Source organism: Silene latifolia, chromosome 8 (genome assembly GCF_048544455.1).
Source record: "Silene latifolia isolate original U9 population chromosome 8, ASM4854445v1, whole genome shotgun sequence".
In the NCBI taxonomy this organism is placed as follows: Eukaryota; Viridiplantae; Streptophyta; class Magnoliopsida; order Caryophyllales; family Caryophyllaceae; genus Silene; species Silene latifolia.
The window spans coordinates 45,549,380-45,621,468 of NC_133533.1; the positions used below are offsets into that span (position 1 = coordinate 45,549,380).

The 72,089-nt window shown below is 37.5% G+C and overlaps 2 protein-coding genes and 1 long non-coding RNA gene across 3 annotated transcripts; all 3 read left to right on the forward strand.

The window, feature by feature from the left end:
* Positions 1–22,146: 22,146 nt before the first annotated feature.
* Positions 22,147–23,751, forward strand: LOC141595117 (uncharacterized). The gene is made up of 2 exons (XM_074415091.1): positions 22,147–22,911; positions 22,996–23,751. Exons 1-2 carry the CDS (start codon positions 22,147–22,149, stop codon positions 23,749–23,751), a joined length of 1,521 nt encoding a protein of 506 aa, XP_074271192.1.
* A 16,260-nt stretch (positions 23,752–40,011) lies between these two features.
* LOC141595118 (protein FAR1-RELATED SEQUENCE 5-like) lies at positions 40,012–40,677 on the forward strand. The gene has a single exon (XM_074415092.1). The coding sequence runs from the start codon at positions 40,012–40,014 to the stop codon at positions 40,675–40,677; it is 666 nt and encodes a 221-aa protein (XP_074271193.1).
* Positions 40,678–46,561: 5,884 nt separating this feature from the next.
* LOC141594317 (uncharacterized) lies at positions 46,562–49,062 on the forward strand. Its single transcript, XR_012522119.1, has 3 exons — positions 46,562–46,705; positions 46,817–46,889; positions 48,826–49,062. It is a non-coding gene; the product is annotated as an uncharacterized LOC141594317 (long non-coding RNA).
* The last annotated feature ends 23,027 nt before the right edge of the window (positions 49,063–72,089 follow it).

Below are 72,089 nucleotides of genomic sequence, written 5' to 3' on the forward strand. Positions count from 1 at the left end.
CCTATGTTTAGGAGAGATCCTACTGGGATTGGATAACAGGAAAGCCAACCGTGACCTTCCTTATTTAAGAAGTCCCATCATTTTGCAGGTAAAAAGAATACAACCCCCTTTTTTTTGTTTTTTTTTTTGTTTTTTTTGTGGTTTGGATACTAACACCTGCTTTGGTAGGTCTAGCTTATGGAGTGTCTGCGGTTGATCGAGCCCCCAGTTAATGTTCCTGCTTACCATGCTCGCTCGATTGCCATGAGGACCAGGCTTTATATGGTGGACTTCACTCGGGTTTGCAACTATTGGGAGAACAAGTTGAAGAATGAGGATGGTCCCCTGATAAGATGGATTGTACCATGGTGGCATCTCAAGTCTGTTACTGGAGTATCGTCTCTGGATCCTACTCGATCGGTGCGCATTCCTGGCTTGGAATTCATGATATACATCTTCCCAGAGAAACTGATGAGGCAGGTTGGCTTGAAGCAAATGATTCCTAAGCTTGATACTGTTCCTCAGACTGCCGTGGCGCTTACTACTGAGAGTCGAAGAGAGTGGGCTCTCAAATGGGCTCAGAGAAACATATGGTTCCTAAACGCTTCTGTTAGCGCATTATGGGTATCGGATTCCTACTTGCAGTGGAGGAAGGCGACTACTCCTGAGGAGTGGGAGAGGCTAAGGAAGCCCAAGCCTGTTGATTACAAGGTTCGTGATGTAGCGAAGGAGAAAAAGAAGTACTTGACCGAGGGAGAGGAAGAAGCCGGATTCCGAGTTGTTCATCCGTCGAAGAAATCGAAGACCGCTCCTGTCGTCGAAAAGGTGATTGATAGGAATGGCAAGACTAGACTGCGAGAGAGACCGTTGGTGATTAGGTCTGAGATAGCGCAGGAGCGCCCGGCTCGTGGTCGAGATAAGAAATATGACAAAAATGACAAAGGCAAGGGGAAGATGGAAGAATAGCCTAAGTCTTAGTATTATTTATTATTATTATTATTATTTGTAATAAAATGGTGGCGTTTTTAGAATCCTAACCTATTTATTTTAGCATTATTTTTATTATGTGGCGTATTATTATCATTATAGAAGGAAATGAATAAAATATTGATTGGTTATGAAACCGTTGTGATTTTCTTTTATTATTCTTGTCGAATTCCAAATGCATATGCAAATGTCCTTCTATTTACATTTAAAAATAATGGGTTGTATCCTGTGAAGGATATCCTACGTATTCATTTTAAAAATAAAATAAAACCCTTGCGCGTAGTTCAAGTAAATGTAAAAGAATAATTGTTCTAAGCAAGAGCTTGTAATGAACTAGAAAATGAGAATGAGCTTTACTTACTCCTAAACACAATTCAGTTTATTTGATGATATGAGGATGACGAATTGTCAAAATGCAAGAGCAGAGTGACATAAGCTTTATTTCAGCTGGCCAGGGGCCGTTTTTATTTCGTGCTACATGAGCGACACGTGATGTTACGTGAGGCGCGTTTTTGTTCCTATTCTAGGCATAATATCGTTTCAGTTGGTCGAGGTTAGTTGGGTTGGCAAATTCATTTCCATCTAGGTCTGCGATTCTAACCGCACCCCCCGGGAGTATGGACTTGACCAGAAATGGTCCGGCCCAGTTGGGTTTGAACTTTCCTCGTGGATCGACAGGTAAAATAACTCTAACTGATTTGAGGACTAATCTCCCTCTTTGATGTTCCTAGGCCTAACCCTTTTGTTGAAGGCTCGTTTGATACGTGCCTGATATGTTCGTACATTGTGTAATGCACGCAATCTTCGCTCATCCAAGAGGATGAGTTCTTCATATCTGTCTCTCTTCCAATCGGCTTCTGGGATTTGACTTTCGAGTAGAATGCGCAAGTATGGTATTTCTAGCTCCACTGGCTGCACGGTTTCCATGCCGTAAATCAAATAGAAAGGAGTGGCCCCAGTGGGCGTCCTAACGGATGTGCGATATCCCCATAAGGCGAATGGTATCTTACTTGGCCAATCTCGATAATTGTCAATCATTTTCTTGAGGATTGTGACAACGTTTTTGTTTGCTGCCTCTACTGCGCCATTAGTTTGTGGTCTATACGGCGAGGAATGGTGGTGTTTGATCTTGTACTTGGCTAGAAATTGTTCAGTCTCGGCCTGGAAATGTGACCCATTGTCACTGATGATCTCGTGTGGACAACCGTATCGACAAATGATGTTGGTTTGTATGAACTTTGCCACGTTCTTGGCCGTGAGACTAGTGTAGGATGCTGTTTCTACCCATTTGTTAAAATAATCGATTGCCACCAGAATGAAACAGTGACCTCTTGTTCCGGCCGGGGTGATCTTTCCGATGATGTAGATTCCCCAAGCATAAAATGGCCAAGGAGACCTCATGGTGTAGAGTAATGAGGGAGGGACATGTTGCACATTTCCGAAGATTTGGCAATTGTGGCAATGTCTGACATATTTGATGCAATCGGATTCCATTATGGTCCAATAATATCCCAAACGCGTGATTTTCTTTGCCATCATTGGTCCACTCATGTGAGGTCCACATTCTCCATCATGGACTTCTTCCATCACTTTCTGTGCCTGTGAACGATCAAGGCAACGCAAGACTACACCAAGAGGTGTTCTTTTATACAATTCTCCTTGCATGAGGACGTATTGGACTAGTAAGCGTATAGCATGTTGTCCCCTCTTATCTATGTCTGGTGGATAGGTGCCATTGAGTTTGAAGTTCAGAATTTCTTGGAACCAAGGTTCCTCTGGGTTTTCTTCTTCATCTGTAATTTGGTGCACATAAGCTGGTTCTGACCGTCGTTCGATGCATAACGACATTTCTACCATATTATCTGGCATATTAATCAAAGATGCAAGTTTTGCAAGAGCATCTGCAAATTGATTTTCTTCTCGAGGTAGGTGTAGGTAGGTTACTTGATCAAAGAATTGGGCAACTTGGTCTATCCTGGCTTGATAGGGTGCTAAGCTTTCACTCCGAATTTTCCAAGACCCCGTAATTTGGTTGATGATCAAGGATGAATCTCCATGCACGCGAAGGTTCTTGATGCCTAAACCTACTACTGCTTGTAGCCCAATGAGGCAAGCTTCGTATTCTGTTGCGTTATTTGTCACCTCGAAGTCGAGTTTGACAGAGAGTGGTGTATGCTCACCTGCAGGAGAAATAAGTAACACTCTTATTCCAAATCCTCTTAAGTTCGACGCTTCATCAAAATAAAGGTCCCAGGAGTCTACATCGGTTTAGAGTATATCTTCATCCGGAAACGACCAGGTGTCTATTGTTTGTGTATCATTGATGGGATTTTCTGCGAAGAACTCGGCGAGAGCATGTCCTTTTATAACTTTCAGAAGTACATATTTGAGATCGAATTATGAGAGTATCAAAGTCCATCTCGCTAGGCGTCCATTGAGAACGGGTTTTTCGAAGAGGTATTTGACAGGATCCATTTTGGAGTATATTTTGACGGAATAACTAACCATGTAATGGCGTAGCTTCTTCGTTGCCCACACAAGATCGAGGAATGTCTTTTCGAGTGGTGTGTACTTGCACTCATACTCCAAGAACTTCTTACTAAGGTAGTAGATAGCTCTTTCTTCTTTTCCCACGGTTTGTGCTAGCATAGCTCCCATGGCCGTTTCGGTTACTATGAGATATAAACCAAGAGGTTAATCTCGTTGGGGTGGCATGAGCACTGGTGGTTTGGCTAGTATCTCCTTGATTCAATCGAACGCCTTTTGACAGTCGTCATCCCACATGGTGTGATATGTTTTCTTTAGCTTTTTGAAGATAGGTTCACAGATCATGGTGAGTTTCGATATGAATCGACTTATGTATTGCACCTTGCCCATGAATCCTCTAACTTCCTTCTCTATTTGAGGTTGCGGCATTTCGATTAGAGCTTTAATTTTGGAAGGGTCGATTTCTATTCCTCTTTGGCTAACGACATATCCCATGAGTTTGCCGGATATTACCCCAAATGCACATTTCTGAGGATTGAGCCTCATGTTGTACTTTCGTAGTCTTGAGAAGAATTTGCGAAGGTTATTAATGTGACCTTATCTATCCTTGGACTTGACAATCATATCGTCTACGTATACCTCCACTTCTTTATGCATCATGTCATGTAGTAGTGTAGTTGCGGTGCGTTGATACGTAGCTCCAGCATTGATTAACCCAAACGGCATAACCGTGTAGCAATAGGTGCCCAATTGTGTGACGAAGGCGGTCTTGTGCATGTCTTCTATGGCCATTTTGATTTGATTATATCCCGCGTATCCATCCATGAAGGATAACAATGCGTGGTCTATTGTATTATCCACCAATGTGTCGATATTTGGTAGAGGAAAGTCGTCCTTGGGACTCGCTTTGTTTAAGTCTCTGAAATCAACACAAACACGAATTCTCCCATCCTTTTTGGGTACGGGTACTATGTTCGCTACCCAGTCTGAGTACTCGGATACTTTGATGAACACGGCTTTGAATTGCTTATCGACTTTTTCTTTGATCTTAAGAGCCCATTCTGTCCTCATTCGGCGAAGCTTCTGTTTTACGGGTTTGAAACCTGGTTTGATTGGGATTCTGTGCTCTGCAATATCCCTGTCGATCCCTGGCATGTCTTTGTAGGACCAAGCAAAAACGTCTTTGAACTCGTGTAGGAGGTCTATAAAACTGGCCTTTTCAGTGGAGCTCAAGGTCGTCCCTAACCTAAGTTCTTGGGGTTCTAGTTTGGTTCCTACGTTGATGGGTTCAGTGTTCTCTATAACTGGTCCCTCTTCCCCTTCTTGTAGTATTTCTTTGGCTATATAGGGAGGTATTTCGATTGAGTCCGGGTCTGGGTCATCCTCATTATCATCGTAAACAGAATTGCATTCAGAATAACACAAAGAGTAAGCAGAATTTGATTTATTCATATTAAAATTTGAAAAGAGTTGAAACAAAGAAGCCATCTGTTCAGTAGTCAATGGCGGTAAAGGGACAGCTGTCGGGACATTTCCCAAACTACTGTTACTACTCGATGCTAAGCTAGGAGAAACAAGGGGAGTGGAAGTGACGACGGCAGAAGAATCTCTAGGGAGTTCTCTAGACTCCGAATCTGATTCCGACTCTGACTCGAATTCGTTGTCTTCTGGTTCTCCTTTGAACATCTCTCCTTCTCCAGTGATGAGCTTGAAGAGTCTTCCTTGGTTGTTCGTCCACTTGATCGACTTTCTCCATCCTTTCTGCTGATTCGAACTGTTTTCTGTGATCAATGTGGTAGGGTTGAAGTGATCGTCTTGAAGTATCATGGTAATGATCTCGTCCTGCGCGGCTCTAACAAATCGATCTTCTCCAAACAGTAAGCTAACACCTTATTCGTCTAAGCAAGGTGCTTGGCGAGTTTTGACGGTAAGAACCGTTTCCGTAGGAATAAAGTAGCAATCGTGAAAGATATCGATTCCCGCTAGTTGCTTTACTATGTAGTGCCAAGGCTCGGGAAACCCGTGAAAGCGTTCTTGACTCCCTTCTCTAACGAAGTATCCATTTAGGGTAGGGATATAGGGTCACATTTGGATTCCCACGTTCTTGCGGTTTTGGAATTGAGTGAGCATCTCTAGGGCTTCTTCCTCGGTGGGTTTGTATCCTAATCCTAGTGGTATCCTTTTGAGTTACCTTCTTTGTAGGGTGCAAAGTTATTTCTTTGGACAGGATTCAATGGCATTCCCGGGAAGTATCCCTGAGATTTGAGCATGTGGTTGACCACTAAGTTAGAGTAGGGATCGAAGTACAAAGGTGCCAACTCACTCTCTACAATGTTTATGCTATAGAAGCCCCTAAGTTCATATACTGGATCTGTGATTACTTGGTTGCTTGACCTCTTTTCTATTACCGCCTTGATGGGTGACGAAGTGATCGTCACCACTTTACCATCTAGTAGGATCTTGATTTTCTGGTGGAGGGTGGATGTTACTGCTTTGGAAGCGTGAATCCAAGGTCTTCCCAGAAGTATGTTGAAGGATTCTTCGATGTCCACTATTTGGAAGTTAACCTTTCGCTCGATCGGCCCTGTGGCTATGGTAAGGTTAACTAGTCCTACCACTTTTCATCGTGTACCATCATATGCGCGAACACCTTGATTGGTAGGGGTCCAATCCGACTCTTTCATGCCTAATTTGTATGCTTTTTTTAATGGTATGACGTTGACTGCCGAGCCATCATCTACCAACGTCATTGGCACATTCTTCTTTAAGCAAATAACAGTAATGTATAGAGCCAAGTTGTGACTAGCGCCGAAAGGTGGCAAATCTTCAACCGAGAAAGTAACTGGGTTACTTAGCTTAGTTGAATCTTGGAAGACCAAGTTGACTACGTCATCAGGTGTGGAGTTATGTGCCACGTTTAATTTGGCCAAGGCTTGTAGTAAAGCTTGGCGATGTGGGAATGAGCTTGCAACTAGTTGCCAGACTGAAAGATCAACCTTTGTTTTCTGTAGTTGTTTTAGTAAATGGTCAGTAGAGGTATCCTTGCTATCATTTGGTGTGGCAACGTTGGTATTGGTAATTGGACCATTTGCTATGGGACTATTTTGAGAAACATTTTGATATGGATGCCCCGAACGAGTAAGGTGGTCTATATCTTGGTCCTCACTTTTTTGAACTATTTCCTCACTGATTTTGACTAGGTAGTGTTCGGTGAGATATTCATCTTCATCATAATCGGCCCACACTCCATTGATAGTAGAGAGTTCTCTCAACCTTATGATTTCGGCTTCCAAGTGGATGATTTGGTCGATTAGCTCATCAACCACAACTACTAATTCTTGCATTGTAGCATTTTGAGAGAGATTTAGTGGCGCACGTTCTTTAGGTGTTGTACTTGGATTACGTAGGGTGGCCAGTACACTTTCTAGTTCTGAGACTTGTCTATTCACACTCTTTGCCCATGCGATAAAGTCAGTGATAGTAGGGGAAATGGTGGAGTAACTTCCTTCACCCTCTATTGCGTGGATCTCATCTTCGACTGGAGAATGAGGTGTGAACAATCTAAGGTAGATTCTTCACTCGTAATCATCAGAATTCCAAGAGGATTCTGAGTATTGTTAGGCTTGCCTCCATGCGGTATTGGTAGGCGACCGTCTTCAATCATGTCTTGAAGTACATGTTTTAGCTTGTAACATTTTTCTGTATCGTGTCCCTTACCTCTATGATATTCGCAGTATGAATTCTCGTCCCAGGACTTGGATTTGTTTTCTGGTTCAGGTGTAGGCCCTATGGGTTGGAGATTACTGACACGTCTGTCGCGTACCTGTCAAAAATAAAACCTAACGGTCTCAACTAAATATGTAGTAGAGGCAGTCGAGTATCGAATCCACAGGGAGGAATGTAACTACAGCTATCTATTTTTAATTCTAAGGTAACAATTGGGTTTGATTAATTTTTGGTTCTAAACTACGGAGAAAAAGGAAGAGAAATAAAGAAGGAAGAGCAGATAAGCAAGAAACGGTTTAAAACTATCAATAAGAGGGAGACATGTCGGGAATTCGGTTCACTACGGTAGTACAACAACTCGGCGAAGAAATGACTCGGACGAACTAATGCGAGACGGATATTAGAAGGTCCTTTCGGTCCACTTCCCACCCTAAAATACCACTAACTTAACTTTCGTCCTCATTAGGGCAGTCTACTGTTTATAGCAGGCCTATTTAATCCAATCTTTCGATCCAGGACTAATTGTAGCCAGATTAATGGGTGACATAGAAGCGTGCACTCAACTAGGTCGATAATTACAGTTATATTGCTATAGTGACAGAGTCTCTTAAATCGGTTCGTCTAATTCATTTACTACGTCGTCATTATTCTACCGCAGATCCCCTAATCCCAACATGAAGGGGAATTAGCTACTCATATTCATAACTAATCTAACAAAGATGTAAATTTCAGTAAAAAACATAGCGAAACAATAATAAAAAGCAATGATAATGATTAGGGCAAGAAGAAATGAAAACAATAACATAAAACAGGAATTAAAACAACAAAGGAAGGTTAATTATTATTAAAAGGGAAAGAGAATTACAATCCGAGAAATTCCGGCGTAAAGAACGAAATCCGAAAAAACAATCCAACGTTGAAAAGTAGCAGTAGGTTTTCCAATATGAATGATAGTAAAAAGAGATAGTCTAAGAGTAAGAAGTGATGCCTAATTAACCTAGTAATCCTTGGTTAAATAGGAAAAGTCTAAGTGTTCTTGCAAAATAAACCAAACACGGCTAATTAAAGCCCACAGCGTCAAAAAGCCTCTCGATCGAGTAGATTAGACTACTCGATCGACCATTAGCTCAGCAGAACCTCCTCGATCGAACAACTGGCCACTCGATCGAGCCTTAAGGAGCCTTGGAACCCTTCGATCGTCCTCCAAACAGCTCGATAGACCACTTGGATCTTCAATTCAGCTTACGTCTTCACCCAAGTACCTCGTAATGCGTGCAACGACACTTCTCAGTGCAACATCTCACTCTGGGATACTCCCGTCTCCTCTAAATGCATGCAAAAAGGACAGAAAAGAGCATGGTTCCGCTACTTTTGCGATCATTCCTACAAAAAGGACAAAATACACCAAAGTAGCCAATTCGGGGCAAAATACTATAAAAATAGCATAGAATATGCATGGAAATACGTGCTGAAATAGGCCAAAAAGACTATACATTAGGCACGTATCAAATCTCCCCAAACCAAACCTTTACTCGCCCTCGAGTAAACTCAAAACTAAACTAATGGAACGGAAATGATAACTCAGAGCTAGCTTAACTTGTCTACTTGAACCACTTTAATGCAACAAAAATCAACAGTTAAAGCTAGACAGTCAATACGCAAACGAATTATAAGCTATTCAGAAATAAAGCTGACCTATCGACCTTGCAAGACCAATAAAACCGGACTCTCACGCGGTCACTCTTCTCTCATGAAGCAAAGGGCAAATGTATTATGTAAAAGAGAGAAGAAAAGACAGTCACTCACCTAACTGCGACCTACATAGCATGCATGCAACAAAAATGAAAGACAATTCAAGTACTAATGCACACACTCCAACCAATAATGTCCGTCACAGCCGAGGGTTTGCAAATAATATGGGAATAGTGAGGTTCAGGTGAGAAAAGGCAATACAAGTTATGGAAACGTGGAGGTAAAAGCGTCAAGCTAGTTCCTAACAGGACCATAATAAACCATCCGGATCTCAAACTGAATGAAAGATAAACACAGGTGCCCTTCACTTGGCACAAAACTCACTAGACTGGAAGCACAATCTCCTCAAAAAAGATATGGAATAAGAGTAGAGGAGTCAGACGGTCACAAAGTTCCCTTTTTTAAACATATCGTCTGAAACGACTAACTGAAACAACCAACCCTCTTGTCGATTGTACATCTTCGAACATCTTCTCAACTCTGACAAGAGGGGACAATCATTTTTTCACAATTTTTCTCTTTTTCTTTTGTTCACGTGAAACTCAGTTTTTTTCATTTTCTTTTCCTTTTTTTTTTTCTTTTTCTTACTTCACGTTTTTTTTTTTTCTTTCTTTTTCAATGCTTTTTTTTTCTTTCCTCCTCCCTTAACACAACACCAACTCAACAAGAAAGACAGGCCAAACTGCAATGGAAACACATACCACAAAAGGACAAACTAACTAGCTTGACTAGGCAGGCTCAGTTTGGAGTGTAGCTAATGGGTCAAAAAGGCAAGTTTTGGCTAAAGTAGAGCTAAATGGGTGAAGATATATAGAGAAGGGGAATTGCAAGACCCTCCCTGCATGTGACACCAACCACAAACCCGAATATGTGCATTTGACGAGAAATTGAATGTCATAAATGTGCAAATGAGACAAACATGCTATGCAAGGAGTACTACTCTCAAAATTCCTAATGAACTGGTCATGAATGTCACCAGTTATGGGCTCTAAAAACTCAGAATTTTTAAGTAGTTTGCCAGTTTATCAGGTCAAGTCTAAACAGTCAGCTATTATTTGAACAGAAATTCGTAGACTATGCGTACGACAAAGCTAATAACTATCAATGAAAGTGCAAGGCTCAAGTGAATTGACAAGTTAAGTGCAATTTCATCATGGGAATCTACCGTTCCGACTCAACCTAAATGCAAAAATAAACGTGAAATTTTTTTGAATTTTTGAAATTTTCTAATTTAATTTTTTTTTGGAATTTTTGATTTTTTGATAATAAACAACAAATGCAAACTGGAAAATTAAACGTGAATGCAAAACAAATGCAGATGCAGACTCAAAAGGATGCAATACCCTCCCCAAACCAAAACGGACAACGCCCTCGTTGTCCTCCAGCATACACCAGCAGAAAAATGGGGGATGGGGGTATACAACCGATAAAAATAAAAATAAAGGAGACGAAATAAAAAGAGTGAAGGGACATACAAAACACGAACTTCCCCAAACCAGCCAGAAAACTGGGGAAGTGAGTAGACCAGTAGCTACTCGTCGTCGGCACCGCTGTCTCCCAGGTACTCCGACTCAACAAAACGGTCTCCCCAAACCAGCAACAAACAAGGGGGAGACTCAGTCGTCATCTCCAGGCTGATCATCCGGACCGGGTACGAACGGAGGGTCACTCGCCTCCTCTCTGGCATCTCTCGCCGCCGCCTTCTCTGCCCGTAGCCGCACCTCTCGTGCTACCTCTGTCTCCTCCGGCTCCTCCTCTGAGTCAGAAGAAAGTGGAGGGTACCCGTCCGCTGGGTATCGGTAGAAGGAAGGATGCGGCCACCCCTCTGGAATCGGTCGCCGGGCTCGGATGTGGAACTCGTAGAGAGGGAATACAGCCAAAGCCATATCCCGTCTCATCTCAGTAAGGTACCTGCACAACTCCGGAGGCAAGGCATCACGACGCCCTTGGTCTGTGACCGCAGGCGCCTCTAAGGCAGGAGGGCAAACAAAATTGGCCGGGAAAACCGGGCCAGAAGGAGGGTCAAGTGGAGGTGGAGTGAGTGAAGGTGTAGGCTGAGGCGTGGGTGTCGGTCCAGCCTGGGCCTGAGTCTGAGCCTGGGAGCTAGAAGAGGCTCCGGCCTCTAGCTTCCTCTTCTTAGAAGAAGAAGAGGGAGGGGTGAAGGTAAGGTGGTAGGTAGGTGGAGGTGGCCTCGCTCCCTCAGCAGCAGTAGGGAGCGGAGAAAGTGGCGGAAGGGTAGAGCACGGCAAGGTAACAGACGTGGAACCACATATCTTCCACGTCCTCGCACTCCCCTTCGCCTTTGGGAGCCAGGTCAATGTTCCCATGGCCTCCAAGTCAAGGAGAGCCACCCCATCAGGTGCATTGAGTGAAGAGTCAGTGGGGTAAAGGTGGCGGGCAATCCTAGTAACTAGCCCGCCACAGACAACAGTGTTCTTGACCCGAGTCCCAATACCGTTCCAATGCTGAGCTACCAGATAGGCAATGTTTAGAACAAACGGGGAACCGGAGTCAATGTTGAGGTACCCCGCGAGAATCGCTAGCTCAGTGTTGGTCACGTTATTGGGCTCAGGGCGCCCAAAAATGGTCTCTCCTAACAGACGCAAGTAATAACGGGGCGCGGGTAAGTGAACGTGAGCTCCCTTCCGTGAGTGGAAGGGAGTGTGAGACAGAGCGGCCCAGAGTGGCTGAAGAAGGTCTCGAGGTGGGGGCGGTGGCCCGTCACCGACTAGGCCTAAAACCTGCCCAAACTGAGCCAAAGTCCAGTGATGTGACTCGTTGCGGAGTCGAAAGTAAATACAGGAACTGGAGTGGTCAGCGGCGTAAGAGTCGGTGTCAAAGGAGTAGGAGCTAAAGAACTCGTACGTAAGGGTACGAATGGTAGCCTCCTGCATGGCAATCAAACCCGACATACCCGTCCCGTTCAACAAACTACAGACCTCCTCGTAAATGCCTAAGGTCTCTAGGTCGGTCCGCGCAAGGAAACGGGTAGAGGAGAGGGGGCAACGAAGTAAAGCAAGTAACCGTTCCCGGTGAGCCTTGGAAGTGAAACGTCACGAAGGCATCTTCGGTAGAGGTGTGAGTGCGCTCTCCCTCGTAGCAACGACCTCGGACGGGCCGGAAGTGAGGGCTAGGCCGGCTAGCTTTCTTTGGTGTGGTCTCGGTGGCACCATACCAGGCTGCGGAAAACGGGGCTGAAGCCGCAAGCCGCAAAAAGAGAAAGGCACAGGAGTGATGGCTGGTGAAGCTCGAACCGAGCTCCCTACCGAGCCGGGTGCGCCAGACTGTCCCTCCCTACCGAGACAAGTAAAACTGTGCTGCGGTGGTGACCAAAGCGGAGCTAGTGGCAACAATGCGGGGGCCACTTGCTCGCTCGCAAGAGCCGGAGGACGTACTAGTAGAAGAAGGAGAGCTCGCGTCCATCCCGCAAAGTGTCAAAAGGGCATGAATAAGAAAATAAGCTGCTAACCGTGGTTAAAACTACCGCTAACCAACATGTGACAGCAATTGTGAGGCCCTATCAGTCGAAAAAAATCGATGTACAGCATACAAAACTAAGCAATTCCTCAAAAATTTTCGAAAACAGCATGTGAGTGGTGAATAAATGATGAAGCAGTGACTGCCAAGGGGCTAAAACAGCATGAAACCAAAAATGGGGCATGTATGATTCTGGGCAGTCGAAGATAACCTACTCACAGCGCGAAATTCCTAATAGTTCAAAGCATGTAATGGCGATAGGGGACGGGAGAGCAGTTAACAGCGGTTAATATCAGTAACACGAAGGTGATAACCGCAATTACAAAGCAAAACAACCATCTGACAGTCGAAATTTCCGACTCACAGGAACCCTAATCGCGGAAATCGCGCAAAATTCGAATTCATCATGCAAAAATAGTGAGGAGATGCCAAAATATCATCATCAAGCTAAACAAGGGCAATTAAACACAATTTAATTGAATAAATTCAACTAGACATGGAATTTTCGAGCCCCTAATTGAATATCACCTGAAAAATTCGAATTGAATCAAGAGAAAATGCAAAGAGAGTGATATAAATACTTACTTGATGATGATTAACCTACAAGAAGCAATTAAACCCCAAAAACAAGCAACAATGGCGGAATTTTGATCGACAAAACCGCAAACCCTAATCCCCTTTGAAAACCGTGAAAACGAACACAAAATAGGGGGAAAACAAGGGGCTATGGAGGATTAATTAACTAGGAAGAGAATGTAGGTGTTTGATTAGGTGATTTTTGGGAAAAAGATGGGGATTTGGGGGAAATCAATCGCAATTAGGGGAGTGTTAGGAGAAATTAGGGGCAAAATAGAAAATGAAATGGAAATAAGGAGTTAAGTAAAGAAAACTCCCGTGTCCCTGTTCATTCCACTCGATCGAGTGGTTTTAATCACTCGATCGAGGACTTTTTGATGTCCCTTTGCTCGATCGAATATGATGCCTCTCGATCGACCTGCTTCCTTTTGGTCTTCCTCGATCGAGTAACTAGCAAGCTCGATCGACCTAATTGCCATTCGATCGAGTACAAAAATACTCGATCGAGGACTTCCTCGTATACATTCCTTGAATTTCCGTCTTTACTCCCTCGAAATGCGTGCATTTCCCCAAACCTGCGTAAAACAAATCCAAACACATCCCAAAAATACCAAAAATGCAGCAACACAGTCTATAGTCTTATTCTACGCTAAAAAGAATGTCTAAGCTAATTGTCCTAATTAAAAACGTAAATAAACCAATTCAAAGGAAATTCAAAACTTGTCTATTACACTTTGTTACACGGGGCATTTCCCGTTTAATTCCCATCATTGTCGCAGCCCCTTCGTGGGCTTCACTGGAGAGGACGTCACTTCAAATGATACTAACTGTCCTCTTTGACTTCCATGAACTTGAATTTCTGAGGGGAGGAGGAATATAATTCCAATCTACGTAGGTGCGAACTGTCTTTGTTCTCGCCCCTGCGTCAGCTTCCTTAGCCTTCTTGGCTCCAGTTTGATTGACAATGGTTCCACCCTGTCCTTTGATTGCTCCTTTCTTGCCTTCATCTGTACCTGCAGTAAGGACAACAGACGAATTTTCCTCCTTGTTGCTCTCAATCTGAGGCGGAGGGTTAGCAATAATAGCAATATTCTCCAAACTTTCATCTGGAGTGTCAATAATAGGGTCGACAGAAGAGAGGGCATTGCAAGGCTGAGCTTGCATGGGAGCCCTCCGGAATTGGGACTGACGAAAAGTCAACTCCTCATCCCCTACCTCGGAAGGTCAAAGTCTTCCCCGACATCTATCACTTTGCACGGCGGTGGACAAAAATGGTCTCCCTAAAATGATAGGGGTATGCACATCTTCGGGGATATCTAGGACGACAAAGTCAACGGGAATAAAGAACTTCCCGATCCTAACAGGTACGTCTTCCGCTATACCTAGTGGCCGTGATAGACTACGGTCGGCCATCTGGACAGTCATATTGGTGCAACTCAGCTTGGTCACACCAAGTCTCTTAGCTAGAGACAGAGGCAAAACACTTACGCTAGCGCCTAAATCGCATAGCGCATTGTCAATCAACTGCATACCTATATGACAGGGGATTGAAAAACTACCCGGGTCTGATTGCTTAAGAGGTAGCTTATTTTGAGACAGGGCTGACCCCATCTCAGTCAAAGCGACAGTCTCATTATCATTAATGGTCCTCTTACGTGCTAAAATGTCTTTCATAAATCGTAAATAAGAGGGTACCTTCATAAGCAACTCAGTGAACGGCACGGAAACTTCCAAACTCTTCAACAGCTCAACAAATTTGCTAAACTGTTGATTAATCTTGGTATTCTGCAGCCGCCTCGGGAAGGGAACAGTAATTGGAATCTCGAGTCCCTTATTTCGCGCCTCCAATGTGTCTTCCGGAGCAAGTTCGGTGTCCTTTGGGCGCTTCTTACCTCTCGAACGAGGCCTTTCTGGTAATTCATCGCTTAAACGAGCACTAGCAGGCTCTCGAATAAGCTTCCCGTCAACAATATCAGTCGATCGAGCAATGTGTCCACTCGATCGAGCTGTCTCTTCATCAATTTCAGTCGATCGAGCAACAGTCCCCCTCGATCGACCTTCTTCAGCTTCCAGGTCACTCGATCGAGCAGAGTGACTACTCGATCGATGGCTTTTCTCACCAATTCCACTCGATCGAACTGTTTCAGCACCAGACTTCAGTCGATCGAGTAACTCTTGTGTCGTAAGTCCCTTTTTCTTACCAGAACACTGTTCATCGTCGATTCTGACTATTCCCAGTGTCGATTTCTTCATTTACGGTCCCTCATAAGAGAGACCGCTTCTCAGCTCTATCAAATGTACCGTCTCGTTTGGGTTCTTCTCATTTTGAGTCGGTAAATGACCTGGCTTTCTCGAGGATTGGTTCGCGGCGAGTTGGGCAACTTGAGTTTCAAGTGCCTTTATGGTCGCGTCTCGCTGTTGATCACTTGTGCTTCTTTGTTGATCACTCGCATGAAGCTGCTTTGTAATGGCTTGCATCATAGATTTCAACTCGCCCATTTCACTCACTCCACTTGAAGATGAGCCGTGGCTAGGTGGGTTAAAGGACGGAGGCTTCTGATAGCCTTGTTGCTTCTGATGTGGCGGAATGTAAGGCTGCTGCTGCTGATTCGGAGGAGCGGTGGGATTGAGTACGTTGCTCTGGTTACTCCACCTCAAATTGGGGTGGATATTTGGCTCGTACTGGTTGTTGTTTTGCCTGTAGTGTTGGAAGGCAGCACATTGCTCATAGGGACTAGGACAATAATCAGCGACATGTCCATCTACCCCACATCTCGTGCAGACGAAAGGACCGTCTGTCATAGCATTAACCTGGTACATCCCTGGCTTGAAAGCTCCCCCTAGTTCATACTTGTCGAACCTAGCAGTAAGGGCTTCTAGTGCAGCCACCGAAGAGGATTCGGCCCTCCCTTTGGTTTCCCCTTGAGTTCCCGTATTCAGCCCTGTGAGTGGCTAAATCATCTATGATTTTCCATCCTTTCGTCGGCCCCAAGTTGTCAGAAAATCGACCGTTGGCTGCCGCATCTAGTATTGCTCTCTGATCATCATATAAACCATTGTAAAAATGGTTACACAGACTCCATTTCTCGAAACCGTGGTGCGGTATGGTTCGCACTAGTTTCTTAAAACGAAGCCACGCCTCATGGAAATTTTCGTCGGGCCCTTGCTTGAAACTGGTTATCTGAGCTCTGATGGCTATGGTTCTCGAAGCAGAGAAATACTTCTTATAAAACGCCAGTGCTAGCGAATTCAATCATTATGCCGTGAACAGCTTTGTCCAAATCCTGTACCACTCCCTTGCAACATCGCGGAGTGAGAAGATGAACATAGTTTCTTTGATCGATCACCACACCGGTGGGAGGAGGTATGGAGCAAAGATGAGTCGATGAAGGTCTCCATATCTTTGAGCCGCATCTTCCTTAGCGGCTCCCCGAACTGATTTTTCTCTACCATGCTGATGTAAGAGGGCTTCGGTTCGAACTTTCTGGCATCTCCCGGCAGTTCGAACCCCTTATAAAGATTGTCAGCTGTGGGCTCGGAGTGACTAGCAATGGATGCTTCCTCAGCCATTTCGGGAAATTCTGGGAAAGTGATAGAGTCAAGTGAATAGTCGGAAACTGGAGAAGACGGCGGGTTGTCTTCGAAAAGCTCGTTCTCGTAAAAATTGCCGCGAGAACTGGGCTCTTCCTGTTGCTCTCGAAATAGTCTCCTCTTTGCGCGACAGGATCTCTCAATCTCGGGATCAAAAGGTAGCAGTGGACCACCTTGCGACCTGCGCATAAGACGAAACTACAGACAAGATATGAGAATAGTCTAAGGAACGATGTTCCTTAAACTAAAAAGGAGAATTAAAAATAAAACAGCTAGTAATTGGAACAATTGCCTCCCCGGCAACGGCGCCAAAATTTGACACGTCTGTCGCGTACCTGTCAAAAATAAAACCTAACGGTCTCAACTAAATATGTAGTAGAGGCAGTCGAGTATCGAATCCACAGGGAGGAATGTAACTACAGCTATCTATTTTTAATTCTAAGGTAACAATTGGGTTTGATTAATTTTTGGTTCTAAACTACGGAGAAAAAGGAAGAGAAATAAAGAAGGAAGAGCAGATAAGCAAGAAACGGTTTAAAACTATCAATAAGAGGGAGACATGTCGGGAATTCGGTTCACTACGGTAGTACAACAACTCAGCAGTAAATGACTCGGACGAACTAATGCGAGACGGATATTAGAAGGTCCTTTCGGTCCACTTCCCACCCTAAAATACCACTAACTTAACTTTCGTCCTCATTAGGGCAGTCTACTGTTTATAGCAGGCCTATTTAATCCAATCTTTCGATCCAGGACTAATTGTAGCCAGATTAATGGGTGACATAGAAGCGTGCACTCAACTAGGTCGATAATTACAGTTATATTGCTATAGTGACAGAGTCTCTTAAATCGGTTCGTCTAATTCATTTACTACGTCGTCATTATTCTACCGCAGATCCCCTAATCCCAACATGAAGGGGAATTAGCTACTCATATTCATAACTAATCTAACAGCATGTAAATTTCAAAAGTGAAAACATAGCGAAACAATAATAAAAAGCAATGATAATGATTAGGGCAAGAAGAAATGAAAACAATAACATAAAACAGGAATTAAAACAACAAAGAAGGTTAATTATTATTAAAAAGGGAAAGAGAATTACAATCCGAGAAATTCCGGCGTAAAGAACGAAATCCGAAAAAACAATCCAACGTTGAAAAGTAGCAGTAGGTTTTCCAATATGAATGATAGTAAAAAGAGATAGTCTAAGAGTAAGAAGTGATGCCTAATTAACCTAGTAATCCTTGGTTAAATAGGAAAAGTCTAAGTGTTCTTGCAAAATAAACCAAACACGGCTAATTAAAGCCCACAGCGTCAAAAAGCCTCTCGATCGAGTAGATTAGACTACTCGATCGACCATTAGCTCAGCAGAACCTCCTCGATCGAACAACTGGCCACTCGATCGAGCCTTAAGGAGCCTTGGAACCCTTCGATCGTCCTCCAAACAGCTCGATAGACCACTTGGATCTTCAATTCAGCTTACGTCTTCACCCAAGTACCTCGTAATGCGTGCAACGACACTTCTCAGTGCAACATCTCACTCTGGGATACTCCCGTCTCCTCTAAATGCATGCAAAAAGGACAGAAAAGAGCATGGTTCCGCTACTTTTGCGATCATTCCTACAAAAAGGACAAAATACACCAAAGTAGCCAATTCGGGGCAAAATACTATAAAAATAGCATAGAATATGCATGGAAATACGTGCTGAAATAGGCCAAAAAGACTATACATTAGGCACGTATCAATTACCCTGTTTCATCAATCTCTTCAGAGCATTGGAGTATGTATCTCCAATATTTGTTAACTTCTTTTGTGGGTTATTCTTCTTTGATGGTTCAAGAAGGTTACCTCATCACTCTTGCTAGTAGAGCCGTAAGAACGACTTGTTGAGCCTTGATATCCACGACCTACCGTTTTGGACAAGGGTCCTTTACGGATGTGATCTTCAATCCTTGTCCCTAGTACAGTTAAATCCTTGAAGGTTTTAATGTTTTGGTACCTCAAATGACTTGCATAAATAGGCTTCAAGTTGTCCACGAATTTTTCCACGAGGGTAGCTTCATATGGACGCTGTAACACCCCATGAAATGTGAGGAAAGTTGTCCCACATGGAAAGAATAAGGAGATCATGAGAAGCTTATAATAGATTCCACCCACCACTTAATAACAAGGCCTTCTCCTTTTGGGCTTAAGTGAGGACAAATAATTGGCCCAAATGGAGCATCCCATCTTATTGGGATTGTGTTACGACTGTGGCGGGTCAGGTCGTTACAATTGGTATCAGAGCGGGTTCTTTCTTGGTCAGGTGTTGAGATCGTCACATCTTAGCGGCTCTTATAACTTTTTAAACTCTTCTTAAATTTTGAGTTGTCATTTACTTTAAATTTTAAGCTCGAGGACGAACTTTATTTTTAAAAGAAGGGTAGATTATAACACCCTAAAATTTTGATAAGGGTTTCAGTTTTCTGCAAGTCCGAACTTCGGGACAAAGTTCCTTTTAAGGAGGGAAGATTGTAACAACTCATAATTTTGTATCATCGTATTACTTTTCTCATTATTTATTTAAAAAGAAAATTATTTGGTATTTTTCTAATTCACTATTTTTGGTGACGAAATTTGCGTCAAACTTGGTTTTTGAGTATTGGGTATCCGTAGCCCATTAACTTTTACTATTCCTATATAGATATAAAAACAAATCGGGGAAGTGGTAAACGACCCCCTTAAGTTTGCTATGATGTGAGATTAACCCCCTTAACTTTGCATTGGAGTAAACAAGCCCTTAACTTTGCTATAAAGTGAAATCAAACCCTTTCTATTTTTCCGATCAAAATCTCACCGGAATTTTCAATTTCTCACCAATTTCTCATCAAATCCGATGGAATATGAAGCGCGGTTAAACCCGTCTCAATCTTAGCAGAATCCGAGTACCCAGTACTCGACTTAATTATCGAAAAAATTGAACAAACTCCTAATCATAACCTCCCTTTCCTCCCTTATTTCCTGCAATGCCAATAACACATCCTCCAATGTTCGACTACTTAATTTGAGGTTTTGAGTGCAAATTCCGCAAAGTAATAATAATTCCAAGGAATTTGTAATATTAATTAACAAACCAAACTGAGAAATTGGTGAGAAGTTGAAAAATCCGGTGAGATTTTGATCGGGAAAATAGAAGGGGCTTGATTTCACTTTATAGCAAAGTTAAGGAGCTTGTTTACTCCAAAGCAAAGTTAAGGGGATTAATCTCACGTTATAGCAAACTTAAGGGGGTGGTTTACTACTTTCCCGAAAAACTAATTATGAAACTTATGGTTTAGTGTCGTCAAAACCCTCGTATATCAAATACACACAGCCATCATTATCATGTTTCATCTCTTTATTTCAAACCCCAAAGCATGTTTATCTTTTCTTAATCTGGTTCTCCTAGCTTCCCTCTATATAGTTTGTGGGCTCAATGATTCCATACGTGCTTTGTCCCACCTTCTTGGCGATTCCGTCCTTTTTTTTTCTCGTATGGATTTTGTATCAACTTTCTTAAGTGATTTATTTGAGGATTCGTTAAAAAGTTAACACGATTCTACCGATCCTATTATAATTATTATTATTTGGGGTTATTTGTTTGTATATGTGCAAAGTGATCTTAATTATGTGCTAATTGTTCTTAAGTTCATTAACTTTGATCTTATATTATGTATAAATTCACCTGGTATATACTAATATTTTTGTTTTGAAAATCTTATTTTGGTGAGATGGGTAATACGTATTATTGCGTAATTGAGATGTGAGTTTGTTAATAAGGTTTGCTTTTGCAGTTTAAACGAAAGTTTGGTGTAGTTGGTAATAGGAGTGAATGTTTAATGAGTGGAATAATTAAATAAATTTGATTACTAAGATACTGATTAGTTGAAGATGAGATTTAGGTGAGGGAATGGGTATAGAGTTGTTAATGAATGAATGTATGGTACGATTTTTTTGAGAAAAGATCATTATCATTAATAAAAAGTCATACGACATCTACAACATATGCCAAGCTCAATCGGATACAAATCGATTACAACCATAGGAAATAAATTCTTGTTCAAAGAATGAAACACTGCAACAGAGTCTCTATCATCGATTCGCCGCAAAAGGCTTTCATCTATAAGAGGGTCTCCGAATCTTCCTTGACGAGTATCGATTTCTTCTGACGTGATTGATTGTAGCCATGAATCGGACAACATATGTAAAACCATATAACGATCTATAACAACGCTGATCTTCTGCTGACTTATTAGAAAACTGCAAACGAACTAGAAAACGAAAGCTCTCAAACTGAGAGAAGGACACCACCGATAGACGGGGATAGAGCCCTCAGAAAGAGAGACGAAACAAAAACGAAAGCGGAAATTAAACAAAAACATAAAGGAAACAAAGCGCAACACAGGAAATTGAGAATTCTTAAATTTATATGGAAGCTTATGCTATTGTAATTGGTGGTCTGGATTCGCGGCTGGATCTTTATTGTATTTAAATTGTTGTTCTCTTTGATCTTAGATTTTTGGGTGAGTAGCTTGGAGTCCTGTACTCTAAGTGATGAGCATGGTTTATTATTAAACCTTTGACAATATCGACATTGAAATTGAGATGGAAATTGGTTACTGGTGTTGAATTATGGGGCCTTTGTGCCGTCTTGTGTTTACGGTCTGAGTGACCATGGTTATTGATTTATTGAGTTATTTGAGTTTGAGATCGATATTGAGATGGAAATATTGTTTCGCGGTTTTATCCCGCTAGTTCACACCCCTTGTCAGTGGTCATAGGGCCGACGATGAGAATGCAATATGAGGCAGTTGGAGTATTATACTATGGGACGGAGTAATGAGTAAGACATAGTAATGAGCTGAGACTTAGTTAATTATGAAGGAATGAAATAAGAGTTGTATTAGAGGAATAGAATCGAGTTGGTTTGAGGTACTGGTTAGTTTACGGGGAGTGTTTTTATTATTCTCTCTGTTTATTTTTATTTTTATGTGTGCTTGTTTCCCACGTCATGACCAAAAACTAAGCTGCTTATATTGAGGTATTATCTGTTACTCAGCTTTCCGGCTGACGTGTTTTCTCCCTTTTGGGCTACTCGTCATGGGGGTAGTTCATTTCTGTCTTCAAGTTTTATTTCAGGTTACTTCCGCTGCAGTTCAAAAGGATTTTTATGTCAAGAGAAGATTTCATTTAAAGTTTTGAAAAAGTTTTTTTATTCCAATTTGTATTATTTAATTTTAAAAGGGATTTGTAATAAGAGACTTTGTATATTAATTATAACATCCTTGTATTTCGGCCATTTTTGTATATAAAAGTTAGTCTTAATTTAGCCGAAAATCAGGGGTGTTACAATTGGTATCAGAGCATGGTTGCTCCCGACGCTTACACTCGGTAAACCCAAATAAAATATTAAATTTTAACCTTAACCCTAATGACTAAAGTGAGAGATGGGTAGACATTTAAGGACCTAGGGTGGTAGTCTGCATGTGTGTGTTGGTTTGGGTGATTAGCACCATAATTAGGTTTTAACCTTGTCCTATTTTGAGAAAAGATGGCAGGCAGACCTGGTAACGTGAACAATGCGATTCTCCAAGCTCTTACTCAATTGCTCCAGAATCAGAACAACAACAACAATAACAACAACAACCATAACCAGTATATCAATATTGCAAGCCGGATTGTGAGGAGTAACGCCAAGATTTATGATGGAACCGTTGATCCTGTGCTGATGTCAGAGTGGACCAGAGACATGGAGAAGCATTTCATTCTGTACCGTGTTGCGGAGGCTGATAAAAACATTGCTGCACATTTTCTCGAGAAGGAAGCTGATCGTTGGTGGGCTATGACTGGTCCCACTGCTACTTTGGAACCAGGTTTTGGCTGGGAGAGATTCAAGACTCTTTTGGAATCAAGATTCTATCCTGCTCAATTGAAACACCAGAAGATGGCAGAGTTCCTGAATTTCAAGCAAAGGGATTTGTCCGTACAGGAATATACTGATCAGTTTAATGCTCTAGCCCATTTTGCTAAACCTATGATTCTTAATGAAGGACAGAAGACTTTCTTTTTCAGGCAGGGGTTAAAGGCTAAGATCCAGGGTATGGTCAGAAGGGATACTGATACATTCGCTCGTGTTTACGATGAAGCTCTTTGGGCTGAGGGTGCTATTGAAGCTGTCAGACTTGAAGCGGTAGCTGAGATTGCTAAATCTTTCAAGAGGCCGTTTACTCCTTCTACTTCGCAGTCCTACAGTTTCAAGAAGGGCAAGCATGGGAACCAGAAGGGATTTCAGAAGAATATTCCGAGCAAATACAAAGTATGCTACAGTTGCCAGAAGACTTACCACCCTGGGAGGGACTGTAAGGGTAATCCTTTGGGATGTTATAATTGCAAAGAATAGGGTCACAAAGCTGCTGATTGTCCCAAGAAAGATACTACTCCTGCTGCAGCGAATGTCCCTAACCCGAAGGGACGTATCTTCGTGATGAGCCGTGCTGAGGCTGAGGCACACCCAGATGTGATTACTGGTATGTTTACAGTTTCAGATATTCCTTCTTATATATTATTCGATACTGGCGCATCTCTATCTTTTATATCCGCATCCTTTGCCAAGAAAGCTGCTCTTGTTTCCCATTCTGCTGAGACTACTCCTATATCTTTACCGTCGGGCGAAGTTGTTTCATGTTCCACGGTATTCAAGGATGTTCCTATCTCTATTGCGGGATCTATCCTTCCAGCTACTCTTATTAGTTACTCTTTAGCCGAGTTTGACAGCATTCTAGGCATGGATTGGTTATCCCGTTACGATGCTAGATTCCAATGCCGAGACCAGAAGATTTTTCTTAAGAGCCCGTGTGGTACGAAGTTGACTTATAAGGGAATGAGAATGCAACCAAGTATCAAGTTAATTTCAGCAATGAAGCTTATTGGCATGCAGAGGAAAGGACATGAAGAGTATCTATGTGTGGTGACGAGTGCCCCATCGTTACCGAAACTTGAATATGTTCCGGTTGTTAATGAGTATGCATATGTTTTTCCAGATGAGCTACCAGGTATACCTCCGGAGAGGGACGTTGAGTTTGCTATCGATCTTGTACCAGGGACCGGACCTATTGCGAAGGCTCCATATCGTATGGCTCCTATCGAATTGCAATAATTGAAGAAGCAGTTAGATGAGATGATCGAGAAGGGTTTTATCCGCCCGAGTGTTTCTCCTTGGGGTGCTCCTGTTTTGTTCGTCAAGAAGAAGGATGGTAGTATGAGATTGTGTATAGACTACCGTGAGCTGAACCGCGTGACCATCAAGAATATGTACCCGTTGCCCAGGATTAATGATTTGTTGGATCAGTTGAGGGGTGCAGGTGTGTTCTCCAAGATTGATTTAAGATCAGGCTATCATCAGATTCCAGTTAAAGAGACCGATATACCGAAGACTGCTTTCAGTACGAGATATGGTCATTATGAGTTTAAGGTGATGCCTTTTGGGTTGACGAATGCTCCTGCAGTTTTCATGGACCAGATGAATAGGACTTTCAGGGAGTATTTGGATAAGTGTGTGGTGGTCTTCATTGATGACATCTTGATCTATTCCAAGGATGAGAACGAGCATAAAGTGCATCTTCGCGCAATACTCGATATTCTTCGTAAGCAAAAATGGTATGCAAGGTTTTCTAAGTGTGAATTCTGGTTAAAAGAGGTGTCGTTTTTGGGGCATATCATCTCAAAGGAAGGTGTAATGGTGGATCCTTCTAAGGTGGAGACTGTTTTGGAATGGAAGAGTCCAACTAATGTCAATGAGATTCGAAGCTTCTTGGGTTTGGCTGGTTATTATCGCAGATTTGTCAAGGATTTTTCTAAACTGGCGAGACCGATGACTCAGTTGTTGAAGAAGGAATCAAAGTTTATTTGGTCTGAGGCATGTGAGAAGGCTTTTCAAGAATTGAATGCAAGACTGACTACTGCTCCTGTTTTGACCTTACCCGAAGATGGTGTTGAGTTTGACATCTTTTGCGATGCTTCTAAGAATGGGTTGGGTTGTGTCCTGATGCAAAATAGAAAGGTGATTGTTTATGCTTCAAGGCAGTTGAAAGTTCACGAGGTGAATTATCCGACGCACGATCTAGAGTTAGCAGCTGTGGTACATGCTCTTAAGATATAGCGACACTACTTAATTGGAGTTCAATGCCGCATCTACACCGACCACAAGAGTCTCAGGTACATTTTCACTCAGAACGGCTTAAACCCGAGACAGAGACGCTGGTTAGAGTTGGTTAATGATTATGATGTGGAGTTGCTTTATCATGAAGGGAAGGCCAATGTTGTAGTTGATGCTCTCAGTAGGAAGACCGTTCATTTTGTTAACTCTATCAGAATTTTGCCAGATGATTTGTGTGCAGAGTTCAGGAAGCTTAATTTGGAATTTGTGGAACCTAGTAGTACATGTCTGAATGCCATGGTGGTTGAACCGGAGTTGTTCCGGGAGATCCGAGAGAGGCAGGTAGCTGATTCTAAGTTAGCTGATATCCGTTCTAAGTTGGGTATTGGTAAAGCTATTGGTTTTGAAGTCAATCCAGATGGGGTTCTTAAGTTTCGAGGTAGATGGTGTATCCCTGACGATGTCGAGTTGAAAGTAAAGATTTTGAGTGAGGCGCATCACACACCGTATTCAGTGCATCCAGGTGGTGATAAGATGTATCAAGATTTGAAGCTCCAGTTTTGGTGGCCCCACATGAGGAATGACATTGCTGGGTATGTGAGTAAGTGTCTTACTTGTCAGCAGGTTAAAATTGATCACAAGAGACTAGGTGGTTTGTTACAGCCGTTGGCGATTCCTACTTGGAAGTGGGAGTCTATCTCTATGGACTTTGTGATGGCATTGCCCAGAACTGTTGGTGGTAAAGATGTTATTTGGGTGATCGTGGATCGTCTGACGAAGTGTGCTCGTTTCGTGCCAATCAAGGAGACTTGGAGTTTAGATCGTTTGGCAAGTGCTTATATGGATGAGATAGTAAGATATCACGGTGTTCCTTTGGAGATTGTGTCCGATCGAGATCCAAGATTTTGTTCCCGTTTTTGGCAAGCGTTATAGAAGGCTATGGGTAGCAAGTTGATGATGAGTACAGCTTTTCATGCCGCTACAGATGGACAGACGGAGAGAACTATTCAAACCCTTGAAGACATGCTCCGTGCTTGTTCCTTGGAATTTCAAGCGAGTTGGGAGAAGAATTTACCTTTGGTTGAGTTTTCCTACAACAACAGTTATCATGCAAGCATCAAGATGGCTCCTTATGAGGCTTTGTACGGGAGGAAATGCCGCAGTCCATTATGTTGGGATCTAGCTAGTGAAGTCCGTGAATTGGGTCCTGAGAAGCTACAAGAGACCATTGACGACGTCAAACTGATTCGAGAAAGGAAGAAGGCAGCTCAAGATAGACAGAAATCTTATGCAGATATAAGACGACGACCTTTAGAGTTCGAGGTGGGTGACAAGGTGTTTCTCAAAGTTTCTCCGATGAAGGGTGTTAAAAGTTTTGGGATCAAAGGGAAGATGAGTCCTAAGTATGTGGGTCCTTATGAGGTGGTCAAGAGAATTGGCCCAGTGGCATATAGGTTGGAGTTTCCGGCTAGTCTTGGGAAGGTTCATGACGTGTTCCATGTTTCTCAGCTGAGGAAGTACATTAGCGATCCTAGTCACGTCTTGCAAACTGAAGTTTTGGAAATTGAGCCTAACCTGACCTATGAGGAGCGACCTATTCGCATCTTGGATAAGAAGGAAAAACGCCTTAGAAATAAGGTTATGCCTTTAGTTAAAGTTCTTTGGAGGTGCGACAAGTTCGAGGAAAAGACATGGGAGACTGAATACTCTATGCGAGCAAAGCACCCCCATCTTTTTGAGAGAGGTAATTTGTTATTATCATCTCGTATATTTCGATCCCCTTCTTTTCTTTCCTACCTTCGTTTTTCTAGCGTTAAGTTTCGAGGGCGAAACTTTTTAGAAGTAGGGGAGACTGTAACACCCGCGTTTTATCGGTCATAATATTAGCTAGTCGCGAGTTTTAAATTTCTTTAATTGATTTTTATAGTTTTTATAAGTCGTCGTATTTATTTATTATGATAGGGCGATAATTTGATAAACTATGCGTATTACTTAAATGTTAGACTATTTTATAAAGTATATAAATTTAATTATTTTCAACTTATATTATTACAGAATACGTATTTTTTTTAAATGGACCGTGTCATTTTATTATAGTATTAGGCCATCTTAAGACGAAGTTTCATCGCTTAACTTTATTTAAAATCTGTAACCACCTGACCGTTTCAACCTAGTAGAATATAGGTTGTTAGTGGAACCTAACTCACATTCCTAGATTTACGTTGTGAATCTCGCACTATATTTTATAAAGAGTTAGTTGTTCATGCTTTATATGTCCTCGTTCAAATAAAACTCCTCTCATTCGTCTTCGTTTTTCTCCTTTTCAAACACTCCTTTTCGGCAGTTCCGTTCTCTGTCGTTTCTTAACGGTTTTCTGTAATTTTTGCGCCATTGTCTTCATCTCATGGTAAGCTTTCCATTCGTACCATTTTCGTTCTACTTTGCCTCATATTATAGGTTTCTCAGTAGCTTTAAAACGTGTATGTTTAACGTCGTTTCCGTTCCGATTTCGACGTAGGCTAAAATTCGGACGACCCGGACGCCGACTCTTACGTTGTTGACGATTCCATTGAAGATTAAGCGCTGAAAGGTAACGTCGACGACTGTCCTCTGCCACGGTTTTGCTGCCTTGTATGCTAGATTGGTCGATAATTGCTCAAATGATAATATCTTCGTTGTAGATATTGTATGTTATAATTGTATTCTTGTGATCATTACTTTTGAGGGTTCCGTGTTTGTCAATTCCTTAAAATTTCTGAAAAGTATTGATGGGAACTTGATTGTCGAAGGTCTTCGATGGCCTGTGTTGTTCACTTATTGCGTAAATATTGCATGGTTTCACCGGTACTTAGTATGTCGAAAATTATGCGCAGAAGTTATATATATTTGTGAGCATGAATATTAATTGCATCCTCATCATATAACCTGGTTTGTCTAATTTTAAGTTAATGAGTTCAGTGTGATTAATATAAGTTACAAATGGCTTGAGTGCTTGTTTAATTTCTAGATGATAAAATCCCTAGTTTTGCTAATCTCTACATGATCACTTTCAAGTATTATCTCATGATTAATAATGGCTTGGGTTGCAGTAGGATACTTTACCTATAGATGCTTCTTAAATAGCATCAGTTTTATGGTTACTGTGTTTGTTTAATGAATATAGTATTATTATCTAAGTTTCTCACTTTAGTACACATAATATAATGTGTTTTTTGTAAATAACCCTCTTATATATACGTTTTTTTACAAATAACCCCCTTATATGTCCATCTTTAGTAATAACCCCCTTAAATCCCACTTAATCCTAAAAATTACCCCCAAAACTGAATTACGCTAACAAAACTTAAAAAACCCGATCCAATTACGACATTACGACACAAACTTATGTAACATACCTAAACTACCCTTTTATTACTTTTTACACTACCTCAAACTAATTAACAAAAAACGTACTCCATTCTACCCAATTCGCTCTATCGCGTATTCGGTAAGACATTGATCCCCAATTATAAACCCTAGTTTTTAATTCATCTCCAATTCCTTCTTTAATTCTTAGCAAATGTTTAGTTGATTCTTAATTGTGCGGCTTATACAGGTTAGTATTTCCGATTCCTCCCTCAATTGTTTGCGTTTTTTCTACGGTGTTTAAATTTGTTTGCCCCATAAATTTCTGCACTTTTGTTAGGAAATTAGGATGATGAAACACAAAATAAACACTTGGTATTCATTGTCTTTGAAGCCCAAATGAGCAAAGAAGCTTGTAATGTACTTAAAATCCTAACACAATTAGTAGGTGTTAATAGTGTTTGCTGGGTTTAATAGTATTTAAATTTTTAATTTGTTGATTTTGATATTCAATTTTTATGTAGGATGTGTGAAACTATTAACAAGTGAAAAGGGTGAAGAAGGCTAACAAGTTGAAATTGAAGTCAGAAAACTGGATGTTACTGTTGGAGAGGGAGCACTGATAGAAAGGGGAAAAATGGAGCAACGATAGAAAAGGGGAAATACTGCAGTGGAGTAATTCAATTGAATTGAAGATGGAGTAACTTTTTTGTTAATTAGTTAAGACTTGAGGGTAGTGTAAATGTAATAAAAGGGTAGTTTAGGTATGTTACATAAGTTTGAGTCGTAATGTCGTAGTTGGATCAGGGTTTTTAAGTTTTAATTCAGTTTTGGTGGTAATTTTTAGGATTAAATGAGATTTAAGGGGGTTATTACAAAAGATGGACATATAAGGGGGTTATTTGTAAAAAAACGTACATATAAGGGGGTTATTTACAAAAAACACTAATATAATATAATAATAATAATGAGTGGTATTACTTGTAAGTGTACTTCTGGAAATTAAACGACTTGGTTACTTACATATAATCCTGGTTCGTATTCGGTTAACCGGCTTGAGTAATAAAGAATCGTCTTATATTATCCGCTTCACTTGTATCCTAGTAGCTGTGTGTATAGGCAGTCTAGGCAGGTCGGGGTCGTCCTATTAGCCCGGTTGTTTATAGGCTAATATAGAGTCCATGGGGTCATCAGCCCGGATGTTTATAGGCTTGGTGATTGTCGAATCGGGGTACGTTTATCCCGAGAGTGTGGCCATACTTAGACTAGGACCGTATATTTATCGTAGTCCTACCGTAGGGATAAGGTAACAGTGATGGGTTGCCTTGACGTTTCGCCTTACTGAGTGGTTACTGATTTAATATGTTTGGTTTAATAAGTTTACGTTTATTAAATGAGTCATTGATTTATTTAATTTAAAGTGTGATTAATAAATAATGAGCTTATAATTTTATTTATATAATATGTTTACTGGTAATTCATTTGTTCATTATTGATCCGTCTTAATTACTTGGTTGATTTATCGTGATGTAATATGGGTGGGAGGACGTCCGAGTTACTCCCCACTGACTGTGGCTGTCATTCTTATGACTGACAGGTGGTTGATGGTTGCTTATTATTTCTGATGGGGTTGCATAGAGTGGGCTAGCGAGCACCTTGTTTTAGAGCACTCTTTTAATTTTATTAGACTTATGTTTCAGACTTTTATTTCATTTCAGTTTTAGGGGTAGTTATTCCCCGTAGACCTTGTATTACTTTTGAGTACTAAATTTTTTTTTTAGTAGCTACCGCGCTGTCAGGGTGTTTCCACCAACTTGAACTTAATTCATATTCTTGTTTTATCGTGGTTGTAACAGTTGGTATCAGAGCAACGTATCAGAGCAACCCTACGACCGTGTGGTGATCGGAGGCAGTTGTTATACGCTCCTGGAGGCAGTGGTTATACGCTCCATTGTGATCACCCACCTAGCGGGGGAGGATTCTGGGTAGCGGTTATGCTTCCAGACACAACAGGGACGTTGTGCTCCTTAAGTGGGGAGAATGTAACACCCCATGAAATGTGAGGAAAGTTGTCCAACATGGAAAGAATAAGGAGATCATGAGAAGCTTATAATAGATTCCACCCACCACTTAGTAACAAGGCTTTCTCCTTTTGGGCTTAAGTGAGGACAAATAATTGGCCCAAATGGAGCATCCCATCTTATTGGGATTGTGTTACGACTGTGGCGGGTCGGCTCGTTACAGACGCTCGACAAGTTGGGTACTAGTCTTCCTCCACCTACTTAGGAAGTCGGTGAAACCTTCTTTCTCATTTTGGGTAAGAACCTCTAAGGTGCGCATATTGACTTGGATCTCAGTATTATCCGCATATTGTTTAGCGAATTCAATTGCGGCATCATCCCAAGTGGCGATCTTCTTGTGCTCTAGGGAATAGAACCATTGCTTCGGGATGGTATCAAGAGATGAAGGAAAGATCCTTAAGAACATCTCGGGTTTGATGCCTTTGATAGACATGTAATCCTTGAAAGCACGAATGTGGTTCAAAGGGTTTTCATGCCCCTTGAATTTCGGGATATCCGTCATGTTGAAGTTGGTTGGCAATTAGGAACTCACGGCCTCATACTTGCGATTGTTTTCCCTATAGATATCATCCCCTTTGAGGTACATCAATTGTTCCTTCAAGTTTTGGAGTCGTTTTTCAGCTTCGGTCAGACCTATGAGAGGGTTGACTTCTTGTGCTCCCACATAAGATGGAGGGTTGTCATTCATGAAATCATTTTCAAATTCATGAGGCACTTCATTTTCTGCAGGAGGCAAACTAGTTTCTACAGCAACGATTCGGCCTTCGATTGTGTTGAGGCGATCATACACTTGGTCTTGGCTATCTTGGAGACGAGTTAGCGCGGCTAGTATTAGATCATTACCATTCGATGGTTGTCCATTGACACATGCGTGACTAGTTCCAGGCATCTTGGAAACTGGATAACAGATCGACGACGAATCAAAACACGGTCGACAATTCTAGCACACTTACCGAAAGAAAAGTTTTGACTCGTGAAGTGGAAGTGTGCCACTCGTGTCAAGTGAGGTTTGAAGAAACGACAAAGTTTAGAAATGTTGGTCCTAGTCAACTATAGTGTAGTTTTAGGAGTGGACTCGAAGTGAGGTTTTGAAATTAGCTTTGAGGCCCGAATTTTGACTCGGCAATTGGACAGAGTTTCGACTGGTTTTGCGCTAAATTTGGCCTTTTTCGAAAATTTTAAGAGGTTTTGATTTTACAAAATTCGTCATAGTTTCGTTTAGAAAATGGTGATCACATATAATACAAGCATTTATACAGGCATTATAACGGGATGCTGAGTGCATTTAAAAGGGTTTTTGTTTAAAGGGTGGGTTGCCATACCAAACAATCAAACTCGGGGTCTGTGGAGAGGCTCGTACCAAACAGGAGTAAGGCCGATTCCTAGTCCATTTCCTCGAGTAGTGAAAGTCCTTGATACAAACAGGAGTAAGCACCATGGTATGGTTGACGTCAATCGATATCCACCCTTAGGCCCAAATAAGAATTTGTACCGTCTAGACGGGACGATTGGTCGAATGGGTTGGGTTGGGCCTAGGAAGGCCGAATAAACGATCTAGGAAGACCGAGTTATGAAAACCGATAACTGTCTCGTACAAACTATTCCCTAACCTTGTTCAAGTTTCACCCTTGGCAACACGTAAGTGTATTAATCCTCAGCGGAGTCGCCAAACTGTGGACGCGGGCCCACGGGGTTCGCTTGGGAAAACAAGCTTTTGCATTTGTGGAGTCGCCACCAATTTATTTTGGAAAATTGGAAACCGTTCGAATACCTCGTGTCATGTCAAGACACAAAGTAGTGACATGAACACCAAGAACTCGTTACCCTTAGCATTATATGTCTAGAATGACTCTCGTGGATGCCAATGAACACGGATGTTCACAGAGATCTGGAATAAGGGGTGAGGGTACGTATTAGGAAGCTCTTTTGATCGAAGACCTAATCCCGCCCGCCTCGATAGCGGCATCTACTAATGATTAGGGAAATCGTCTATATTTGATATGTTGTCGGTTATATGCATGCAATGCAACATCCATTAGATTAATCCTAGCATGTGATAATTAACTAAGTCGGTAAACACGTAGTTTAACATGCATTAATGTCGAGGAAGAAATTTAGGTTAATTGCATGTGTAGGCATAAAAACAATAAATAATAAAGAATAGAATAAAAATACAATAATTAAAATAATTACAACGAGTTAATTAATTTACGTCGAAAATACGTTTAAAACGGATGATTTGAGAAATGAAAAGAGAAAACAAATTAACGAACAGATTAATGGGTGATAATACGGGTAATAGTTAATTAATACGTAAGCTAACGAATTAGGTCAAAGCAACAACGGAAGTTCAGGGGCAGAATTCAACCCGGAACAGGCGCAACAGAGCTGCGTCCTTTAGAAGAGGCGCAGTGCTCACTGCGTTTGTTCATGAGGTGAATTCTGGCTGTGAAGCCGGAATTGCATATCGTTAATATTCATTGGTAATATAATGATTGATTATTGATATTTGACTCGGATAGAAGTGGTTTAATGGATTATTTACATGCAAATTGTTCATAAAAATGATAAAACATGAGATGAAACTAATTAGAACAAATGAATTACAAGATTAATTACAAGGTTAATTACAACTTAAACAAACTAATTAGGTGAAATTAATGTTAAACTATTGATGATGACGACGATAAACAGACTAAAAATATACAAAGAATGAATTCCAGAGACTTGATATGGATGAATCGAGTCTCTAAAATCCGGATTTGATTTAATGACGAAAACCCGCAAATATGAATTACTTGGGACTTAAGTCGGGAATTTAAAGGCGATAAATTACTAATAATATATATGCTAGAATTATCATGCCAATGAAATAAGAACAAACAAAGAAGAATCAAAAATAAACAGACGAATTAAACAAAAGACGAAGGAAGAAAAAGGAAAGCAGGAACTGCGGCAGCCTCAGGAAGAGGCACAGCAGTTGCTGCGTTCCTTCTCGACATCTGTCTCCCGTTAATCCGTAAAAAGGGTTTGAATAAAGGTTTTATAAATCGGTTTTGAATATATTTTCAACGTAAATCTTACAATAATGATTACAAAAATAAAATACAATAGTAAAAGATGAGATTTATACCCTCAGACTTACATGTTTGACGACACGAGATTAACTAAGTTAACGTTTAGTGATGCTCGACTCGAATGTACGACGAAAGTGCCCTCTAAGAGGAAATTAAACAAAGTTGATTAAATTGATTGATGTGGAATCGGTCAAATTGGTCGGTCATGTAAAACGAGGCTGGTACTCAGAAGGATCCGAGCTTACGTGGTCGAAAGTTCAAGCACGTAGACGCCAAAAAGTAAGAGCGTGGTCTTAGAATGCAAAGGGAGAAGAAAAGGGCGGACACTCGCGTGAGAAATATGAGGAACGAAGCTCCCTATTTATACTAATCACACGAAGGAATTAGGGTTTCATTAAAACTTTGGAAGTAAATTTCGAAAAGATCTTAAAATACGCAGAAAGGAGCTGGGGAAGAGGCGCAGCAACCACTGCGTCTCTTGGAAGAGGCGCAGCACCTGCTGCGTCTTTTCCCCAAGGGTTTCCTCCTGTGGAAAAAGATTTTCCGCGTTTCTATTATTGAATTGCGGTTGATCTTAATTTCCTTATTATTTAAAATATAATTTTGAGATATAATTTACCAAAAGATTAAAAGATTGAAAATATGGAATAGAAATATCCACAACATTCCAGAACATTCTGACTCGACATTTTAAACGGTTATTAGAAAATGAAGACGGTTTTTGACCCGGACTCCAAATGTACTCTAATTACTGCCAAAACGACCGTAACGGCCCGTAGATGAGGACCAAGTGGTTGACACAAGTATTTGAGCTATCACTTGACGATAAACTTACAAATTGTCATAAATCGTTCCGTGTACCAAACATGCGGCTCAATCATCACCGGGTGGCTTGCGGGAAGTGCAGAAATGAGGTATCTACAATAATATTTATATAGTGACCTCTACCCAACGATAATAAATGATTCCGAGATCCAAATCCATACTAGCTCGATTGTGGGACAACGGTCCCTCTACAACCCTTACTAATACAACTTGGTGGGTTAACCCTCTTAACCGATTCTACAATTAGAACTCTCGGTTGATGAATTTACGTTAAGTTCATATTTAGCCCGAACTTATTGCGGCTACGGTCGCAAAATACCTTCGTTGATATCAACCAAATTTTCGAAGTGTAATAACTATTTATTACCCCACTCACCCAACGTCAAAGCAAGCACCCAGGTATAATATTTCTAGACCGTATTATACTTATATGAAATTGAGATTCATGGGCTCCTACTATTTGGTAAGGCTAAGTCTCATTCTTTTAAAAGTAAAGGTCTTGTCAATTTATTATCTATCAATTTTAAGTGAGCTAAAAATCGAAATATCGATAATTATAATTGACACGGTCGAAGACTCAATATGATATGCATGTGTTGTTATGGCGATTTGGCAATGCATGCAACATATTAAAGGAAATGCAAAGCAAATAATAATTTCCTAGTATGGCCTTCCTAAAATAGAAAATCAAATAATCTATTACATATTCGGAAACCAACTCCTTTGGTCCCTTGAACTTCATGTGACACGCCTCACAAGGAAAATACCGTCTTGACCGGAACTACTTTCCAAATGGCTCCGTCTTTAGTAAACTCCGGAATTACAAAATAATAATAAAAATACATGGCTATTCCTATTATACATTTGTAATAAAAATTTAAATCTATTAAATTACAAAACGGTGATGCGAAATCACATTAAAATTACAACCAAATGGATATTTCCTTTCATTACGGGTAATACCAATTAAAAACTAAGGCCATACTAAGATAAAATTACATAATTTAAAATTATATAAATAAAATGTGAAATTCATCAATGAAAAATGCAGCATTATTATATGATCTAACATGCCAAATTAATGTGCAAAATCGCCCTACTTAACCTTATATCGTATATAATCCGGTTTTATGGAAATGCGTGATAATAACTTATTAAAATCACAAATCAATACTTAAATCAAATTTAAGCCCAAGTTAATTATCCTAACTCTTTTAGGAGTCAAAAATTAGTCTTTACTCAATTTTTGACAATAATTCAACTTGGTTTTCTATTATTGCTTATTAAACTTCTTATAATCATAACAATTATGAAATAATTCCCAACAAATCATAAAAATTTGGAAAAATTTGAAATCACATTTTTGTAAATACTAGAATATTACTAAGATTCCAAAAACTCAATAAAATTTGCCCACAAAATATTTATAATTTATTTCATTAATAAATCCTATAAATCATAACTTTTACCTTTTAATTCCAAATTAAACATAAAAATTATGAAAAAATCAAACTCAAAATTTTGAACATTCTTAAATAATTTCCAGAACCTATAAATGGCAAAATTTCAACAAAAAATTTCGAATTAATTTTTATGACTAATAAAGTTGCCCTTTTATCGATTTTATCACATAAAAATCAATAAACATATCAAATCAATCAAAATTTAACATGCAAATTTAGATCTGATGTTCATATCATATATATAACATTAGGGAAAAATTTCATTTCATAAAATTTATTTTAGCTATTTTGTTTTGCTAAAAATAGTCATTATTTATATCATTTTAACAATTAAAATTATAAATCATGCATAATAAATCACATTTATGTAAAATTTTATGTACAATCTGTAAAATATGCATGTGACATCATATTCAAACTTCATGGCCTGTTTCAAAGTTTAACTATTTTTAGTCATTTAACCTCCATTAATACCATTTTTATCACATAAAAATCATAAATCATGAAATATAAATCACATTAATACGAAATTTTACATAAAATATACAAAATATTCATGTGAGGTCATACTAAAAAATCAGGGCCATTAGTGAAGTTTAACTATTTTTAGTAAATAAAAGTTCATTTTACTCATAAAAATGTAATTATTTCACTAAAAATCATTAAAATAAGTAATAATCATCCATAAATCATCAATATGACCTAAAAATATTTTAGAACCAGAATGTATAATATGCAAAAAAATTCGTGGCTTTTATCCTTATAAATCACAAAATATTAGTTTTAATTAAGTTACATATAACTCGGAAAAACTAAACCGATTATGCATGCAACACCAAAGATCTTGATGCCAATTTTTAGGTTTATATACTCATATTAGACTCATCTAATCATTTTATAAATTACTTATAATTTATATATATGTGGATCTAGTTGCATGCATAACTAAATAACGAAATAAGGAAGAAAATGGAGTTTTCTTACATTGTAAATGGTTCGAATTTTTGGGCACAAGTAAGGTCTCCTACCTTAACTTGTTCTTGAGCTCAATTAATTTGGGATGATCCTCAAAGATCTTCAAGTCTGAAGCATAGAGACACTTCTCTTAGTGGCACCCAAGACTTCACCCAAATGATTCTTAATAATATTAACTAAATATTATTAAGAAATAAAAACCCTTAATATTATTTGTATTACTACTCTAGTTATGTAATAATAATATTGTGTAGTTGTGTGAGAATTTTAGAGAGAAGCAAGCATAAAAATGGAACAAAAAATGAGCAACCAAGTGCCTCTTAGAGGACATTATGGCCGGCACATATGAGCACAAGAGGCTCATTTTTTGCTTATTTTAATTGCATGCTTGTAGGTGTAGAGTAGGCATGTCATACTAGGTGTAATCATGATGTTTAGAGCATCTTACAAATAGCTAGAAGACAAAACTTAGGAGTGTCACATTACTTCTATAAAACCGGTTATGGGAGAGACTTTAGAGTCCATTTTGATTTTTGAAATTCGTCCCACAAATGCTTATTAGTCTTATGTTTAATTATCTTACATAATTAAATGTTAATTTGATCATACAACAATTATGTGACAAATTAATAAACAATATACACTCAACTTATTGAGTGATATTTTACCATTATAGCAATGTATAATGGGTCCCATAATTCCCAATTTAATTAATTTACAACTTCATGTAAATATAATTAACTTATAACCTCTACCTCAAAAAACCTCGATTATTTTAATGAATTAACGCATAATTTTTTTATTAAATATTATTTAATCACATTACAATAAGATATAAAATTTTATTAGTCAATTCTCGCATAATTGAATAATGAACTTGTGTGACTCGAGTTGTAAACTCAACCTCAACAAACGCACACACCTAAATATATATATATATATATATATATATATATATATATATATATATATATATATATATATATATATATATATATATATATATATATATATATATATAGAGAGAGAGAGAGAGAGAGAGAGAGAGAGAGAGAGAGAGAGAGCAAGATCCGATGAGTTTGACACTTTTCGTGAGTTTCCCCCGCATATATAAGCAAATGAGTTGACAAAACCCAATTATCAAAAATTTAGCCGTCATAATCGCCCAATAGCTTTCTCTCTTTTCCCCCTTTCTCTCTCTTGATAAACACTCTTTTCATCAAAAAACCAAGCGAAATTTTTTCATCAGTTCTTCAAATTTTGATCAACAAATTTGATCAAGAAATTCATCAGTTCTTCAAATTTTGATCAACAATTCGTTCATTATTTTGATTCTTTCAATTAAAACTATCAATTTGTTCATCAATTTTTCGAAATTTGATCCACAATTCTCCGAAAACCCTAATTCTTCAAATTCGACTGAAGGTATTGATATTTCTTCCCTATTTCTGATTTAATAATCGAATAATTTCAGTAATTGAATCAAATAACAAATTCTGCCTTAATTTACGTGTTTTTCCAATAAAATTCAGCTTCAACGATCTTTGAATTGATCAAACGCTTACTATGATTGGTAATAATGCTGATAATCAAACAACGATGAATTCAGGTATAAATTTGTGACATAATGCTGATATAAAAGCATTTGTTATTACGTTGATAAGTTTTTGTTCAAATTACGATTGCATGTAAGTTGTTTTCATATTGTTTTCATAACAGTAATTGCATGTAAAGTTTAACAGTAATTGCATGTAGGTTTTCATTCATGATATCATTCAATATCTAGTATTTGAATAATTGGATTACAATAATACAATAACTGCCTTACAGTATTAAAATAACTTTGATATTACATTAAAATAACTGTGTGTGTATTGTGGTGGACTAGGCTACCAATTCTACTAAAACCCTCCCTGATAGAATAATTGCATTTGTATAATACAATAACTGCATTATAACGTTAAAATAATTGCTTAATGTGAGATTGTTTTTTTCCTAATAAATACTACTTTATAGGATCGACCAAAAAAATCCTTACAATAACTACTCTTTAATAATGAAATAACTTTGATATTACATTAAAATAATTGTGTGTGCATTGTGGTGGACTAGGCTACCAATTCTACTAAAACCCTCCCCCCCCTCGATAGAATAATTGCATTTGTATAATACAATAACGCATTATAACGTTAAAATAATTGCATGTAATTGATTGTTTTTTTCCTAATAAATACTACTTTATAGGATCTGACAAAAAAATCCTTACAATAACTACTCTTTAATAATGAAATAACTTTGATATTACATTAAAATAATTGTGTGTGTATTGTGGTGGACTAGGCTACCAATTCTACTAAAACCCTCCCCCTCTCGATAGAATAATTGCATTTGTATAATACAATAACGCATTATAATGTTAAAATAATTCTTTGAAACAGATTGTTTTTTTTTCCTAATAAATACTACTTTATAGGATCTGACAAGAAAATCCTTACAATAACTACTCTTTAATAATGAAATAACTTTGATATTACATTAAAATAATTGTGTGTGCATTGTGGTGGACTAGGCTACCAATTCTACTAAAACCCTCCCCCCTCGATAGAATAATTGCATTTGTATAATACAATAAGCGCATTATAACGTTCAAATAATTCTTTGTAACATAGATTGTTTTTTTCCTAATAAATACTACTTTATAGGATCTGACAAAAAAATCCTTACAATAACTACTCTTTAATAATGAAATAACTTTGATATTACATTAAAATAACTGTGTGTGCATTGTGGTGGACTAGGCTACCAATTCCACTAAACCCCCCCCCCTCCCTCCTCGATAGAATAATTGCATTTGTGTAATACAATAAAATCGCATTATTACGTTAAAATAATTCTTTAATGTGATTGTTTTTTCCTAATAAATACTACTTTATAGGATCTGACAAAAAAATCCTTACAATAACTACTCTTTAATAATGAAATAACTTTGATATTACATTAAAATAACTGTGTGTGCATTGTGGTAGACTAGGCTACCAATTTCACTAAAACCCTCCCCCCCCCCTGATAGAATAATTGCATTTGTATAATACAATAACTGCATTATAACGTTAAAATAACTGTTGTAGCAGAGGTTGTATTGTTTTGTTTTGTATAGAATTTAAGATATTGAAATTAATAATACCATAACAATTCTTCTGTTTTAATGTTTCCAGGCATTGAAATTAATACTACCAATGCAACAACTTTTTCTACACCTCTTTTGCGTCAAAACGGAAAAATACTATCCATAATCTGGGATTGAGATATACTCCAGTGGCGGTGAGGAGTGGAATAGGATGGTAGAAAATGGTTTCAAACCTGCTCTGGGATTAATGTTTGTAAAGCTGGAGGAGGCAATAGAGTTTTACAATTTATATCTTTGTGGCTTGTGGTTTCATACCAAGAAAGTACACACAAACAAGATTCCGTGATGGTTTGATAGACAAAAAATCAATGGTCCGCAATGGACATGGATTCAAAGAGGATCGCAAAAAACTCAAACTTGTTGTTGAATTTGAAAACACAGAGAAAAAAGAAGAGGAAAAGGTCTCAGAGCCAAAGAAAACAAAAATAATAAGATTTGGTTGCAAGGCAAAAATACGGTTTTGTGCTGTATTCAATGACCTTAAGGAGCTAATAGGGTATGCTATTGATACGTTTTATGAAGGTCATAATCACAAACTCTGCTCACTCAAAGAACGGGAATTCCAGAAAAACGTAAGAACACTTAACCTTTACATGAAGCAGACAATTGTGAACAATTGTAAACTCAACATCGGGGCTACCAAGACTTTTAGAATTCTGGCCGAACAATCAAATGGGTATGCAAACATTGGTGCATCTCTCACTGAATTCAAGAACTTCAAAAGAAATATTAAATGTTATATAGGTGAGAAGGATGCTGACATGATTCTCGATTATTTAAAGGCACTTTCTGAATCACAAGATGGCTTTTACTATGCTTACCAAGTTGATGAGGATAATTGTTTGGCTAAAATCTTTTGGGCAGATGCACAAGCAAGAATGAATTATTCCTTGTTTGGGGACACCATCACCTTTGATCCTACTTACGGTACTAACAAGTACCACATGGCCTTCACCCCATTCACTCAAAGTTGACAACCACAAAAATCGTGACTTTTCTTTGCTTTGCACTTGTCGATCATGAGAACAATGGGTCATTCATTTGGGTGTTTAAGAAGTTCCTTGATTGTATGGGCAACAAGGAACCTCGGTGCATTCTTCTGATCAAGATCCGGCAATTAAACTCGGGTGCGTTACGTATTCAAGCAAGCAAGACATCGTTCTTTGCATGTGGCATATAATGAAAAAACTTACCGATAAAGTTGAGTCACAGATTTGTAAGGAGACTGACTTTGTTGAGCGGATATGCGGAGTTGTTTGGGATACTGACTTGGAACCCATTGAGTTTGAAGAAAAATGGACTCAAGTGATTAATGACTTTGAGTTGAATGATAATACTTGGTTGACATACATGTATGGCAAAAGGCACAAATGGATACCTGCTTAATTTAGGGATTTGCCTTTAGGCTGCCTTTTGAAGACTACACAAAGATCAGAGAGTCAAAACTGTTATTTCAAAATATTTGAGAGCATAGATGGCACACTTGTAGAATTTTGGTTGCGTTTTCAGAGTGCAATGGAACAACAACGCTATAATCACAGATTTCTTGATCTGCAAGTGACAAAGACATTGCCACAGGTTTCTTCTAAGACAATGATTGAAAAACATGCATCTAAAATCTACACACATACTGTTTTCTATGAGTTCCAAGAGCAAGTGCAAATGGCTCCCTGTTCGTGTGCCGTTAGGGGGTTTTTTGAGCAAGGAAACATGCACATTATAAATGTTGAAGATGCCTACAGGAAGCATAGAATATTTCAGGTTATTCAATTTTATAAACATAATTGTCTTTTTACTTTAACATACAATAACTGTGATAAAAGAATACAATAACCGTGTTTTACCATTAAAAAAATCATGTGAAAACTATACAATAATCACAATTATGCTTTACAATAATTGATATTGAGTTTATTTGCAATTGTTCTGGTTTTTTTCCATAAATATATTAATTTGATAATGCTTTACAGTAATTGATAATGCTTTACACTTGCCAATTTGTTACAATAATCAAGGATATGCTTTAAAATAATTGGGGAAGAGCTTTACAATAATCAGATACATGAGAGCTTTAAAATAATCAGATGTATGCTTTACAATAATTGGACAAACGCTTTACAATAATCAGCTACATGAAAAGCTTTAAAATAATTGCATTTGATCATTTGAATAAATTAATAATCATGTGAAAACTACTTTGTAACATTATATTAAACATAAAAAAACTGAAGGACTTCTACCTTGGTGTTAATTGCTAGTCTGCATAAAATAATTCATGTTGAACTATATAATAACTATGATTGCCTTTTAAAATAACTACACTGTGCATGCAGGTTGCTCACAATAACGAATCAAAGGAAACAACATGTACGTGCAAGATGTTTGAGAGGAAAGGAATCCTTTGTAAACACATTATATGGATTATATCAGGAAAAGGACTGCAAAGCATACCGGAGCAGTACATCGAAACTAGATGGACAAAGAAATCATATAGAAAGCCTTTGTATGGACTGGATGAAAAGTTATTGCAAGACTACGATCCCACTGATTTGAGAAAATTGGAATTATCAAGGGTATGGTCAGAGTTTTATGCAACAATAAGTGTTCTTAACTCGATGCCTGATAATCAAATCAAGGAGCTAAGTTTGATGCTTTTACAATTCCGAGAGAAAATAAATCCAACCAAAGAGAGCTTGACAAAGGATCAAGAACTGAAATGCTCTTAGGTTGTTCAAAGCAAAATCAAATATTACTGTTCTTCTACCCAAGATTGCAAAAAACAAAGGAAGCGGCATGAGAATGAAATCAAACAAGGATAAGGCAATTGAGAAGGCGAGCAAACCGAAGAGGCTATGTAATAACTGCAAACAAATGGGACACCATGACAAGAGAAACTGTCCAAATCCGTTTGTTGAGCATGCTTTGGAGGAAGAAGATGAAGAGGAAAATGAAATGAAGGATGAAGATGAAGAAGAAGAATGAAAAATGCATTACGCTTTAAAATAATCAAGATTACGTTTTAAAATAATCCATATTATGCTTTACAAATAACCGCAAGATTGCAAAATAATTGTGTTAGACTTTTTTACAAGTAATCAGGGGTATACTTTACAATAAGTGTGTAAGACTTTTACAATAATCAAAGTTATGCTTTACATTAATTGATGTTGAATTTTTTTGCAATTGTTCTGATTTTGTTCATTTAATAATACCTTGCGCTATTACAATAATCATGTGCAAACTATACAATAATCACAATTATGCTTTACAATAATTGATGTTGAGTTTATTTGCAATTGTTCTGATTTTTTTCCATAAATATATTAATTTGATAATGCTTTACAGTAATTGATAATGCTTTGCACTTGCCAATTTGTTACAATAATCAAGGATATGCTTTAAAATAATTTGGGAAGAGCTTTACAATAATCAGATACATGAAAGCTTTAAAATAATCAGAGGTATGCTTTAAAATAATTGGGCAAACGCTTTACAATAATCAGCTATATGAAAGCTGATAGAATAATTGCATTTGATCATTTGAATAACTGTCTAGAGATATTACAATAACAGCTTAAAGTCATTGCAAAAACACTAACTTGTTCAGTCAATCAATGACAGCTACATCAAATTTGTTCAAACAATCAATAACAGCTATCTAAACAGTAGATTATCGAACAAATCCATCTACAATTGTTTGCTAAATCCATCTATAATCAATCAATTGCTCTTTTATGTGTTTCGCCGAGGACCAGTAACGGCTGTTATTTTAACCCTTTTCTTCCCTGATCTTCTGAATTTTAAAAGTTCTTTCTCTACTTCCAATATACTCTGCCTGAAAGTTCCCACTTGTTCCAAAAGAGATGCTCTTGACTCGTTGACATCTGACATCAACAAAATAGCAACCATCTCAAGCCATATAGGAATCCTCTCACATTTCTTGTTAACCGCATACAATCCTTGCTCGTGCTTCCCTTCATATGTGAGCATGTGAAACAATGTGTAAAATCCCGATTCCTTATCACCCCTGATAGTCGCTTTCCATTCAAAATCAACATTCACGAATGTAAATGTGTTAATGACAACTCCTTCTTTTGCTGTTTTCCTTGTCTCCAAAAAGTCGAAAAAACAATCAACCTACAAACATGTACAAAAAAAGAAAGAATTAGAAAGCACGACTATACAATAACAAGTTTAAAACAATACAATAACTTTGTTACTGAAATACAATAATTACATTGAAAATAGCATTTGTATATGATCGGGAGTTAGAAAAAGCGTCTTGCAATCTTTGCAAGTCAGTAAAAATCGGATTTTTCCCAATCTTTATGCGACGTATGGTCCAAAGACATCAACCGTCTTGTTCATAAAGTTCACACAAACACAAAAGTAGTACTTCTCTAAAGACAACGGGATGAAGACAAGGTCCACATCGATCTCGAGTTTACAACATTTTCACCTAAAAATAGGACCAAGACTGCACAACCTTGTCTTTCTGTACATCGATTACATCATCACTATCCCCTCCTTGCTCTAGCATGTCTTCAAAGATTCCCTATAAATACCATAAAACTGTGAATAAAATTGAAGATAAATGATTAAACATTCTACAGTAACTGAACAATGAAAAACAGATCATACCATATGTTGTGTCCCAAGGAACATCATCACTGGCGCTTCTTTCTCTTTAACCTCCATGAAATTCAAGACAAGCGACCAGGCGGCTATTACGCAACTCGAGTGTAATCTTCGGGCTTCGTAGAAAGAATATCGAGACCTATCCAAGATAGCATTGCCCGAGAAAAACAGTTCACCGCAAAGGAGTTGAAAAAAAAGCTTAGTAAATTTTAAAAACAATATTTAAAAAATAACTACCAAAGAATAATAATCGAGTTTTTCATAATACAATAACTATGTTAATGTAATACAATAATCGATTATTGTACTACATTAACATAGTTATTGTTTTATGAAAACTCAATTATTGTAATTGTAAAAAAACATAGAATAATTGAACTTGTAGAATACAATTATTAGAATAATCACACAAACTTGTTTCTCATTGAGTTTGGAGAAAAATGAACATACTCATCTGCAAGATTGTAATCATCCAAGAAACAATAATCAACAACTTGTTTCTTCTTGCTTGGCATAGCGCGTGTATATCTCCTGTTAGCCCTCATAACTTTTGAAACAACAATAAGATTTGTATCTGCCTTGCCACGTTTATTGAGCGACCAAGACCATCGAGTTCGGTCTACTACCTCGGTCTGATCTAATCATCCCAGCGCTCATAGGTGTACCAGGCATACTCTTTTTCCTAGGCCCCGGAGTACCTACACCATCATCGGGTTCCTCCGCCATAACCCTAACACTTCCAAAGCATCGGCTTGACCCTTGCCGCTTCAACTCGGCTAGCCTACGCTTCTCAAGCAAAACAGAACAAAGGTGCCTTTGTCTTTGTAAAATCATCAACCAAATCCAACAATTGTTTCCTAATTTTGTTGATATTGGCTAAAACCAAGATGGCGACTATCTCACTCTATATATGATCCTTTTCAATGCGTCATGCAACTCAGATTTGAACAACTTCCCAAAGATAAATCATCATATGAATCATGACAAAATCACCACAGTCAAATTAAGGACCCTTCCGATTTCCACCCAAAAGCCACATTTACAAATTTGAAATTGCGGACCTCACCGCCTCTTTCAAAACCTTTCTCGACAAGATAACTACCAAATATTTCAACCTGGTTACATTTTTAAATCAAAAATCATCACTAAAGAACAAGAAAAATAACTAAAAGAAGTAGATGAAAACAAAAACTTATAATAAGGTACATACAATAGAGTTGGTAGCCAACACCCAGATACTATCTTCAAAATCATCATATACACGATTGTCAAGATAGTCCACAGTCTTCCCCACAAAGTTAACAACAACACAGAAAAAATGATCTCCAAAATGAACAGGAATAAAAACCGGCATGATAAAACAGCGTACATAAACCTTTCTTTGTTCTCAACGATAAAATAATCAACGGAAGAAAGAAAGAAGAGAAAGAATTGGAAAAATTACCAAATCGGCACCAATGTCAAGAGAACCTTCGCTGTTCTCAATGACAGTGTCCCAAACATTAGAAATTTCCTCTCTGTATAAATCTTTCTCATCATCAGCAGCTTTGATAAGCTTAAACAAAGAAGCCTATGAAAAATATTACCACACGATAAGAGAAAATGAAATATCACAATTGAAAAAACTTGGTTAACTGAATACAATAACTACTATTCTGCTTTACAATAACTATCACAACAATAACAGCTTTCATAATACAATAACTGAGTTTTCATAATACAATAACTATGTTTCCATAATACAATAACATTGTTATTGTAATACAATAATCGATTATTGTATTACAATAACAATGTTATTGTATTATGAAAACTCAGTTATTGTAACTTGTAAAAAAGACAGAATAATTGAACTTGTATAATACAATTGTAACACCCGCGAATTTTCCATTTTGACATTTATAATTTAATTAACCATTCTATGGTCTTATTTATATTTTAAATTATTTAATTTAATTAATTTCATTATTAAACATGATTTTTATAAATATTATATTTTTAAAGCTTAAGTTATACAAAATAAATATTTTGGTCGGATAATAATGATAATAATAATAATATTCTCCGTCTTGAGTTGTAGTGGGCTTGAGACGTAAATTCATGTGTATATCGACTCAATTTTGCTTATTGGGCCTAGTATGACCAATGGACTCATCTACTACCCCTTCCTCCTCATCAAAATAATGAGGGAAACCCTAACCCCTCCTCCTTCCTCACATTTTCAGCAACACCACCACAAACACAAACACCATTTTCATACTCTCCTCTTACAAATCTTCAAAACACCATAACTTGCTCAATTCTTGTCCAAATCAAGTGATTTTCGCGTCTATCTCTTCCTCTCATCGCCCTCCATCTTTCTAGGTAAGAAAGACACCGACTTTCCTCCTTATATAGGGCTGTCGAGCCATTTATACATGGTACCCTTTTTCTAATTTCGATTCATAGTCTTAATTTGTGTTTTCTTATGTTTAGGAGAAAGATTAGTTAACCCGGAAGTGGATTCTTGAAAGGTAGATGAGTCTATTGTGGATTTAAGTGCAAAAAGGTAACGGTGATGGGTTACTCGACATTATGTCAATTTAATGTGTTTATATGTTGTGGTTTATTCTTGTGTTTGTTAAAGTATGAATCTTTACATGTTTCACATGTTCATTGTTGGATAAATTGGTTTTTGAGACCGTCTTATGGTTGTTTGACTAATTTCTAGTCTTTTGTCACATGTTTGTTCAATTGGATTAAATGGGTTGTTTACATATGTTAATTAGAGAAAAATCCGTCTTAATCATGCTTAGTTGACATGTTTAATTATGTCATAAGATTATTTATTGGATTAATATTGTAAATGATGAAGTTGGTAGTATGGTTGTTTTGAAATATGTCTTAAATTGTGATTTAGTATGTGGGTATGTTGAGATATAAGCTTTTGAATGAAAAAGATGGAATCTTTATGTTGAGTTTACCTTATTAAGTCTTATTCATGAACATGGAGTAATTTATGAATGTTGTAGGTTGTGGATTCTTGTTTTTAATTGTATAATTGACACTTGGAGGTTGATTATGTGTCCAACAATGATGTTGAAGCAACTTTGGGTAAAAATTGGTAGTGTGTTGGTTGAATTTCTTCATTATAATGGTGTTATTTAAATTCTGGTGCAAATGAGCCGAAGCTCATCCTTGACAAATTTTTGGGAAGTGACATTTTAAATGTTTGTAAAGTTTGAGCTTGACTCATTGTGGACAACATTCATTTTAAGGTTGTTTTCTTATCAAGTGACCATCTACTTGGTTAAGTTAAGTGTTTTTATACGTTATGTTGCACGATTTACTTCATATGCTTCTTACTCTTTGTTCCAATGCTCATAAATGGCGCGGGTTTGGTCCCCACCCGGCTGGGAGTTCTCTTATGGTTTCTCTTCACTTATAACTTCTATTAATCATTTATTTAATTACGCATCCTTCTTATGATTGGTAAATGGTCAATTTAGGATTTGTTTATGTTATGATAATGCGAAATATTGTTGTTACTCGTATTTGTGACCGGAGTGTGACGATTTACATTGTGTGACTACTCGACATTCCTTATTTATTTGCCCTCGGACATTGGGTCACGATTAAGTGCCATTGTTTCCGAGTTGGGCTATCTTCCTTCCGCCTCTTCGGACTTTGGGGTACGGCTAGGTACCATTGTTCCGATTTGGGGTTACTCGACCTTGGGGCACGGCTAGGTGTCATGGATCGAGTCTTGGATACGATTTGGGATTGTATGTCGAATCGGGTGTCGTCCCATCCCGAGAGTCGGCGATTTAGACTAGGACCGTATTATGATCGTCGTCCTACCAGGAGGTTGGAGTCTAGGGGTTTGTCTTGTTTTGAGTCAATCCTTTGTAAATGTCTTGCTTGTTACGGTCATTGGCGTGTTCTTATATACGAGAGTGCACGTCTTATATGATTGTTTGTGAGAGTCTTGGTCCTATCGGATACTAGTGGTGAGATGCAAGCCCCTAGTTGCGATATGATCGCCGGGATTGATGTTCCCATCCGTTCTTATGGTGAGATGCAAGCCATAAGTATGAATGTGACATTAGTAGCCACGTCCCGTGCTATGGTTGTTAAGAGGTTTTCAAGTAATGGCTATTGGTTTCCATCCATGTATTTTCTATTCAATTGATCCGTTGTTTACCTTCTTCATATGATTCGATGCCTAATCTCATATCCATGTTTTGGTCACCTTGAATGCATGTTTAATATATTGTACCATGCCTATCTCATTAAGAATGCAATGTGCCTATCTCATTAAGAATGCAATGTGCCTATCTCATTATGATTATCGTTTATATTCCCATGTTCATATTATTCAAGTATGATGCATGATCAATATGTTTAATTAAGTTCTTGCTTATGTGCATTTTGACATATTGTGGCTGGGAGAACCCTGAGTTACTCCCCACTGACTGTGGCGTTCATGTTTACATGAATGACAGGTTTGTGATGCAGATTATGGGGAAGACGTGTGAGCTAGCGAGAACGTTGAACCTTGGACCTTAGTTATAGTTTGCTTAGACTCACCTATCGTTAGACTTGTGTTTATTCGTGGGATATCTTTTCCCCAACGCACTTCGTTTTTAATTGTAAAACTTATTCATTTTACTTTTCATTTTCGTTTGATCACTTATGGTGGATTTCACACTTTAAACTTTAAAGGTTTTAAAAATCCCTTATTTTCCGCTTAGATTTAATAGTTCTTTTGATGCCTCATCGAGGGGTGTCACAGTTGGTATCAGAGCATATGTTGCTCCCGACGCACACACGTGTACCCCGAATTTAACCTTGAACTTGACCTTGAATAATGAATGAGAGATGGGTAGAACTAAGGACCTAAGTTGGTAGTCTCTTTGTGCATGCTATTTGTTAGGTGCTAACATGGTTGACTCTTTGGGTGTCTTGAGAAGATGGTACGACCAACCAAGGTGGAGAATACTATCATGGAAGCTCTTACTCTAATTCTTCGGAATCAACGGAATGCCAATGCTCAAGTGAATCATCGCCCTATCCGTCGTGGCAAGAGACCCTTTGTGCCCTCACCTTCATCACCTTCTAGCAAGAAGAGGTTGGTGCCGAGAGTCCAAGGACAAAGAGTACAAGACCATGGAGGACAAGAACCAATAGTGCAAGAGCCAAAAGGACAAGTCCCTACATCTACTAATAAGGTTAGGTAGAACCGCAAGTGCTTCAAGTGTGGGCAAGCTTATCACCCCGGGATTGGATGCTATGATATGCCCTTGAAGTGTTACCATTGCAAGAAGCCCGGACATCTCTTCAAGAATTGCCCCGAGAAGAAGACTACCCCTCCTCCTCTCCCTCATGCTCCGGAAGCCGAGCCAAGAAGGGTCATTCTTGTCAAGAATCAAGTCGGAACCGCCGTTCCTCCCGACACCGTTATGGGTGTGTTTTCTATCCTTGATCCACCTTTCCTTACTTTTATCCCGCGATGCTCATCCTTCCTTTCTAAACTCTCTTTTGCTTTACCTTTGAAGCTAGTTTGTTACCCACCCGACCTATTCTTCGTTTTTGTTTCTCCTTACATAACATCTTGCATACGGATCTCTTACTCTTGAAGAATGTCTTTACCGTCTTGAAGATACCTCCCTCTCTTCGAGCACCTTGTCATATTCCCTTATCCTTGTGCTTCTATGCCTTTCGCAACTCTTATTCCATATCTTGGGAGCTGTCTTTGTACCTTTTCTCCTTATAATGCCCCTCTTGTATACCTTCATTTTTGCCTTATGGAATGTTAACTTCGGTCAGATAAGTTGGCTTTTGTGGAGTTTGTTTGTGTTTGACCCTTAAGCCCGGTTTTGAGAGGTCGTGATGTTAGAAAGGCTTAGGTAATGTGATGATAAATACTTAGTGATTCTTATACCTAGTGCCTTGACCAAGTGAGTATAATTGATTGGTGGATTCTTTGTGTTAGGAATGAGTTGCCTATGTGATTAAAGTTATAGAACTTGGCTTTGTTGTTTATGTTTGGGATTTGAAAGCTTAGTAGGTTGAGCGTCGTCACCTTAGGAGTAAAAATGAGATAAATTTATGATAGGAGCTTGGAAGGAGACCCATTTTTAGATGTTAATGATTCCGTATAGATTGGTGATGCGATTTGATGTTAGTTGTCCCTTGAGAAGTCGTTGTTAATTCTTTCTTTGGTTTTTAAAACATTGAGGTTGTATCAAGTACTTGAGATAAATGGGTGCTTTTATACTTGAGTGGTAGATTTGCTTTAGAGAAATCCTAATATGTGATAGGATAGGTGAACAACGAATCTAACCAATTCATCAACCCTTAAGCGAGCGTTTATTTTTACCTTGATCAGTCATAGAGGTGTAATCCTTTAAGAGAGACTTGCATATAAGGAATGAGATGAATTGCCTTGACCCTCGTTTTGGAATTTGGTCGTTTTGTTATGATGGTACAATATCCTAATAGGCGTGACCTTGTTAGAGAGAACCTTAAGTCTTAGAAAGTGTATGGTTTAAGCCCTAAAATCCCCCTCGTACCTTTAATCATCTTCCTTCCCTTCGTTCATACCTTGATTAGATTTATTTCTTAAGTATAAAAGTTTACTTGTCGTTTCCTTGCCTTGAATACCTCTCTAATTCTAATGTCTCTTACTGGTGTTAACTAGTTACCTTTACTATTGACTCCTTTAATCTCACACCTCGTCATGTTCATGTATCCCATTGAAATTTCCTATCATTTCTTGACCTGGTTATTGCTCTTGTTTCTTTAGTGGAGTGATGGCATTGTTGGCTACGTTGTAGAGTGAGTGAGATGCTCTTTGAGGATTCTTTGTGAACCTTGATTTCGTCAAAATTGGATTAGTGGAACTCGAGTTGAGTTGGGTAGGAAAAATTGTATGACAAACCTATTTACTTTTGGTTGGTGGTCTTTATGATTTGGGGAATGTGATCATCTATGCTTGTGAATTCGAGTGTGAATAAGATTTTGGTTTGGAGTGTTAGAAAGTATGACGACCTTGAGATTTTGACCTTTGATTAAGGATTTTACCATAGTGAGAACTCCTAGTAGTCGATAGTTGGTTATGTGTGTAACTCTGTTAGTAGTTTTGATCTTTCGTGGAAATCGTTTATAGATGACTTATATTTGAGGGTTATGGAATCACAATTGTGGTGGAGTGACTTGACCCACAGGATAGCATAGGAGTAAAGTGTGCCAGTATTTTGAGGAAATTCTTGGGAGTTATGTGGTCATGATTCACCGTTCAGGATGACTTTGTTGTTTGAGATTTGACTTTCTGGCGTTTCCTTGTTGTTTAAATTCCTTCCTTCCTTAAGCATGAGCATTTCCGTTCATACCTCTCTTCTTCGCTTCATCATGCTCCTCCTTTAAATTTGATACTCGTAACTTGTGAAATTCAATCTTTGATATCCTCGTAGACTCGATTTCAACACTTCTCCTAGGAAGTTCATCATAGCTCTTTTGTTGGTAAAGTTTGAACCCCCTTAGCGTACCTTGTGTTCATGATATCTAAGTTCTCTTCATTTCGTACTATTTCTAAACATTTCAAGCTACCACTTTTGATCCATTGTTAAAAGTTTATGTTACTTTTATAAAACCCTACCTATTTTAAAGGTTTGAAAATGGGAATTTGATTTAGTTCTCCTTTTGTTCTATGAGTACAACTCCTTTTTATTGATTTTAATTGCTAAACCCGAGTTACTTTTAATTTTGCTCAATTTCTAACTAACTTTGACCTACTTATAATTCCTTTGTTAGAGTTTAATATTATATTTTCGGAAATTTGACTCCATTTGAGTTTAAAAGTGAAACCTCTATCTCTAATTTGGCTTTGGCAAAAGAAAATTTGAGTGAATTACCTTTTTCTTTCGATTTTGACGTTGATCGGATGTTAGAACTCGTTATTTGAAACGTTTAATAACTTGTTCTACGCTTGTCGGCGAGTGATTTTTTTTTTAAATTTGTCTTTGACTTGGAAAGTTAGCGTTCTTGTGTGCACGACAAGAGCAATTTCGTTCCATGAATGAGACTTATACCTTTGAAAACTCTTCATTAATGTTTTTGAAAGTATTTTAATTTTCGATTTATACAAATGATTTGCTTTTGACCATATCTTCGATTTGGAATGTGATGTTCTTGAATGCGCAACGAGAGCATTTTCGTTCCTTTGATGAGAATCGTTCTTTTAAAATTTTATTTGAGACTTACGAAAGGATTTTGATTCTTACGATAAGTAACCTTTTATTGTTTTGGTTACCAATTTTAAAAGTTCAGTTTTACTTTTTATAACCTTTCTTTTCCATCTTCAAGTTTCGAGGACGAAACTTTTTAAAAGATGGGGTGATTGTAACACCCGCGAATTTTCCATTTTGACATTTATAATTTAATTAACCATTCTATGGTCTTATTTATATTTTAAATTATTTAATTTAATTAATTTCATTATTAAACATGATTTTTATAAATATTATATTTTTAAAGCTTAAGTTATACAAAATAAATATTTTGGTCGGATAATAATGATAATAATAATAATATTCTCCGTCTTGAGTTGTAGTGGGCTTGAGACGTAAATTCATGTGTATATCGACTCAATTTTGCTTATTGGGCCTAGTATGACCAATGGACTCACCTACTACCCCTTCCTCCTCATCAAAATAATGAGGGAAACCCTAACCCCTCCTCCTTCCTCACATTTTCAGCAACACCACCACAAACACAAACACCATTTTCATACTCTCCTCTTACAAATCTTCAAAACACCATAACTTGCTCAATTCTTGTCCAAATCAAGTGATTTTCGCGTCTATCTCTTCCTCTCATCGCCCTCCATCTTTCTAGGTAAGAAAGACACCGACTTTCCTCCTTATATAGGGCTGTCGAGCCATTTATACATGATACCCTTTTTCTAATTTCGATTCTTAGTCTTAATTTGTGTTTTCTTATGTTTAGGAGAAAGATTAGTTAACCCGGAAGTGGATTCTTGAAAGGTAGATGAGTCTATTGTGGATTTAAGTGCAAAAAGGTAACGGTGATGGGTTACTCGACATTATGTCAATTTAATGTGTTTATATGTTGTGGTTTATTCTTGTGTTTGTTAAAGTATGAATCTTTACATGTTTCACATGTTCATTGTTGGATAAATTGGTTTTTGAGACCGTCTTATGGTTGTTTGACTAATTTCTAGTCTTTTGTCACATGTTTGTTCAATTGGATTAAATGGGTTGTTTACATATGTTAATTAAAGAAAAATCCGTCTTAATCATGCTTAGTTGACATGTTTAATTATGTCATAAGATTATTTATTGGATTAATATTGTAAATGATGAAGTTGGTAGTATGGTTGTTTTGAAATATGTCTTAAATTGTGATTTAGTATGTGGGTATGTTGAGATATAAGCTTTTGAATGAAAAAGATGGAATCTTTATGTTGAGTTTACCTTATTAAGTCTTATTCATGAACATGGAGTAATTTATGAATGTTGTAGGTTGTGGATTCTTGTTTTTAATTGTATAATTGACACTTGGAGGTTGATTATGTGTCCAACAATGATGTTGAAGCAACTTTGGGTAAAAATTGGTAGTGTGTTGGTTGAATTTCTTCATTATAATGGTGTTATTTAAATTAAATTCTCGTGCAAATGAGCCGAAGCTCATCCTTGACAAATTTTTGGGAAGTGACATTTTAAATGTTTGTAAAGTTTGAGCTTGACTCATTGTGGACAACATTCATTTTAAGGTTGTTTTCTTATCAAGTGACCATCTACTTGGTTAAGTTAAGTGTTTTTATACGTTATGTTGCACGATTTACTTCATATGCTTCTTACTCTTTGTTCCAATGCTCATAAATGGCGCGGGTTTGGTCCCCACCCTACTGGGAGTTCTCTTATGGTTTCTCTTCACTTATAACTTCTATTAATCATTTATTTAATTACGCATCCTTCTTATGATTGGTAAATGGTCAATTTAGGATTTGTTTATGTTATGATAATGCGAAATATTGTTGTTACTCGTATTTGTGACCGGAGTGTGACGATTTACATTGTGTGACTACTCGACATTCCTTATTTATTTGCCCTCGGACATTGGGTCACGATTAAGTGCCATTGTTTCCGAGTTGGGCTATCTTCCTTCCGCCTCTTCGGACTTTGGGGTACGGCTAGGTACCATTGTTCCGATTTGGGGTTACTCGACCTTGGGGCACGGCTAGGTGTCATGGATCGAGTCTTGGATACGATTTGGGATTGTATGTCGAATCGGGTGTCGTCCATCCCGAGAGTCCGCGATTTAGACTAGGACCGTATTATGATCGTCGTCCTACCCGGAGGTTGGAGTCTAGGGGTTTGTCTTGTTTTGAGTCAATCCTTTGTAAATGTCTTGCTTGTTACGGTCATTGGCGTGTTCTTATATACGAGAGTGCACGTCTTATATGATTGTTTGTGAGAGTCTTGGTCCTATCGGATACTAGTGGTGAGATGCAAGCCCTTAGTTGCGATATGATCGCCGGGATTGATGTTCCCATCCGTTCTTATGGTGAGATGCAAGCCATAAGTATGAATGTGACATTAGTAGCCACGTCCCGTGCTATGGTTGTTAAGAGGTTTTCAAGTAATGGCTATTGGTTTCCATCCATGTATTTTCTATTCAATTGATCCGTTGTTTACCTTCTTCATATGATTCGATGCCTAATCTCATATCCATGTTTTGGTTACCTTGAATGCATGTTTAATATAATGTACCATGCCTATCTCATTAAGAATGCAATGTGCCTATCTCATTAAGAATGCAATGTGCCTATCTCATTAAGAATGCAATGTGCCTATCTCATTATGATTATCATTTATATTCCCATGTTCATATTATTCAAGTATGATGCATGATCAATATGTTTAATTAAGTTCTTGCTTATGTGCATTTTGACATATTGTGGCTGGGAGAACCCTGAGTTACTCCCCACTTGTCGTGGCGTTCATGTTTACATGAATGACAAGTTTGTGATGCAGATTATGGGGAAGACGTGTGAGCTAGCGAGAACGTTGAACCTTGGACCTTAGTTATAGTTTGCTTAGACTCACCTATCGTTAGACTTGTGTTTATTCGTGGGATATCTTTTCCCCAACGCACTTCGTTTTTAATTGTAAAACTTATTCATTTTACTTTTCATTTTCGTTTGATCACTTATGGTGGATTTCACACTTTAAACTTTAAAGGTTTTAAAAATCCCTTATTTTCCGCTTAGATTTAATAGTTCTTTTGATGCCTCATCGAGGGGTGTCACAACAATAACTGAAATACAGTATTATAATAATCAAAGAAACAATAAACAAAATTGAAGAATAGAAAAATTGAAGAATAGGAAAAACTGTTTTAGCTGAATAAAATAACAGATAATATACTTTACAATAATCAAGTAACTACAATAGAATAACTGTCATAACCATTGTAAACTTACTGATACAGAAATATATAAAAAAAATTTCACATACCGAATGACTTGTACAAAAAAAACTTCTTGTGGGGGATAACTCTTTCCCAACCTTGACCAGCATGTCATTCAGTAAGAATGACCAGCAATCAATCACATTCGATGTGATCATAGTCTTAGCAGACAGTGAAATAATGTCATCTCGAGTTAACATGTGATGAAATGAAAACACAACCAAATCCTCCCTGCCACATGGAAACAAAAATTATATAGTAAAGACAATAACCCAAAACAACAATAAAAGCTTTTAAAAAGTAGATATATTAGCAAAAAAAGAAAAATAAAAAGAGAGGGAACAAAAAACATATAATGCTTACCCAATTAAGTAGGTCATGATCGTGCGAAAAAAAGAATCAAGTACGTCTTCCTCCGCATTAAAATAGGAGCAAAAAGCTCCTTGTACTTGCACAAAAAAAACCGGAAACTACAATCGCATCGGGATTGGGTGATTCACAATTTAAATCACACCCTATACCACAATTTCCAAAAACGTATGCTCGGGCATAACGTCCCGAATGCGACGGGTAAGCACTTATAACCGAATTATCTTGAATTCTATCCCCAACAACAGCCTCGTTGACAACTTTGTTAACAACGTCATCCACACTACTCAAGTCCACAACTTCATTCTCAACATCAATATTATCAATGCCGTCATTAGTTGGCACCTCCTCATTCGGTTTCTCAACCGCTACATCAGGGACCTTATTTTTACCTTTCTCCCGAGAATAAACCACCTTATATTTTTCCGGATCAAACGCTAAACCCCCATTCCTTTCATCTTTTCCCTTTTTATGCTTCCCCTTTTCATGCTCCTTGCAAAAACTTTCATACAACGGCAACATTTTACTTCCCTTTGTTTCATTTCCTCAACTTTTTCACAAATAAAATTGAAATATTTAGTGAACAAAGAATCATCGTCACTAATGAAAGCAGGGGTCGAAGAAATCAAGTGGTTGTCGAAGAATCTTCAATCATTGAAGAACCACACTCCTTTCCCATCGCTTCCTTCCGTTGCGTGTACAAATGGAGAAATATCTCAACATCCCTCTTCATCATCAAAAGATGTGCTTGGGAAACCTAAGAAAAAGAAAAAAAGAATAATTATACTAAGTCTTTACAATAATTATACTGAGTCTTTACAATAATTATCCTAAGTCTTTACAATAATTTACAATAATTGAAAAAATAACTGCTACAAAACTTTAAAATAACTACACTACACCTTTACAGTAACTACACAAAAATGATTATACTAAGTCTTTACAATAATTATACTAAGTCTTTACAATAATTATCCTAAGTCTTTACAATAATTTACAATAATTGAAAAAATAACTGCTACAAAACTTTAAAATAACTACACTACACCTTTACAAAGAACTACACAAAAATTATACTAAGTCTTTACAATAATTATACTAAGTCTTTACAATAATTATCCTAAGTCTTTACAATAATTTACAATAATTGAAAAAATAACTGCTACAAAAACTTTAAAATAACTACACTACACCTTTACAAAGAACTACACAAAAATGATTGAAAGAATGATTGGAACTTACATCAGCCGCCTTTGCTCGAATAACATCATCGATATCAAAACAGTCAGGCGGTTCAGGATACTTTTTCCCTGTTCGGGTTTATCAACGACTTCACACACCTCGCGACTTTTGCTTCTCTTAAGCGTTTGCATACAGGATACACACCATTGACATATTCCCCATTACCTAGAGAACCAGAATTGAGCTCTGAAATACCCCTACTAACAAAAGACTTCTCATCCCAGTGCTTGATAAGAGAAGTCTCAGAAGACATTGTCTTTTCCTTAAAAGACATACGATGAAAGTATGCCACCATAACAACAAGTATGCAACCACGCAAAGTAGACGACCCAGATCTACACCGCTCAACACCTTCGACTAATTTATCAAACACATACCCACACCAATCCAAATGGTGGATACGTGAAACATCTTGCACCGCTTTAAGAATTGAAAAGTCAATTCCATAATTTGTAGGGGGAGCACGGACAATGGACATAGCATAAAGCACAAACAGCCTCCGAAATTCATCTCCCCCATCATCCCCCATATCAGTAATTGCATTATAAACAGCAGGGATAGTAACATAATTTGTCCCTTCTACCTTAAACTTCTTCCGGAACTCAGCTTTCAACGTTTCTTGTGAAGACAATACACTATGTCCAGTGTAAACAACCTCAACCTTATCACCACCATTTGGCAATCCAAAAACATCATACACATCATCTTTTGACAGACAAAATTTGACATCACTTGCTTGAAAAATATGAGCAGTAGCATTAAAGTGTTTTACAAACAATGGTATAACACCCAATGGTATACTGCTCACTTTAAAATCAAGCAAACCACCAAATCCGATCTCAATGACAGCCTTTCGCTGATTTGGACCAAGTTGTTTTACCAGATTAACCAAACCATTAGGACGACAGCTCACTTTAATGTTTGCAGCACTGAAAATGGAAAATCAAGCAAAATATAAAAAGAGTAACACATCAAAATAAACAGAAACTCATAACAAGGGGGCATGACACATATACTCACATGTTTAATATGGCAGTTCCAGGAACCTTACTGAGCTTCTTTTTTGGGAAATTTACTTTTGAGCGTTTCAAATCAGCTTTATTACCATCTTCAGGCTCCCTGCTACGTTTAGGACCCATTTGTTTTTATCACTGAGCAACAGAATACAAAATTATCAGAATAAAACACAAAAAATATGACAACAACTAATACAATAACTCAGTTTTAATAATACAATAATCAGCATACAACAATACAATAACTGGACTTGACTAAAATGATAACTAAATAATACTACGTATAGAATAACTAAATTACTATATTACAATAACTATCACAATACATTACAATAACAACATCAATATATTACAATAACAAACTTTTCAGATTAAAATAAACTGGACTTACTAAAAGCTGACTTTTAAACACTAACCAAAGATCAATATCTAAAATAATACTCATAACAATAACAGATTTTCTAAATTACAATAACTAGCACAAATACATTACAATAACAACATCAATATATTACAATAACACAAATAATTACAAACAAACACACATTATGTTCATTAGAATGTACAGGAATTCAAAACAAAAAAGAAAAGCCTCAAGAAAAGATACAAAAATGAAAAAATGAATTACAAAACCCTAAATTATGCAGAAAAATTGAAAAAATTTAATTTAACAACAAAAACAAAACAAATTAAACTATATACTAAAATGAAGAATAAACACAGAAAACAAAAGAAAATCAAGTAGAAAACAAGAACAGGAACCGAAAATGGAGTAGAAAATCAGCGGAAATTGAGCACAATAACTGAAATTCAATTGAGTTCATTGATTACCTGTTGAGAGAAACCGAAAATGGAGTAGAAGGACGAACAAATTGAGCACAATAACTGAAGTTCAATTGACGAGAACCACGAACGAAACTGACGAACGAAATTATGAGAAAGAACACCAGAAAACAAACAACGAATGCAGAAACTGGCGAAAGAAATTATGAGAGAGAGAGAGAGAAAGATAGAGAGATAGAGAAACTGACTGAAAAAAGTGGGAAAAAAGAAGTTCAAGTGTCAAAAATTTGCTTTATATATGAGATGTAAGATTAAATCTCAGTCACATATCTTATGTTAGATGAATGGTCCAGATTTAGAAGGGTAACTCACCAAAAGTACCCTAACTCATTTGATCCTATTTCTATATATATATATATATATATATATATATATATATATATATATATTTATAGAGAGAGAGAGAGAGAGAGAGAGAGAGAGAGAGAGAAGGGTTCTCATAAGGCCCTTACATCTTATGAGTCCCTAAGTCCTTATAAGGACCTTAGGATGGAAAAGATGGAGGGATGAGATTACATCTCATTTAAGGGTCACAAATGAACCTCCCTAATCTCCCTCCCTAATTCTGTATAACTCCTCCTAATTTTGTATAACTCTTCCACCATTCTAATCTCCCAACTCACTTCCTCATTCACTCATCCTCTCTCATTTCTTACATTCACTCTTTCTCTCTCATTTTCTTCCCACCATCTCTAAACAAAAAAAAAAAACTAAACTGATAAAAAAAAACCAAACGAAAAAAAACGAAAAAAACCACTTCACCACACACCAAACCCGGCCCACCTGCTGCCCACCACCACCCTACCACCACCCCACCACACCCGAGCCACAACCCGCCAACACCACCAACCAATCCCGACTCCACCAGACCGCACCACACCATCCATCGCTCCACCACGACCGTACCTCCCCGGAGCTCAGGCAACGCCGCGACAGACCAAACGACCCCTTCACGCTTCCCCATCAACGGCAACCACGACAACATCTCCCCACCAACACCGACCCGACCCACCAGACGACCCACCACCAGACCCACCATTCACTTTTTTTTTTCAGATCTGAAAACCGTCATCCATTCACTTTAGTTTTTTAGTTCTGAAAACCGTCATCCCTTCACCCAACCCACCAAATTCATATAAGATCTGAAAACCGCCATTCACTTTTTTGGGTTTGCTTTCGTTTTTTTGTTTATTTTTTCTGATTTTGGTCTCCAATCTCTCCTTTCTAGATTTTGTATGGCTTTCTGGTTTTCAATGGCTTTCGTTTCAAATTGGTTTTGTTATTTGTATGGCTTTATGGTTTTCTGGTTTTCTAGATGGTTTTGTTAGTTGTTTGTTTGGAAGATACCACGGCTTCAACAAACTCAGTACTAGTTTTGAGTTTGTCTTACTTTTTCGTTTTGTTTTGTTTTGTTTTTATTATTTGTTCATTTTTCAAATTTTTAATTGGTTTTGTTATTGTAATTGTTGTCGGGGGTTTGTTTTCGTTGTTATTATTTTCATCACCGGTTTTTTACATTTTTTTTCTTTTTTAAAATATCGTATTTTCAGATCTAGTATATTTTTTCCATATCTCTTATGTTAAATATCGTCTTATTTATACCAAAGGTTGCTATGCCTGAGTCTGTGTTGCAGTTTTGGCCCATTGCCTGCTGCAACACTGTGTATAAGTGTGTCTCTAAGGTGTTGTGTGGTAGAATGGGGCAGGTGCTGCCAGATATTATAAGTCAGCCTCAAGGTGCTTTTATTAAAGGGAGAGACATTGTGGGCAACATATTGATTTGTCAGGATTTAATCAAGTTGTATAAGAGGAAGAGTTGTTCACCCCGAGCAATGATGAAGATTGACCTTCAAAAAGCCTATGATTCAGTGGAATGGGCATTTGTTGAGGACATGTTAGATGCTTTGGGTTTCCCTATACATTTCTGCAAACTTGTGAAAGAGTGCATTTCAACCACCTCTTATTCTATTTCTCTCAATGGGGAGATTTTTGGATTCTTTAAAGGTAAGAGAGGGCTTAGGCAAGGGGATCCCCTTTCCCCTCTGCTCTTTACCATTTGCCTTGAGTATCTGAGTAGAATTCTCTTGGTGGTTCAAAAACATCACTTGTTTAGATATCACCCTTTATGCAATAGGATTCAGCTAGCTCACCTATGCTTTGCTGATGATCTAATATTGTTTTGTAGAGGGGAGAGAGGTTCTATAGAGTTATTGATGAAAGCTTTTTCTATGTTCTCTAAAGCTACTGGGCTTACCATGAATAATAGCAAGTCTAGTGTGTATTGTAATGGAATGGAGGAACATACTCTCAGGGAAGTAGAGGTGATCACTGGCATGAAAAGAGGAACAGTGCCCTTCACTTACCTTGGGGTCACCGTGTCCCCAAAGAGGCTCTCTGCGGGGCCCATCGTGTTTAATTGATAGAGTGGTGGACAGAATTAGAGGAATGGGTTCCAGGAAGCTTTCTTATGCTGGGAGAGTGGTGCTTATCAAGGCAGTTCTAAGCCCCCTTCACGGCTACTGGGCTAGGATTTTTATCCTTCCTAAGATGGTGATTTCCAAAATTGAAGCTATTTGCAGAGGGTATTTGTGGCATGGAGCTGATCAAAGGGAGAGCCCAGCTCTTGTTTCTTGGGCCAATATCTGTCAACCTAGGAAGCAAGGGGGTTTGGGACTGAAGGATTTTCATGTTTGGAATCTTGCCACGGTGGGAAAGTATGCCTGGTGGGTGGCAAACAAGGAAGATCATTTGTGGGTTAGATGGGTACATGCTGTATACATCAAATCTTCTTCCTGGTGGGAGTATATTCCTGGGTCTGGATGCAGCTGGGCTTGGAGGAAAATCTGCCAGGTTAAGCAACTTTTGAAACATTATTTATCAAATTTATCTAGTGAGGAGCATTATACTATAACATAAAATGGGATATCGGTGGCTTAAACCTCGAAACAGGGCAAGTGTCCTGGTATCCTTGGATGCTTTGAATCATTGGTTGATCCCAAAACAATGCAGTTTATTGCGTGGTTGGTAGCTCGGAGAAGGCTATTAACTCAAGACAGACTACTCGGAATGGGAATTATACGGGGTAATTCTTGTTTTACAAGGGATGCGGGAGGAGAGTGTGGATCATTTGTTCTTTGAGTGTCCGTTTAGTAGACATTGCGGGGACCGATTAGTGATTGGTGCAAGGTTTCCCTTCCTTTGCACAATTGCATCACCGGGATGAGTTAAGGCAGGCGGCTTGCGAAGAAAATTATAGCTATCATTTTGTCTAGTCTGGTGTATCATGTATGGCAATGTAGGAACAGATGTCGTGTGGATGAATGTGTTGTTAGACCTTGTATTGTTCTTGCAAGGGTTCAATGTGATGTTAAAATGCGTCTAGGTCAGTGTACTATTAGAAGTAAGAATGCTCTAGCTTTGGCATGGGTAGAGTATCTTAAGGCTTAGAACGAGACTTATAGATGTTGTGGGAGTTTTGACTCTAATAGCTTGTATTGTATGGGACTTTCTTATTTTCTAATGAGAACTTACATTTTCCCAAAAAAAAAAAAAAATATCGTCTTATTTTATATTCTCTTATTATGTGTAGTTATAAAAGTTATATTACATTTAGTCCATATTTGTACAAATAAGGACTAAAGTTATACAAAAATAGACTAAAGTTATACAAAAATGAACTAAAGTTATACATTTGGACAAAAGTTATGTTACATTTAGTCCATATTTGTATAACTTTAACCCATAATGATATAACTTTTATCCTAAATATTGTAACTTTAATTTAAAGGGTGCAACTTTAGTCAAAAATTGTATAACTTTAGTCCATAATAGTATAACTTCAGTCATTTTATGTATAACTTTAGTACAAATTTGTATAAGTTCACCGGATTTTACATTTTTTTTTTCTTTTTTAAAATATCGTATTTTCAGATCTAGTATATTTTTTCCATATCTCTTATGTTAAATATTGTCTTATTTTATATTCTCTTATTATGTGTAGTTGTTGTAGATTTAATATAGTTGTTGTCGTCGATTTTTGATTTTAGTCTTGCTAGATATTTTTATATAAAAATATGAATTAATGTAACTTTATTTTAGATTTTAGTTTTGCTATATATTAATTTGATAATTTTTTTTATTTTAGAACTTTGTTGGAATTAAAGTTGTACTATTTCCGACTAAAGTTGTACTCTTTACGATTAAAGTTATACCATTTACGATTAAAGTTATACTCTTTAAACATTAAAGTTACATTATTTACCACTAAAGTTATACCATTTATTACTAAAGTTACACCCTTGAAAAATTAAAGTTAAGAGATTTACTATTTTAAGCGTTGAATTTTAGATCTAGTTTTTTATATTTACTTTTTTCTTTAAAATGTTAATTTTTGTTGACAATATATGCAACTACAATCGCATTATGTGCAATTTTGGTTGCTATTTAATTCTTTTTTGTTAGATCTTAGTTTTTTTTTCGGTTTTTTGTGTGTGTTGTTATTTATACAAATATGGACTAAAGTTATACAAATATGGACTAAAGTTATACAAATATGGACTAAAGTTGTACAAATATGGACTAAAGTTATACAAAAATGGCCTAAAGTTATACAAATAAGGACTAAAGTTATACAAATAAGGACTAAAGTTATACAAAAATGGACTAAAGTTATACAAAAAACGGACTAAAGTTATACAAAAATGGCATAAAGTTATACAAATAAGGACTAAAGTTATACAAAAACGGACTAAAATTATACAAATAAGGACTAAAGTTATACAAATAAGGACTAAAGTTATACAAAAACGGACTAAAGTTATACAAATTTGTACTAAAGTTATACATAAAATGACTGACGTTATACTATTATGGACTAAACTTATACAATTTTTGTCCAAATATGGACTAAATGTAACATAACTTTTGTCCAAATGTATAACTTTAGTTCATTTTTGTATAACTTTAGTCCTTATTTGTACAAATATGGACTAAATGTAATATAACTTTTGTTCAAATGTATAACTTTAGTCCATTTTTATATTACTTTAGTCCTTATTTGTATAACTTTAGTCCTTATTTGTATAACTTTAGTCCATTTTTGTATAACTTTGGTTCTTATTTGTATAACTTTAGTCCTTATTTGTATAACTTTAGTCCTTATTTGTTCAACTTTAGGCCATTTTTGTATAACTTTAGTCAATTTTTGTGTAACTTTAGTGTTTCTTTAGTCCTTATTTGTATAACTTTAGTTCATATTTGTATAACTTTAGTCAATTCTTGTATAACTTCAGTCCTTATTTGTATAACTTTAGTCCATATTTGTATAACTTTGATCAATTCTTGTATAACTTTAGTCCTTATTTGTATAACTTTAGTCAATTTTTGTATAACTTTAGTCCTTATTTGTATAACTTTTGTCCATAACTGTGTATACTTTAGTCATTATATCATTTTTATATAAAAATGTGAAATATAAGATTAAAACTCAACAAATTATAAGAATTTTTATATAGTTAAGATTAAAATAACAAATTTTATGAAAAATATTTTAGTAGATCTTAGATGAAAAAAAAGTATATCACCAAAATCTGAAAAAAAAAAAAAAAAGTGACGAAAAAAACCGAGACGCAAAATCTGGAAAAAAAAAAACGAGTTTATAGAATTTACCGACGGCGGTGGTGGAGGTTGGTAGTGGGTGGCGGTGGAGGTGGGCGGTGGGTGGTGTCGGGTGGGATAGTGGTGGGTGGTGTTGAATGTGGAAGAGATGAATGAATGATTTATTTGGGTTTTTTTAATTTATTTGGATTTTTTGGGTTATCTGATTTATTTGGATTTTTTTGGGTTTTATTTATTTATTTAGATTTTTGGGTTTTTTATTTATTTAGATATTTGGGTTTTTTTTTATTTATTTGGGTGTTTTTTGAGAGTTTGAGAGAAGAGAGAAATGAAATGTGTAAGATGAGAGAGAAATGGATGAGTGGAAAACAAATATATAGTAAATTAGTGATTAATTAGAGTGGATTAGTGAAGGAGGAGAGAGATGGTGAGATTAGCTATTAAACACACTTTTTAGGGGTTGATCTTGGCCATCCATTTTCACCATCCAATGGCCCTTAATAGAACTTATGGACTCAATACATATACATGGCCTTAGTTGATCTCCTCTCTCTCTCTCTCTCTCTCTCTCTCTCTCTCTCTATATATATATATATATATATATATATATATATATATATATATATATATATATATATATATATAGGATCCGGAGAGAACGATCATTCGGTGAGAACGGCGAGAACGAGTTACAACCATTGGATTAAACTAAAATCCACGGCTGATATACCTATAGAAACAAATAAAACAAACGCTCATCAACTAAATTCCGCGCAAATAAACCAACGCAATATCTCGCTTCTCTCTCTACCTTTCCCTTATTTCTCTACATTCCATAAAAATTCCGCTCGATTTCTTCAGTAAACGATGCAATCATCAACTAAATTGAATTGATTATTAAAAATCATTCTATAAAATTGATGTACATCTCTTTAATTTTCAAGTTTTACTACAAATGTGTGTATGTATCAAGTAATTCTTGCTGAGTTTGTTTTGTTTTCGTCAAGTTTTACGACCTTGACGTCGACGTTGGTCACCTGAGTCTGATCTTGTCACGTCCGTCGCCTATCTCCCTCTCGGCGTCCTCCCAACCTACCAGAGCGTCGCATCACCGTCGTTAGTGGCATATGTCCAGCAATCATTACAAGTTACAAGTAACCCATTCGAAATATTCTGACGAGTCTAATTACGGTGTTATTCAACTAAAATTATTTTTCAATTATATTTGACATTGGATGTTCGAAATTTAATAGATTTTGCGAGTTTGTTGGAGGGAACCATGGTGGCTAGCTTGTGCTTCATTGCGTTTTTTTGCAGGTTAATGTCGGGAAATAGGAGCGACAGTGGTGCATCGAATATGGGCTTTGTCTGGTGATTCGAGTTTTGATGATGTTGGTCGTACCAATAGTGACGTAATTGAAGAGTGTTGCTGCTCCGGTGGAGGCGAGGCTCGAGCTTGCCTGAGTTCTGGGATTATTGCAGCTTGTTGGTTGTGCTCTGTCTGGCAGATTGTGGTCTACAGGTGCGACGAACTTGCATTAGCCGGTTTGGGTGCTCGATTTTGGTACGATGTTAAGGAGTATGAGACTGATGAATGTTGGGCACAATGTAGCGGTAGAGACGAGGGAGCAAGAATGGTGGCATTAATGAATATTGGGCACATTAATGATAACAAGATATCATCTCGGAATACTGTCGTCCTCTACCTTCTTTTTGGAGTTGATGTACATTGTTTTGTACTTAATATCTGCTACACCAGGAATTTCCTTCTCAAAATTCGTCTCCTGTCAAGAAAGAAACGGGGAAGAAAAACCACTCAGTAAAAACATAACACAAGAAGTTGTTCTGTCCATCCTAAATTTATCGTCCTTATGTGACTATGGTCAACTAAAGTCACTTTTAACCATTAGTTTATTCTAACATATGCAGAGATACGAGCAGAATTTATCTATGTTTGATTTGTCGAAACCGACTATTTTTATATTATTATTTTCTAAAGCGGTAATTATTGAATACAGGAAGAAAAAGTAGGTCCAAGTTAAAATGGGCACAATAAAGACACGTTTCATCCCAAATTTATTCGTCCTTATGTGACTGATGCTTTGCTACAATTTATGTTTGTGTTATCCTGACCAATTCAATGAAACTTATGGTGAGAAGCAGAGTCACATGGTCAAGGACTCAAGGTCAACCTTTTAACTTGATTTGGGTGAATTTGTTGTATTTAAGAGACCTTCATTTGATGACTAAAATAAACATGTATTTCGGTGGGTTTTTTTAAAGACAAGAAAAATGTACATAGTAAAAAGAAAAATATAAAATGTATCTTGGATTCGTGTAAAAAGTGTACCTATGATAGTCGTGTTATATACGTCATACATTAATTATATCGTAGAAAGTGTACGTAGGATAGAAAAAAGTGTATCTATATTCTTAAAAAGTGTATCTATATTCTTAAAAAGTGTATATAGATTTCGGGTAAAAAAAATGTACCTTTGATAAAAAAAAGTGTATCTGCATTCCTAAAAGGTGAATATAGAATTAAGGTAAAAAATGTATCTAGCATAGAAACAAATGTATATAGAATTTTGGTAAAAAGTGTACCTACTTTAGTTAAAAGTGTATATGAGAATTGGTAAAAAAAAAAAAAGTGTATCTACATTCTTAAAATGCGTATATAGAATTTTGGTAAAAAGTGTACCTACTTTAGTTAAAAGTACATATGAGAATTGGTAAAAAAAAAAAAAAAAGTGTATCTACATTCTTAAAATGCGTATATAGAATTTTGGTAAAAAGTGTATCTACTTTAGTTAAAAGTGTATATGAGATTTGGTAAAAAAAAAAAAAAAAAAAAAAAAAAAAAAAAAAAAAAGTGTACCTTTTATATATATTCTAATGTATCAAGTTCGTTCTCACCGTTCTCACTTAATGGTCGTTCTCACCGGATCCCACCTTTCTCTCTCTCTCTCTCTCTCTCTCTCTCTCTCTATATATATATATATATATATATATATATATATATATATATATATATATATATATAAGTTGGGGCTGGTGTCCTCCACAGTTAGTGCAATGACATATAAATCTCTAAAAGGAATAAAGGGTATACTTTTGTATTATTATCAGTTGGTCCACGTTTATCAATAACGGTTGGCTGGCTAAATAAGTTTGACGTTATTGTCATACAGATGGCGGTGATCAACTGGTCCCTAAAAGTCACACCTATAGGATACGTTTGAGAGATGTGACGGTATGAAAATACAATCATGTTGATGCCTAATATGACTAAGTAGTTAGTCGGAGTTATTGACTAATAATTAGTCAAACGCGATGTTGAGATATTTATTTAATACGGATTAAATAATACTGGCTAAGGTGAATTAAGCGGTTAATTCGCAAATTGAATATAAACGGTTATATTTAATTAATGTATATTGAGTTGATTAATTATACAATATTGTCATTGTCGGACAAGTATTAACATGTCGACTGATTCATGTTATTAGTCGATATTTTAATATCCGATAACGGATGACAATTTATAATTAAAACCCGTCATATACATTTAGCAAAACGAGTCGGACCACGAGTTAAATAAGGAGAAAGTGGAAAGCCCACTCCCTCCCTAAGCACTCGGTTGGCCGAGAATAACAAAAGGAGAGTCCCTCTCTCCTTTTGACCTAATCATTTTCATTTGAAAGAAAATTAGGGTTTTGGAGCATTTTTCTCTAAAATTCTAGATCTCACAACAGAAAACTCACAAAAGCTCTCTCAATATTGCAAGGCAATCAGAGAGCAATTTCTAGCACAAGGGGCATAGTCTCAGACGATCTTGGGTGCAACAATTAGGAGGAAATCTACATTGATTTTTGTTCTTAGGCCGATTTGCATAGGACCCGAGGTTGATTCTTATTCTTTTATCGTTTCTCTTGTTTTTCGTTTATGACAATTAATCACATGATAAAATTACGTTATAGTCCTTAATCTTAAGGGGTTTTATACGGATATTACCCTACAAGAGGTATCAGAGCGAGGCCACGTATATTTTTCATCGTGATTTTCATAAAACGATTTGAATCGATAATTTTTTTTTGCCTTGAAAACCGTTCGGCCGAACTGTTTTTTTTTGTGATTTCATGTCTGTTTTTGGTGCTGTTGTATACAGTCGGCCGAACTGATCAAATCGATTGGTTGTGTTTTCGATTTTTTTTTGCATATTGTTATTATAATCGATTATTATAGCAATATGTTTAAGGTTTTGTCAATTAAAGTTTTAATTTAATACAGATTAGGTCAAAATTGCAATTGGTTTTATTTTGTCAAATCGATTATGTTTGGGATTTGTTGTTGCTCTCGGTTGAGCCGCTGAAGAAAAAAAAAAATTTTCTTTTTTTTCGTGTTTTTTTTCTTTTGGCCGCGCTGGATTTTTTTTTTTTGTTCTAAAATTTTCCTTTTGGCCATAACATGTACATTATACGGATTCTGTACAATCGCTTGATTGTGAAACGGTTCACACACGTACCATTTAGTTATTTTAAAGCGGTTTAAAGTAACGGATTGTAATGAATTAAAATTAAGTTGATAAAAGCGGTTTTTGTCACATAATTTTTAATCGTTAAAAGGTGGTTTGGATAAATTTAACATAATTACGGAATTATGTCACGAATAAATTTTTGTTTTAGTTGATGCATCTTTTATTTATCGTTACTTTTGAATGTCATGAATGTTTTTATTACGTATTTAATTTTACAAACGGTTGTAACTTAGTGTGGCCTTAGTAGAACGTGTTACCGTAATGATGGAACACGGTCTTGGTTGTATTTTGAGATCTCGCATCTCCGTTTTGGTTTTTTCCTTGTAATTACAGTTTTAATTTAGAATGTAAATAGGTTTATATTTTGTAAATTTTAAATTGTAATTTCGAGAAGACCAAAGATGGAGATCGGATGCTCACTCCCGCTGCATGGATCAAGATGGAACATCAAGACAAGCTTCGCGGGTCCAACGGTGGATTCCAAAGTTGTATTATGTTTATTTTGCTAGGATAGGCCACACTAGGACTTTTATTTACGTTTTGCATTTTTTTTATGTTTTCATCGTAACGATAGTTTGCATTATATTCCGCCTAAAACCAAACCACCTAATATTTGCATGAAAACTGACTCATATAGAGGTTACACGTTAGTTTTCTATGACATACAGATGTCATACGGAATTAATAAGCCATCACCTAAGTTAATTCATTCACGTAATGCTAGACTTTCGTTCACTTTAAATGAATTAAAACTAAGTTGATGGGATCTTCCTCGTATAACCAAAAATTGAGAACAGTCTTTATAGGTCAAACTCTAATGAATCCCTTCTTCGTCGGTAGGCATAATATGACCCCTTCTACGTCGGGTAAGTTGGAACTGATTGACCTATTTTATCTCAACACTATGGTCACTCGTAGGATCCTGTGATTATGGTGGAATACAGATACGATTTACGGAAATTTATCGACCGAGAGTTCTAACGGTAGAACTAGCCAAATAGTTGGCTTATCAATTTACAGAAATTGAGTCTTGGGATCATTTGTATAATTCTTGAGGTAGATCGATTATACAAGTGCAATGAGTCTACACGTTAAAATGAATTTTAATTAGACTTAAATCACCTCGATGAGTTGCTTATTTCGTTTGTTTTTCTTTCTTTTTCAGTGTAGAACACGATCATTTAAACTGCTAATAACAAAATGGCTGGCCGTATGAACGACCCAATGCCAAGTGCCACATTGGACCGTGAGTCCTGGCTTTGGATCTTCATGAATCAGATGAATCGGTCTACTCGATCAAGAATGATGGATCAAACTTCATGACCGGGAGGCGGCATTACGGAATGCTGCCATCGCTGACAGGAAGCTCAAATATCTGATAGAGCCCATCCCGCCAAACCCAGGCCCCACGGCTGGAGCTAACGAGATCGCCATGTATAGCGATTTCGTCATGGAAGCGGGTGCGATAAAGAACGTACTCATTTTTGCAATGGAATCCAATTTGCAGAAACGCTTCATAGCCCAAGGTGCAAACAAGATTTTCACCACGCTCACTAAGGAATTCTCGAAAGCACCGAGAATCGTGACCTATGAGCATATATGTCGCTTCTTTGAGGCGAAACTCCAGAAGGGCCAACCGGTTAGCCCACACATTCTTAGCATGATTGAGAATGTCGAGAAACTGGAGGCACTTGATTGTAAGATCAGTGAGAACATCGTGATTGACCGCATGCTTCATTCACTCCACGATGGTTTTGCGCTTTTTAGAGCCAATTACTATATGAATGATTTGAAGAAAAGTCCTCATGCACTACACTCCTTCTCGCATGACCGAGAAGGACATGAAGTTTAGTGGGAGCCTGAAACAGGATGTTCTCGTTGTGTCAAACAAGGGCAAGGGTAAGGGCAAAGCTCAGGCAGACCTAACAGTAGGTAAGGCGAAGTTGAAGAAGTCGGGATCGGGTAAGATTGGGCCTGGTGAGTCGAGCACCTCACTAGGCGCGACAAAGAGCAAGACCGGTAACATGGAATGCCACCATTGCCACAAGACTGGGCATTGGAGGCGTACATGTCCTGTATACCATGAGGACATAAAAGCAGGTCACGTTACTCCTGTTGGTATGTCTTCTTCTTCTTCTTATTCTACTTTTGTTCATATGATTGAGATTAACCATGCAAGTTACGGAACTTGGGTACTAGATACTGGTTGTGGTTCTCATCTATGCAATCATGTGCAGGGGCTCCGAAACATCGAACCCCTCGTAAAGGGTGAGGTGGACCTGCGTGTCGGGAATGGAGCACGAGTGGTTGCCGTCTCGAGGGGAACATATGTGATCCACTTCCTAAGCGGTTTGAGTTATTTTTATATAACTCGCTATTATGTACCCAGTCTATCTAAAAACATTATTTCGGTTTACGCACTTGACAAACTTGGTTTTTCATTTGTAATAGAGAATAATAGCTGCATTTTCTCATTACACGATATGATTTATGGCAAGGCGCCTCCATGAATGGAATTTATGTTTTAGATCGGACCAACGAAATATTGCACGTAATGAATAAAAAGTTAAAGGTTGGTGACAAAGATCAAACTTATCTATGGCACCGCTGTAGTATGGGACACATTAATGAGAAACGCGTTAAACAACTC

Bases quoted from the DNA above. Each gene is read 5' to 3' on its own strand.
- LOC141595117 (XM_074415091.1), top strand. From the start codon at position 22,147: ATGGCAGGCAGACCTGGTAACGTGAACAATGCGATTCTCCAAGCTCTT. The intron at 22,912-22,995 runs GTATGCTACAGT...TGCAAAGAATAG, and splicing joins ATATTCCGAGCAAATACAAA to GGTCACAAAGCTGCTGATTG.
- LOC141595118 (XM_074415092.1), top strand. From the start codon at position 40,012: ATGGTCCGCAATGGACATGGATTCAAAGAGGATCGCAAAAAACTCAAA.